The sequence below is a fragment of the Rosa rugosa genome, chromosome 3, assembly GCF_958449725.1.
Source record: "Rosa rugosa chromosome 3, drRosRugo1.1, whole genome shotgun sequence".
Classification (NCBI taxonomy): Eukaryota; Viridiplantae; Streptophyta; class Magnoliopsida; order Rosales; family Rosaceae; genus Rosa; species Rosa rugosa.
The window spans coordinates 51463970-51530106 of NC_084822.1; the positions used below are offsets into that span (position 1 = coordinate 51463970).

General features: G+C 38.5%; 14 protein-coding genes across 26 annotated transcripts in view; 8 read left to right on the plus strand and 6 right to left on the minus strand.

Moving 5' to 3' along the window:
- The window catches only part of LOC133739570 (type IV inositol polyphosphate 5-phosphatase 11), a 2138-nt gene extending 2035 nt beyond the window's left edge, over nt 1–103 (plus strand). Inside the window, exon 6 of the mRNA XM_062167351.1 lies at nt 1–103. This exon is cut by the window's left edge and continues 268 nt beyond it. Coding sequence (XP_062023335.1) covers nt 1–41 — 41 coding nt within the window. The 3' untranslated portion in view covers nt 42–103.
- A 749-nt stretch (nt 104–852) lies between these two features.
- On the plus strand, nt 853–6151 carry LOC133738232 (protein DA1). 2 transcript variants are annotated; one of them, XM_062165698.1, is made up of 13 exons: nt 853–1122; nt 1369–1579; nt 2196–2347; nt 2463–2553; nt 2809–3133; nt 3444–3564; nt 3773–3856; nt 4223–4342; nt 4473–4685; nt 5081–5143; nt 5238–5356; nt 5469–5527; nt 5648–6151. In XM_062165698.1, the coding sequence occupies exons 3-13, from the start codon at nt 2237–2239 to the stop codon at nt 5962–5964; spliced, it is 1623 nt and encodes a 540-aa protein (XP_062021682.1). In that variant the 5' UTR covers nt 853–1122; nt 1369–1579; nt 2196–2236; the 3' UTR covers nt 5965–6151. The 2 variants fall into 2 exon arrangements, with proteins under 2 accessions (XP_062021682.1, XP_062021680.1); XM_062165696.1 differs by having other exon boundaries at nt 853–1579.
- A 61-nt stretch (nt 6152–6212) lies between these two features.
- Nucleotides 6213–6917, minus strand: LOC133738233 (probable calcium-binding protein CML41). The gene has a single exon (XM_062165699.1). The coding sequence runs from the start codon at nt 6894–6896 to the stop codon at nt 6312–6314; it is 585 nt and encodes a 194-aa protein (XP_062021683.1). The 5' UTR covers nt 6897–6917; the 3' UTR covers nt 6213–6311.
- A 1693-nt stretch (nt 6918–8610) lies between these two features.
- Nucleotides 8611–13815, plus strand: LOC133736496 (putative pentatricopeptide repeat-containing protein At1g19290). Of its 11 annotated transcripts, none has more exons than XM_062164009.1 (6): nt 8611–11587; nt 11734–11979; nt 12292–12428; nt 12735–12889; nt 13023–13167; nt 13532–13815. In XM_062164009.1, the coding sequence occupies exon 1, from the start codon at nt 8787–8789 to the stop codon at nt 11439–11441; it is 2655 nt and encodes an 884-aa protein (XP_062019993.1). In that variant the 5' UTR covers nt 8611–8786; the 3' UTR covers nt 11442–11587; nt 11734–11979; nt 12292–12428; nt 12735–12889; nt 13023–13167; nt 13532–13815. The 11 variants fall into 11 exon arrangements, with proteins under 11 accessions (XP_062019993.1, XP_062019995.1, XP_062019990.1 ...); XM_062164011.1 differs by having other exon boundaries at nt 12774–12889; XM_062164006.1 differs by having other exon boundaries at nt 12778–12889.
- Nucleotides 13816–18360: 4545 nt separating this feature from the next.
- Nucleotides 18361–20307, minus strand: LOC133736498 (probable galacturonosyltransferase-like 1). The gene has a single exon (XM_062164015.1). The coding sequence runs from the start codon at nt 19943–19945 to the stop codon at nt 18809–18811; it is 1137 nt and encodes a 378-aa protein (XP_062019999.1). The 5' UTR covers nt 19946–20307; the 3' UTR covers nt 18361–18808.
- A 4819-nt stretch (nt 20308–25126) lies between these two features.
- Nucleotides 25127–26669, minus strand: LOC133736503 (uncharacterized). 2 transcript variants are annotated; one of them, XM_062164018.1, is made up of 2 exons: nt 26440–26669; nt 25127–26087 (listed from the first exon to the last, which is right to left on the minus strand). In XM_062164018.1, exon 2 carries the CDS (start codon nt 26019–26021, stop codon nt 25248–25250), a length of 774 nt encoding a protein of 257 aa, XP_062020002.1. In that variant the 5' UTR covers nt 26022–26087; nt 26440–26669; the 3' UTR covers nt 25127–25247. The 2 variants fall into 2 exon arrangements, with proteins under 2 accessions (XP_062020002.1, XP_062020003.1); XM_062164019.1 differs by having other exon boundaries at nt 25127–25963; nt 26440–26667.
- Nucleotides 26670–32168: 5499 nt separating this feature from the next.
- LOC133736500 (elongation of fatty acids protein 3-like) lies at nt 32169–33606 on the plus strand. The gene has a single exon (XM_062164017.1). The coding sequence runs from the start codon at nt 32559–32561 to the stop codon at nt 33468–33470; it is 912 nt and encodes a 303-aa protein (XP_062020001.1). The 5' UTR covers nt 32169–32558; the 3' UTR covers nt 33471–33606.
- Nucleotides 33607–33747: 141 nt separating this feature from the next.
- Nucleotides 33748–35218, minus strand: LOC133736499 (plasmodesmata-located protein 1-like). Its single transcript, XM_062164016.1, has one exon. The coding sequence runs from the start codon at nt 35216–35218 to the stop codon at nt 34271–34273; it is 948 nt and encodes a 315-aa protein (XP_062020000.1). The 3' UTR covers nt 33748–34270.
- Nucleotides 35219–36134: 916 nt separating this feature from the next.
- LOC133737922 (NEDD8-conjugating enzyme Ubc12-like) lies at nt 36135–36739 on the plus strand. Its single transcript, XM_062165383.1, has one exon. The coding sequence runs from the start codon at nt 36191–36193 to the stop codon at nt 36737–36739; it is 549 nt and encodes a 182-aa protein (XP_062021367.1). The 5' UTR covers nt 36135–36190.
- A 1115-nt stretch (nt 36740–37854) lies between these two features.
- Nucleotides 37855–41090, plus strand: LOC133740246 (probable 1-acyl-sn-glycerol-3-phosphate acyltransferase 4). Its single transcript, XM_062168180.1, has 5 exons — nt 37855–38078; nt 38185–38241; nt 38666–39265; nt 39753–39883; nt 39992–41090. The coding sequence occupies exons 1-5, from the start codon at nt 38047–38049 to the stop codon at nt 40438–40440; spliced, it is 1269 nt and encodes a 422-aa protein (XP_062024164.1). The 5' UTR covers nt 37855–38046; the 3' UTR covers nt 40441–41090.
- A 2234-nt stretch (nt 41091–43324) lies between these two features.
- On the plus strand, nt 43325–44507 carry LOC133736878 (pathogenesis-related thaumatin-like protein 3.5). The gene is made up of 2 exons (XM_062164480.1): nt 43325–43522; nt 43626–44507. Exons 1-2 carry the CDS (start codon nt 43336–43338, stop codon nt 44321–44323), a joined length of 885 nt encoding a protein of 294 aa, XP_062020464.1. The 5' UTR covers nt 43325–43335; the 3' UTR covers nt 44324–44507.
- Nucleotides 44508–45035: 528 nt separating this feature from the next.
- LOC133736877 (uncharacterized) lies at nt 45036–51473 on the minus strand. The gene is made up of 17 exons (XM_062164479.1): nt 50943–51473; nt 49933–50289; nt 49685–49825; nt 49331–49463; nt 49095–49208; nt 48925–48998; nt 48778–48852; nt 48245–48337; nt 48048–48108; nt 47397–47729; nt 47159–47285; nt 46940–47039; nt 46692–46761; nt 46451–46603; nt 46242–46337; nt 45728–46053; nt 45036–45615 (listed from the first exon to the last, which is right to left on the minus strand). Exons 1-17 carry the CDS (start codon nt 51021–51023, stop codon nt 45361–45363), a joined length of 2589 nt encoding a protein of 862 aa, XP_062020463.1. The 5' UTR covers nt 51024–51473; the 3' UTR covers nt 45036–45360.
- A 1799-nt stretch (nt 51474–53272) lies between these two features.
- On the minus strand, nt 53273–54399 carry LOC133735908 (uncharacterized). The gene has a single exon (XM_062163355.1). The coding sequence runs from the start codon at nt 54081–54083 to the stop codon at nt 53556–53558; it is 528 nt and encodes a 175-aa protein (XP_062019339.1). The 5' UTR covers nt 54084–54399; the 3' UTR covers nt 53273–53555.
- A 5516-nt stretch (nt 54400–59915) lies between these two features.
- LOC133737923 (agamous-like MADS-box protein AGL62) lies at nt 59916–60581 on the plus strand. The gene has a single exon (XM_062165384.1). It carries the CDS (start codon nt 59916–59918, stop codon nt 60579–60581), a length of 666 nt encoding a protein of 221 aa, XP_062021368.1.
- Nucleotides 60582–66137: the final 5556 nt, after the last annotated feature.

Here is a 66137-nt window from a genome sequence, read left to right on the forward strand (position 1 = left end):
CTCACATCTGTTTGAAACTAAACAAACCAAATCCATCATGATCATGATTATTAGCTTGTACAAATCAACTACGTGTTTAATGTAACATCGACTTTTTCTGCAATTGCGCGATCATGACATCCACTTCCCAAATAAGAAGAAGCAAAGATATCGAAAATTCAATTACTTCACTCTTAATTAATTGATCCGACCATTTGACCCTCATTTCCATCTGCCCCAAAGAAATGCGACAAATTAATAGTACATTAAGGACTAAATTAAATGCATGGTTGATTGGCTGAACATTAATTCTATGGATTGATATGGTCATACTTGCTAATGATTCATTTTTTGTGGCAGAGGGCCACACTTGTTAATAAAACAAAACAAAATGAAAAAAAGCAAATGACACGTGGGAAATTGACGCGTGTTTTTCCATATTCACACTTGAAATATTAATTATCTTATTAGGGACAAATTAAACTAAACAAGGTCAAACAATGCATTCAATGAACGAGTCACTAATAATTAAACATGCATGGAGAGCGTTAAGATTCACACCCAAAAAAAAAAACCAATAAGATCATGCATTGCATACAATTTATGTCCTTGGATTTACTTTTATCTTTTTTCTCTTTGATGCCAAGATTGTTAATGGGACGAATAGGTGAGTTTTTTTTTGACAACTGAGGAATAGGTGAGTTTGGAATCATCTTCAAATCCAATCTTTCAGCTTCTTTTTTCAGATTCTTTCCACTTTTTCATTAGCTTTGTTATATTACCATAATGCTCAGATCATAAATATCTTCACAAAATCCAACTTTTCAGCTAATTTTTTCTTTTTTGGCTTAAAAGTCTAAACCCACGTCCGTTCACTTCATCGACACGACGCCAATTCGCCAAGCGCCCCAAAACCTTTTAACAATTACAAAAATTCAACCATGAAACAATAGAAAATACAAAAAAAAAAGAAAAGCAATTGTTTATTTTACGATTATTCTTCAAGTTAAGAACCTTGTTGGGTGTTTCTGGTGGAACAGTTAAAAAGAGGGAGGGGGGTGCTTCAGAATTTTTGATTGCCCAACTGGGTTTGATGAAGCTTCGTCAATCCCTTTTGGGTCAAGACAATAAAAGTCAATCAAAGTTCGTATAATCTTGCGCCTCTTTTTTTTTGGTTTTTAATTTCATATATTGACTTTGAAATCTTGCGTACAGTTCATACCCTCCTCCATTCTTTGTTTCTAATACACTGTTCATATTTTGGGGCAGTCCTTTTACACGTTAATGGGATATTGAATTGTCTTCCTCCCCATTTTCTGCTGTTTTCTTCAGATTCTCCCTCTGAATTTTAAAGTTTCTTTCTTTGTTTTGCTTTTGTTTCTTGTATAGATTATTTTGTTTACCCAAAAAAGAAAAAAAGAAAAAGAAGACAGAAAGGAAGAAAGGAACGGGCTTGTATGAGTTTGTGTATGTAAAAAACAAAAAATTGTGATGATGAGCTGTAAAAAAATGGTTGCTTTTGATCAAGTTGGGATCTTATCTGATCTGGGTCTGCTCTGCTAGCTCTCACCATTGTTGCACTCTCATTGATTTCTTAAAGGTAAGTCACTTCTCCACTATTTGATTCTCTGCCTTTCTTTTTTTGGTTCTCTTACCTGAGATTAAACTTATTATGTCTATCTAATTTATGGACAAGTTGAACTGGAAGAATCTCTCTCTGCCTCACCTCTATATATGTCTAGATGTTGAGTAATAATTGACTTGAGAAACCTTTAGTTCTGAATTTGCAAGTTTTAGCTGGAACATTCTGGGGTTGCAGAAATGCGTGGTGGGTGAATTGCTTTGATTCTGTTAGTCTCTGTTTGTATGCTTTTTGAAGATGAATTCAATGGCATTGAGCACCCAGTTGTTGGGTTTGGGAGTGCAACATTTGTAAAACCCAGTTTGTTGAATTTTAGGTGATAAAGTTGGAAATTTGAATAGGTCATGCTTGCCAGCGTATATTTATTTACTTGTACTCTTTTGCATCTAGTTCAACTCTCCTTGATAGTATGAACTGTTTTTCCCAATATCCACGCAATAGTTTTCTTTTTTTCTTTACTTTGAAGTCAATACTACATTAAATGTTATGGATTTTACTGTATGTTGAACTTGTACAGCATCTGTTGGTTTAGTTGTTCATATTGCATCAACTTAGATGGTTGCTTTGTGTGCAGTTAAAAAGTTAATATACTATGAGCACATAACATTACACATAATGGGTTGGCTCAGCAAGATTTTCAAAGGCTCCAGCCACAAAATATCAGAAGAGCATTGTCATGAAAACTATGGAGGGGATCCAAATACCGATGGTCCTTCTTGTTCAGGGGTAATAACATCTATAAGTTTGTTGGTCTTAGTTGGAAAAGTATGTTTCTTTTTAGTCTTCTTTTTATCTGCTTGAAGTTTTTTAACATACTTTGTCTTGGGAATACTGAATGTAGGACATCTGGCCAGAAAATGAGAATGAAGATATAGACCGTGCTATTGCATTATCTCTTTTAGAAGAAAATCAGAAAGGAAAAAATGTGATTGGTGAGTGAATGGTTTACAAATTGCATGATTCTTTGTGTTTGATCCTGAAGGCATTATATGTTTCTTGGTTTTCAATGGTATATATTGGCTTCTGTATCTTAGAGATGAAAAGGATTTTTGCAATTCAGTGTAATACGATAATCTGTCCACTGGCATTTTGAATTATGTATTGCATGAAGATTATTGATAATCAATCATTTTGCTGTCAAATGGTACAAATATACGTATTAATCGGAATTTTATACCTGTGGTTAGATTTTGATTCTCAGTTGGAAGAAGATGAACAACTTGCCAGAGCCTTACAAGAAAGTTTGAATGTGGACTCTCCTCCCCGATATGGAAATGGAAATACACATCCTCCTCAATATGGAGGAAATCCACATCCTCCTCAATATGGAAATGGAAATACATATCCTCCTCAATATGAGAATGGAAATACACATCCTCCCCGATATGGAAATGGAAATGGAAATGGAAATACACTTCCTCCTCGATATGAAAACGGAAATGCATATCCTCCTCGATATGGAAATGGACATACATATCCACCTATCCCCATGTACTATCCAATGGGGTCCAGGTATTGATTTCTCTTGAGCTAATTGTGTCGTGTGTAGGTTAAGGCATTCTGATTAAGAATGAAAAAGAAAGAAACTTGAGTTGATGGGATGTTATTAACAAGCTATTCATCATAAATTATGGAATTTGGGAATGTCATTGCATTCTTTACATCAACCAAAGAACAGCAAGCTGTCTGTTGATGAAGTGATAATTTCTTGTGGAAGTTCACATTAATTTCGACTTGGGATTATGTATTATTTGATTTATTCTGGTGTAGTTTTGTGCTTCACTTTAATATGATCATAGAGTGTTTTCATTCTTTTTGGTAGGATTTGTGCCGGTTGCAATGCTGAGATTGGTTTTGGACGATATTTGAATTGCCTGAATGCATTTTGGCATCCAGAATGCTTCCGGTGCCGTGCATGCAATGTACCGATTTCCGATTACGAGGTATGATATTTAGGGATACTTCAGGAATCTCACAATAAACAATAGCAACACTAAATGAAAAGAAAGATAAATTAAATCCCTAAGTCATAAAGTAGATTTTATTTCTATGCTTATGCTTATCTGGAGGCTTAGGTCTTCTTCTTGCATTCAGCACTGGCTTATTATTTTTGGTTGTTTAAATAAGCTTACTATCTTTCATCTTATGCAGTTTTCTACATCTGGGAATTACCCTTACCACAAATCTTGCTATAAGGAGAGCTACCATCCAAAATGTGATGTTTGCAAGCACTTTGTAAGTATCCCAATATCCATAAAATATTCCTTTGGTTCTATCAGAACTTATAAAACCAAAGAATTAGTTCTAGTTAGTGTGTTTCTTTTCTTACCAATACATAAGAGTGCTGAATTACCTAACTGAGAAAAGAAATATACCAGCTCAATTTTAGTGTCAAGTGTGTACATCTTGCTATTTCTACATCATTGATAAATGACGGAATTGCCAGATTGGATATATTTGACAGACCTCCTTTAGTTTGATTTTGCAGCGAGGCTTATGTTTCAAACAATATAGTCTAAAGATTCCAATCTGACATTTGTTTCCTTCAATTATTTGATTAATTGTGAGTTGTCGTCTTTTGTAATATATATCTTTTGACAGATTCCAACAAACCCTGCTGGTCTTATTGAATATAGGGCACATCCATTTTGGGTTCAAAAATATTGCCCATCTCATGAACATGATAATACTCCTCGGTGTTGCAGCTGTGAGCGAATGGAGGTCAGTTGAAATAAATTACTTCACTGCACCAAAGTTCTTTACTTCTACGAGAAAAAAAAAATTGACCAGATTATTTCAAAACCATTAAAAAGAGAGAGAAATAAGATGTATATATGTACACTACCTGCAGGCACGGGACACAGCATATATAAATCTAAATGATGGTCGGAAGCTCTGTCTAGAGTGTTTGGACTCTGCAATCATGGATACCAGCGAATGCCAACCCCTATATCTTGATATACAGGAATTTTATGAAGGTTTGAATATGAAAGTGGAGCAGCAAGTTCCATTACTCTTGGTTGAAAGGGAAGCACTAAATGAAGCGAGAGAAGGAGAAAGAAATGTAAGGGCAATCAGTTCTAATCAGTTTTTACTTTTTAGTATGATAAGTAAGAAAGCTTGCCATAGTTAGATTTGGAAAGTCGGACATTGTTAATATGGGACCTTTCCAATTGTCTCTGATGACTTTATAAGTCCCTTTACAGAGTCACACCTTGTCATCTGAAGTTTACATTGCTAATTGTTCAACATGCATATAAATATCATGCGATATTTTGACATGGTTAGTTCATAGAAACACGTGTACAAGTCTGTTGAGAATTTTAGGAATTGCTTCTTATGATTGTATGGTTCAAATGTTACACTTACATCTTTGTCCATGTATCATTTATGTGTTAAGTCTGTTCTTCCGAAGTGTTACAATATAACGTCTGACTTATATGAACTGGTCATTTTCAGGGCCATTATCACATGCCTGAGACCAGAGGGCTCTGCCTTTCTGAGGAACAGACTATTAGCACAGTAAGAGATTTTTTAAATCCTGTGTTCTGTTTCTATTTGGGTCGAGTTCCAAACTGATATCTTTTTGTTGGTTATCTTATCTGAGAACCACCAGATTTCAAGGCGGCCAAAGTTTGGGGCAGGAAACCGAGCCACGGACATGATAACAGAGCCCTACAAACTAACTCGTCTCTGTGAGGTGACAGCAATTCTAATATTGTATGGTCTTCCAAGGTAAATCTTCAATCCATAATGACAGACAAGCCTCTGACACCTCATGTATTAGCATTTCCTGAGTTTCTCTGGATATATAATGAGGATGATAACCGGAACCTTCTGCATGTAGGTTGCTGACTGGGTCTATCCTAGCACATGAAATGATGCATGCATGGCTGCGGCTTAAAGGTACTATTCAGATCAGTCCATTTGTTTGTTTGTTTTCTTTCCTCTTAACAAGACTTGCAAACATGAAATATGACCGTCCAAGTGCAAAGCAATGACTTAATAATTAACGCTTTCTTGAAGGTTATCGACTCAGTCAAGATGTTGAAGAAGGTATCTGTCAGGTTATAGCTCACATGTGGCTAGATGCCGAGCTTATGTCTGGCTCAGAAGGGAATTCTGCATCTACATCATCATCGTCCTCCAGTTCCAATTCATCAAAGAAGGGTACACGATCTCAGTTTGAGAAGAAGATTGGTGAGTTCTTTAAGCACCAGATCGAAGTAGATATTTCCCCGGTATATGGAGACGGATATAGGGCTGGTCAACAGGCAGTGAATAAATACGGGCTTAGAAGGACCCTAGACCATATTCGAATGACAGGGACCTTTCCTTATTGAGGACTCAGTCCTTGAATACTGTGGTGCTTCTTTTCTTTCCACAGAATCACAACCGGGCCTTCTCATATTAGAAACCAAGGCCGAAGTTGATAGGAATTGACTCGAAAGAGAATTATGGATTGAATGCTCATTTTTATGATTTTGGCTGTTGCCCATCTACTTGATGACTTGATTTACATTGCGTTCCTGTCACCATGTTTACAGAACTTCTGATGATGCCAGTCGATTACAAGATGATCAAATTCACGTTTTGCATTATAAACTCAACATGGCTCAATTAATAAATTACAAATCAAACCAAGAAACTTGAAAACAGAAAATCTTTTAACACACAAGCACTCGGTATTTCATGTTGAAATCATCATCTTCAGAAATTCATTGAAATCGAGGACTCCATTTCCGTCAAGATCAAAGACACCGATCATGGATACACACTCATCATAGGATTTGGCATCTCCTAGTCGATTGAACATGTTTTGCAATCCTTTTGGTGTTATGCATCCGCAACCTTTATCAACTTCAAACATCTCAAAAGCGTTCTTTAGATCGTCATTTTCATTGGCATCAATATCCTCTCGCCTCATCAATTTGACGAAGTCATCAAACTCCAACAAGTTATCACCATCATTGTCCAATTCTTTTATCACACTTTGAGCCTCATGAGTGGACATGGGTTCCCCAATTGACATGAAGTAAGCTTGAAGTTCGTCGCCTGAGATCTTACCGTCTTTGTTGGTGTCAAAATGATCAAAAACTTTTGCAAGCTCCTCATTTCTTGCGACACTGTTACAATTTTGAGTAGGAAGAGATGAAGATAAAGAAGGGCTATGGCTTTTGGGTTTTGAAGCACGGAAAGAGAGGTTTAGCTTAAACATATTCTTACCAGTGAAAAACCATTTGTAGGGCTTTGAGCCATTTTCCTTGATCTTCATTTCTAGACAGAAGAAACAAAGGTTGATAATCAGTATCTTGCAGCTCACCAGTGCCTACGTTATATATAAATCTGCATGCCACATGAAAGTGCAGCGTAGTTTCTGTCGGAGGTGCGCAATTGACCGAAACTCGAAAACATTGACTTTGTGTAGATGTTGGTACACTTGCATTGGAATTTACAGGAATTTTCATTGTAATGACTCCTTGTGCAACTGAAGAGGTATCAAGCTGCAGCATAGGTCAAAACTGAAAAATACTGAGAAACTTCCCCATATCTTCAAGGGAGCTTCTATTCATACCTCTAAATTGGTATTTGGACCTCTCACTTTTTCCAAGTAATAGTTGACTTTGTCAACTCATGTCAAATTACCAAGAAAGACACAAATAAGGAAAAAATTCTCATTCTTATCTCTACGAACAGTAATAGTCTTCAACTTGGGAAAAAATTTCTCCTCCAATGTAAACCCTAAAATATATATCGCCAAATGTTATTTAACGTTAAAGTCAAAATTTTCTGAATTTGACTTTGTCTTCGTAAAGTGATAGACTTCGTTGCTCACATAGCTGACAATTTACAAGATCTATCACTGCGCTATAAAAAAAATAAAAAATAAAAGGAGAGAAAATGGGAAATACAAAGACACCTCAGTTGATGAAGCCCTACTCATTCTGAATGAAATCAAACATGTGAACGAGCGGCGACAAAAAGCAGTACTCCAGCACGTTTATATGACAAACACAGCAATGGGTAGTTGTCCACAAGATCTTCCCGCACATCATCAGTGCAGAGCAATTTTATGTGGAACTATTCTATAGATATGATGAAAAATTCGACTCTCTGATATAAATCTATGGAGAATGCACTAGACTCATGGTTGATTATTGTAATTTCCTCCACTATCTCATACATATCTAAAACAAAAAGACCATGCGTGTTCATTTCAAGCTGCTATGGAAACAAGTAGGAGAGAATCAGTTTAGGGACAATGACCCCTAAATGCAATGAAAATAATACTTGGAAAACGTATTTGTACGAGATGATGAACAAACATGGTATTATTGCCTACGGTAACCAAGAGTCGACAATTCATTGAAAAAGTGCTAGCACCTTTGTTACTCGTATATGGAGGATGAACTTCCAAAAAAAAAAAATTGCTGCAATTCCAAATCTTCAAATACTGAAGGAGATCCAACTACTGATTTTTTAAAGTATGAATATAATCTAAAAAAAAAAGTCTTTTATTGATTTTATTGAATGATGAGCATTATAGGAAAATTAGAGAGGTGTAGATAGCAAATTTTTTTTTTTGGTCGAATGATAGCAAATTGGTTATTTGTAAAAGTAAGTTGGAGGTCTATTAAGTAGGGATGTCCAAATGCTAAATTTGGAAGGTATGAATAGAAGCTCCCTATCTTCAACCATAGTGCACAACTGCACATGATAAGAAAAAGACCCACGAAAAAGCCCAGCCCATCAGATTATAAGAGTCAGTTATGCACAACTGTTGTTAGATTTAAATCTAGTTGTAAAAAATAATGAGCATTCCAACCGTATTTATTATTTTTTACCGTTAGATCTAAATCCAACTAACGACAGTCGACTATATAATCAACTAGCCACTTGAGTGTCCGGAGCCGAGTTTGTAACCTAGTGGGCCGGGTCAAATCTGTGTTGCATTCCCCATATGGCGATTTAGTGAAATGGGCCTTCTCCCTTCAAAGGCCAATTCTCCTTCGAAAATGAGAAACCCAGTCTTCTCTGAGCTCAGTGTTGCAGTGACTCGGAAACTTTCACAGTTCAGAGTTGAGCTCCATCTCCATGGCCAAGTATGTAATTTCGCGGCTATGATTCAACTCCGGCGGCACAGACTCTCCTTTCTCGGTACCAAATGCTCAGGCGCTACTGCTTCCACCGCCGACCACTCCACGCGTCCCGAACCGGACTCCACTGGAAGCCCCGGGACGAGTACAAGCTGACCCGACCCGAATTGCTCGACCGGATCTCCCGCCTCCTCGTCCTCCAACGGTACGACGCCCTTAACAACCTCTCTTTTGAATTCTCCGACCAACTCCTCAACACCGTTCTCCGGAAACTGAAGCTAAACCCTAACGCCTGCTTAGAGTTTTTCAAATTGGCCTCGAAGCAACAGAAATTCAGGCCCAATCTCAAGTCCTACTGTATAATTGTTCATATTTTGTCTCGGGCTCGAATGTACGATCAAACCAGAGCCTATTTGAATGAATTGGTTGCTCTCTGTAAGAGTAATTATCCGGCTTTCGTGGTCTGGAATGAGCTTGTTAGGGTTTATAGGGAGTTTACATTTTCTCCCACGGTTTTCGATATGATTCTCAAGGTGTTTGCTGAACAAGGCATGACAAAGCATGCATTACATGTGTTTGATAATATGGGGAAGTGCGGTAGGATGCCGAGTTTGAGGTCTTGTAATTCTTTGTTGAGTAATTTAGTCAGGAGTGGTGAATGTCACACTGCATTGCTTGTTTATGAGCAGATAGTTAGGTTGGGGATTGTTCCGGATGTTTATACGTGTTCGATAGTGGTGAGAGCATATTGTAAAGAGGGGAGAGTGAGCAGAGCGGCGGAGTTTGTGAAAGAAATGGAGAGTTCGGGTTTTGAGTTGAATGTAGTGACTTACAATGGTTTGATTGATGGGTATGCTGGTTTGGGAGATGTTGGAGGAGCGAAATCGGTGTTGAGGTTGATGTCTGAAAGGGGAATTAAGAGAAATGTGGTGAGTTGTACACTGTTGATGAAGGCTTACTGCAAGCAAGGTAAGATGGAGGAAGCAGAGGAGGTGCTTCGCAATATAAAGGAGGAGGAGCCAGTGGTTGTGGATGAGCGTGCATATGGTGTGTTGGTAGATGGATATTGTAAAGCTGGCAGAATGGATGATGCTAGTAGGATACATGATGAGTTGTTGAGGATTGGTTTAAAAATGAATACTATCATTTGCAACTCCTTGATCAACGGGTATTGTAAGCTTGGTCAAGTTTGGGAAGCAGAGGGAGTATTGAAGCATATGAGATCATGGAACTTAAAGCCAGATTCTTATAGTTACAATACCCTGATGGATGGTTACTGTAGGAAAGGTCAGACGAGTGAAGCATTGAAGCTTTTCGATGAGATGCCTGAGGGAGGAATCCATCAAACTGTGGTAACTTATAATACCGTTCTCAAGGGTTTATGTCAAGCAAATGATTTTGATGATGCTTTACACCTTTGGCATTTAATGTTGAAAAGAGGGTTGGCTCCTGATGAGGTTAGCTACTGTTCTCTGCTTGATGGGTTTTTCAAGAAGGAAGATCTTGACGGCGCTATAACTCTGTGGAAAGATATTTTGGCAAAGGGTTTTACGAAAAGCCGGTTTGCTTTCAATACAATGATTAATGGGTTATGCAAGATGGGGAAATTGGTTGAAGCGGAGGAGATCTTCAATAAGATGAAGGAGCTAGGATATTTACCTGATGAGATAACTTATAGAACCCTGAGTGATGGGTACTGCAAAGTTGGGAATGTTGAAGAAGCTTTCAAAGTTAAAACTTTGATGGAAGGCCAGGCAATATTTCCTTCAATTGAAATGTACAATTCTCTCATCAGTGGTGTTTTTATGTGTAGAAATATAAGTAAAGTGATGAATCTTCTTGCTGAGATGCAGACAAGGGGACTATCCCCTAATACTGTAACATATGGAGCCCTTATCTCTGGTTGGTGCAATGAAGGGATGCTGGATAAAGCTTTTAGTTCATATTTTGAGATGATTGACAAAGGGTTTGACACCAATTTGTTTATTTGCAGCAAATTTATCAGTACTCTGTATAGGCTTGGAAGGATTGATGAAGCAAGTATTCTGTTGCAGAAGTTAATACATTATGATCCCTTTCCAGTTCAAAAAGGTGATATTACCCAACGCAAAATTCAAAAGTTTGCAGATTCTCTTGATGAAAGTGCTAAAAGTGTCTGTCTTCCCAACAATGTCTTATACAACATTGCTATCTTTGGAATCTGCAAATCAGGGAAGGTTGGTGATGCAAGAAGATTTTTATCAGCTTTGTTACTGAGTGGCTTTTCTCCAGACAATTTCACATATTGTACCCTGATTCATGCCACTGCTGCTGCTGGTAATGTGAACGAGGCTTTCAGCTTACGAGATGAAATGCTGAGAAGGAATCTTGTTCCTAACATTACCACATATAATGCTCTTATAAATGGCTTGTGCAAAGCAGGAGAATTGGATCGAGCGCAGAGGCTTTTCTATAAACTTTGCAAGAAGGGGTTAGCTCCTAATGCTGTTACCTATAATATCTTGATTGATGGATACTGCAGAACTGGCAATACTGTTGAAGCTTTTAAATTTAAAGACGAGATGATTCTAGAAGGGATTGTTCCCTCTATAATCACTTATTCTGCATTGATCAATGGTCTTTATAAGCAAGGAAATATGGAAGAATCTGTGAAGCTTTTGAGCCAAATGATCAAGGCTGGAGTGCAACAAAACCTAGTCAGTTATGTACTCCAGTTTAGTTGATAACACTACATTTGGGGTATTGATCTTCCAACTTCTGAAGCTTGTTGTTGAATGTGCATCTTTATGCTTTCCAATTTGGAGTTCTGACCACTGCAATTTGGAAGCCTGTTTGCGTTTTCAATATAATTCCTGACCAAGTGGTCCAGGTAATGTGCATGATAAGTTTACTCATCTATGATTTTAGTTTCCAACAATGCATTCACTTGGATGATTGCATCAATTGCAATTAAAAATTTAATTGACTATGAGCTTTTTTTTTGTTGAGAAATTAACTATGAGTAGATTTTAACAGACCACGATATGGGTAGGCTCTGCAAGAGTTTTTGACAGTTTTAGCTGCAAAGTAGTGCAAGAGCATTGTCATGTGAGTTATAGATTACCTCCACATTTGCAACTTAGAGATGATTTCTATTAGAACTTTGTCAAGAAGTGAGAACCCACAATTGGAAGAAGATAAACTACTTGGCAGAGGAATACCAGAAGGTCTGAATGTGGAATCTCCTCCTCAGTACAGAAATGCATATCAACCTATCCCAAGGTATATGATTATCCAGTTGACATCTTTGGTGATTCTTTGATACTTAACCATGAATGTAAAGTCTTTCACAACTGTCAATTGTAAACATGTTGCAATCCCATTTCTCACCTTTATTCCTCAAGGGTTTGATTCCTTGGACCCACAGTCTTATGTTTCAACTAATATACGTTGAATGTATTTTGTTGGACCTGATTCATGTGGTCACTCTGTAATCAAAATTGCCTGATGTTGCATGTATCATTCATTTTAGAACTTCATTTGTTTCCCATTTGGGACTATCCTTTATATGTATTATAATGATGTCTTATGCAGGAAAGATCAGCAAAGAGTGTCCTTGATCTTTTGGGTGCATGCTGAGGTAAGTTTTGACCAACATTCGAGCTGCCTGACTTAAGTTTGACATCCAGAATGTCTCCTGCTGTAATGCAACCTGCTAATTTGATTACAAGGTAAAAAGTTTACTCCTTTGAGCTAGTCCGGTTTAAATAATTCAATTATTTAAATATGTAATTGGTTCTAATCTTTCATAAACTGATTGTGCTTAGGTTTATGAATTAATGCCTTGATAAGAACCATCTCATCTCTTTCCTATCTCTTTCACTAAATAAAGAATCTAATCAATGATCTATGAAAGTTTGTATAGATGCTACTGTTTCAAACTATTAGAATTTAGAGATGCCAATTAATCTCCTCTTCCTTCAAGTATATAGTCCATTTTTGGTTGGTCTTCATTTTTTGTAGTTCATCTTTGATAGATTCCAGATTTCCAATAAGCCCTAACAATCTTACTGAAGTTAGGACACCATCCATCTTGAGTCCAGAAATTTTACTGTGTCAAGTGGGAAGTATGTGGACTCTGCAATCATGACTCATGCAGAGCGGTAAAGATGTCAACCCCTGAAGCCTGAAGGTATGTTCATTTATATGTGTGTGTGTGTGTGTGTGTACTTTTATTGCATTATTTACAGTAGCTCAATGTAACTTCTGAGTTCTGATACAAGTGTTCTCTGCTATATGGTCAAATGGGTTACAAACACCCTTAGGTACACCAAAGTGTTGTTGTCGAAGTAAAACAATTTTCAGAAGAAGTGTAATAGGATTTACAGTCGATTGTGAATTGTGATTGGGTTATATGTTTGAGCTCTATCGTTTGAGTTCTATCATCCATGTGGAAGTATTTCTATCAAAGTGAGTTGGTCATTGGTTTTCCTTTTTTCTTCTTTCTTTTTTTTTAAATCTTCTTTTCTTATTCTGATTTAGTATGCGGACGTTAAAAGCTAAATTAATTTTAGTAGACTGGTGTTTCCTCTTGACCTCATGAAAATGTGCTTCCATGAATTCATCGTGACATCAGAAGCCATAACTTTCTTAACTAGGATAAACAAAAATATTGACACCAAATCAAGACAGCTAATAGTTTAAGCTTTCATTCTCAAAGGGAAAAAAAATAATAATAAGAAAATTGTGTGGCATCTTTTAGTTATTTAATTATTGGTGTGAGGTATGCCTCATCTAAAGGCGTAGACTTACAGGCACCTCATGAAATTGACAGGCAGGAATTAAAGTTATGTCACATCCCGCATTAGCATTCAGCTCTGCGTATTGATATGGGGACACTTACATGTGAAAAAACAAAGGGAATTGCTATTTAGTTTCAGGTCTGCCACTCCAGTCCTACTGTAAACAGCATTTTGAGTGAGGTTGTTAGATGGTCTATAAAGCTTTCAGCTTCGTTTTGGTGAAGCAGCAAATTGACATGTAATAAGACTGTCTTTTGGATATTTTGGTGACTTGAAAATGTTTAAGTAATTAGGTATCATGGTATTCTTGAATGCACTTTTATTAGTTGTGAACTTGTGGCTTGGATTCTTGGAATGATGGCATCCCACTTTATCATAGATCATATATGGGTCATGGTAGAAGGTAAAGTTGTATGAATTGTCGCTATAGATATTTCTGAATCGTCGTTATAGACCTAAACCAACCAAAGTATCACCGCAGACTTCAATTCAAGCATCATTTCAATTTTCAAGTACTACAAGTGGTCCTTGTACCATGGTCCGGTCGTGGTTACTCAACCTCATACGGCTCAGTGATCAATTTCTCTTGATGTCTACCGATCCCTAATTCTTTGGATGTATACCGATCTCAATTTTTTCTCGTCAAATTAACTGGAACGTTTTGTTGTTTCTCGGAGACTTCTATAATTTTTTTTTTTGATCTTATACTCTTGAAAGGGCGATTTAGAATTGCGTCGGTAAAATGATAATCATCAATCAATCAATCATGCTTGATTGCTCTAGAAGAGTACTTATCTACAATAATATCATATGAAAGTCATTTACAATTCTTTTCTTAATTAAATAAAGTGAGATACATAGTAGGAAAGCAGTGCTATTGGTAATTATGCTACGTTGTAATCGAGTTACATATCAAGTTATCTTTCCGATATGTCACCGTTGTATCAAAGCAAATTGAGTAGCCAATAGAGCACTTTTTGTTAGTTGGGGCTTGTTAGAATACATGTCTTATGTAGAGATTCCTGATATCATTTCAGGACATACTCTAGATGTTAATTGTAATCATGGGTTTCGGCTAAACGTCCCCCTCCCCTGTATTCGGCAGTTTCATTAATCAAAGCTTAAGGACAGCCGTATCAGCCCTTTATTCAAATTATAATAATAATAATAAAGTGAGAAAAGGAATATTTTTCCAGGTATAAGGTTTAAGGGTAGGTAGTTGTGACTTGTGAATGGCATATTGGCATTAATTTAGTTATCTACATGTCTTTGCTTACTTTAAAATGAAGAAATGAGTCTGAATAATTTTGTCACCAGCAGAATATAGTTTGACCTAAACTATAATTGAATATGATGATGCGTATAAAATTGAAACGAACCAATTTAGCATCATCATAGTTTCAGATTTCAGAATATGACTGTCAATGTCCAAATGGAATTACCGCGGTGCATATTATTTGACTAATTTGGTTCCTTATGGTTCGTTTAAAAGTCCAATAAGGTATAACAACGTCCTGGAATTACAAAGTTACACAAAAAGATTAGTACTCTTGGATTGAGACGGCGCGGTTTAGAGTTGATACGGTACCATTTTCTATTAAGACAGACCCTTTCTTGCTCTACCGACAACCCGGTATGTAGTCTAAACTATGAAATGTTGGTGATTAAAACTTACGAGTTGACAATTTCACTTGATTACTTATTTGAATATCATTCAATTAGAGTGATTTTATAATACAACTCGTCACTGTTTAAAATTTTCTTGGTAAAGCTGGGCACTTGGGCAGTTGGCTATAGTGTTCTGATGACTAATTCCCAGTGCTCGATCAAAACTCATTCATTTACTTCAATAACAATTATTTTTAGTAAAAAGCAACTAGTTAATTAACTATTAATCTTTGAATTAATAATGGCAACCTAATACCTCTATAATTTTATTTCTAGTTATAAAAGCAAACAAATCAGCTGGCAAATATCTTTCCAGCCGCTACGTGCACTTTAAGCAAACAAGCAAAATATGGAGATTACATTATTTGACTATATTTAGAGTTCAAATTAATCAAAACCCTGGTTTATGGTATTACACTCAAATCAATGCAATCAGAGTAATTAGAACGCTTAAAATTGCAAATTAACTTTGAAAGCAAACAGGTCATTTTGAATCCACTTAATTACATACTATCGACGGAGACAAAATATCAAAAGACAAACCAAACACTGTTTGATAAGAAAAATTAATAGCTTAGTCTAGTATTGACTGTGACTGATTGCTCAGTTGAAACTACAACCTCTTTCTAAATCTAATGAAAGAGTTATGACCCGAGGCCTCCTCAAGTTTTGATGTTCATAGCTTTCTAACACAGATTGATAGTTAGCCGGCCTATATTGCATACCTTGAGCTTCTTCTTGCCGGTGGACTCGTCGGCTACGAGCTAGTTTACAGCTGACCTTGATGGCGAGTAAGGGCTCGCTGCCCAATCTTTTGACCTCGATCGTCGTGGTCTTCATCTTCATAGTGACGCCATCCGAGATACCCATGGTCTCTATTTGGCAAGAGCAGCACCGCTGTTGGCGCCTGATGCAGCTGTTAGGATGGATGTCCGCACTTTTTATGTTTTGCGGAAGTCCGCTTCTGAACGCCTCCGTGTGTGTGTGTGTGTGTGTGTATATACCTTTCCGTGAGAAATTCATTATTTTTGGTCATTTTAAGGGATTGCTTATTCGATTAACTTTTCGATCACATATTAGGATCTCGACCGTTCAGTTCTTATGTTTATATGAGTAAATCACTTTTGCATATTTTCAGCTAAATTAATAACAGTAAAGTATTGAACTAGCTAGATTAAATCAATGAATGAACCAAATATTTTTTTGACTTTGTCAAGGGGAACCCAAAGGCTTCCTAGGCCCAAGATAAACCCCTTCGGCGCATGTGAAATGCTCCAACTGTGCATTGCAGCACAGTGCCTAGCCACTTTGACAGCTTCGGGGTTCGAACCTAGGTTGGGGAGCACACCCAACAAGGCAAGAACCACTAGGCCACTTGCAGTGGTTATGAATGAACCAAATATATCCAATCTGAACTATTCAAACTTATAATTTTAAATCACAGTTATAAATGACTTAATGATCATCGATCAATTTGAATATATAGTAATCAAATAATGTTCACACGGTCCGTCACGGGTAAAACTACGTACATTAAGAAAAGAGTTAAATACTGTTTACTCCCTATACTTATAGGGTTTCATCGTTTCATTCCCTGACGTTCGAATTTCACCTAAAAACTCCTCGAACTCTCAATTTCCTCCCAATTAGTCCCTGCCGTCAAGTTCCGTCTAAATTGTTCGCTAAAATGCTGACGTGGCATCCATTTCAGGTCAAAATGTCTATTTTACCCTCATCACTGATTTTATTTTTTATTTTTTAATTTCTTTGTCTCTTTTTTTTCCTTTTTGTCTTTTTACCCCTTCTTCTTCCACCATGTCGAGATGGAAATGCAACAGCTGCTAAGCATGGGCTTCCCCACCGACCTCGCCGCCAAAGCCCTCGCCGCCAGCGGCGGCAACTCTGCTCTCAAAGCCACCGATTGGATTCTCAACCGCAATTCCTCCACAACCACCCCACTCCCACCGCCACCTCTCAACCCAATCTCGATTGCTTCTTCCTCTCCCAATCCACAAATTCACAATCCCAAGACAAACAAGAACCAGAAGAACAACAGTCCACCCCAACCTCCCAACTCCCCAAGCGCCACAAACATCTCGTCCCGGAAACCCCGCCGCCCACTACCTCCGATAAAAACTCAACCGCCGCGGCCAGCCCTTGTCGGAGCGCATGCGGCCCAGGACCCACAACGACGTCGTTGGCCAAGACTTTCTCTTGCTCCTCTCTGATCTATTCTCTCTCTACTTCGACCTCATTACTCTTTGATTCGACCTCTTCAAGCTCAACACCAAAACCAACAACATCCATATAGCAGTACTCGACCCACTTTCTTAACCAAATCCCACAACCCAGATTCTGTACTACATGTTTGGCTGGAGAGCGTAGTGGAAAGACGGCGTTGAGGAGGAGGAGGACGACGACGACAGCCGGATCGGAAATTTCTCCAAGTCGAGATCGGTGAGGAGGAGGCTTTCACTTACTTTGAAACTCTAGGCAAATGGTCGATCAGTGACTCTAGTCTTTCCACCACGACCTCCACGTCCCCCGCCGCTACTTGGATCGCTTCGGCCGCCTCCCCTACAAAGACATATCGGAATCGGGATCGGGCTGGACCGATTTGTGATGGTAAGAATCTGAGGAGTTGTAAAGATTTGGACTTTGTTGGATTTGATCAATTTGGTTTAGGTTGAGGTTGGTATTGATAGGGATTTGATTTGGTTTAGGAGAAGGTAAGAATCTGAGGATGGTTTGCTTTGGATTTTCGCCGATTTCATAATCGTCGGTGATGAAGATGGTGAAGCATCCAACAACTTCGAGCTCCATGAGGTGATGGCGAGCAAGTCCAGATTCTCCTCCAGTTGAAAGAAGAAGATGGAGAGAGAGTTGGGTTTGTTTTTGGAGGAAGAAGAAGACGGAGAGGGGGAGAGAGAGTTGGAAGAAGAAGGGGTCAAAAGAAAAAGAAAAAAAAAACAGAGAAAAAAAAAAACAAAAAAAAAACCATGAGGGTAAAATAGACATTTTAGTGTGAAATTGATGCCACGTCAACAATTTAACGGATAATTTGAACGGAGCTTGACGGCAGGGACTAATTAGGAGGAAATTGAGAGTTCGAGGAGTTTTTAGGTGAAATTCGAACGTCAAGGACTGAAACGATGAAACCCTATAAGTATAGGGAGTAAATAGTATTTAACTCTTAAGAAAACTTGATTGATATTATTTACCAAACATCATGAATTCGTCAAGCCACCCAAAAATAGCTCATTTTCTATACAGGGATCGATTACAGACTGTATATGATACAATTAATTTGAAGTATATTACACAATACAATGGTGGCAGAAGTTCATGAATTAGTCCATTTATTGCTTCTTTTTTTCTGGACTAATTTTCTTGTTTTCTTTAGACACAAATTTTAATATGGTTGAGTTTTGTACCTGTATAATCTACAAACGACATTACAAATGAATAATGATCTTTCTTCTTCCATGATCTACCTTCAATCAAATTCATCCGAGACTGATATATCGATCAGTAGCTTATCAATAATATGACAGATCACACGCCCAAAACGAACTGTTTCGGCTTCAATCTGCAAAAACATACATTTCATGCATCCTCGATCCATCTCCGATTCTCTGAAATCAAGAGTCCAAAACAAATGGAGTTTCCAAGAGATCATAAGGAGCCCAGAGCGCGTCCAAAGGGCATGGCCTGTTAGCTTCCAATCTCGCCCACGGCTTCCCTTTTCCACTCCAATGCAAAAGACTCACCGAACCAGGATGCAAATTCCGGCAAAGCCCCCGGAAGTTATCACCACCGAGACCATGTTGGTTCCATCTGTGCTCCACAGGCGCTATTTTCCCGGCAAAAACTAGAAGAAATGGCGGCAACGAACCGAGCTCGTAGATTCTCATTCTCTTCTGCAGCTGCATCCACTCTTCTATTTTCGCGGTGTAGTCACCCCCTCTCCAGCGGTCCAGATCGATCACCATCACGCCGGTGTTGAAGTAACAGGCCTTCCGGTCGGCGAACGTGAGGGAGAGAGAAGGGTTGGACCAGAATGTAGTGGTGAAATACGAAGTGAAGTTTGCGTTGCAGTACTCCGGGGCGGCGAGGACGGTGCTCTCGTCGCCGAGGGGAATGTCCGCGAGCTTGGCAATGTCGTCGACCAGAATGAGATCGGAGTCGAGGTAGACGACTCGTCGTACGCAGAGGGGGAGGAGGTTGGCGAGGTAGCTACGGGCGTAGTTGAGAGGGCAGTCCAAGGCGGAGCGGATGGAGGTGGAGATGAGTCCCGAGACGTGGGAGTCGTCGAAGGGGTAGATTTGGAAGGTGAGGTAAGGGAAGGAGGAAGCAATGGTGGCGCGTAGGTGGGACGCGTTGGCTGCGGCAGAGGCGACGAAGTGGAAGGCGACGTTTTGGGGACAGGAGGAGTGTTGGAGGACGGAGAGGATGGCAGCCATGGAGCCGCGGATGTAGGCGGTGTCCAAAGTCATTGCCACGTGGACGGCTTGGCGGGAACAGATCATGAAGCGGTGGTGGTTGTTATTGTTGTCGTCGTCTTCTTCATCGGGGTCGAAGTCGTCGTCGTGGACGGTGGTGATGGAAGGGCAGTCGGGGGAGTTGTAGAACTGCGGAGCTTCTCTAAAATGATGCGCCGCGGCGGCGGCAGCGGTGGTGTTGGTATTTACATTGGTTGGAGTAGAGCAAGAGTGAATGGGAAAGAGAATGAGAGAGAGAATGAAAAGGAGAGGTAGCTTGGGATTAGGCGTGGGCATGGTTTTGAAAAGTGAAAAGAGAAGGAGTGAGGGAGAGGGAGAGAGAGAGAGAGTGAGATCTGTAGGAATGATTATCTGTAGGTTAGGTTTTATACATGGGAGAGTTTTAAAGTAAGAAGACGCGTTTGAAAAGGAAGAGGGAATGGGAATGGGAATAGGTGAGCTGGGTTATATGGGTGGCCGCCTGGATCTGCAGGGTTCGATCAGGGCATGGAGGAATTGATTATAGAGAATGGGAATGGCTTAGCTTGGTCAAGAATATTTGTAGTTGGTGGGTTCACATTAGTAATGGTGACGAAGTAGTAAGTACCTGTCTTCTAGATTGGTTCATTTTGTACCTCCCACCTCTCTCAAGTGATCGGGTTCTTCGTTTTTGTAGCCATATAGAAACTGGACCCTAATGGTGGAATAATTTTTATTATTTTCTACTTGTGAAAGACATATATTGCAGATCAACGTAGGCACGTGCTCTAATTCATGAGGCAGATGATTAATTAGGGATCTTGCTCATCACTTTCCTTTGCTTTCACTTATTTTCTGGTTAATGATCTCTCTCAAATGTTAAAGCATCGCAGTCGGGGAAAACTATTTCTGAGCAACCAAGACAAAGCAGTTAAAAACCTAAAGAAACCAAAAGAAGAAAAGAAAAGAAAAGAAGGCTCATGCTTCGAAACCAAGTTATGTGAAATTTAAAGATGAGATATAGTGGAAATATATCACTATCATGTGCTAAATGAGTCATGGAGGCCCTGAAAAATAAGGCTTATTAATTGAACATATTGAACTACTTATATGGCCGAATCATCGGAGATGCTTGTTTAATTTGCTTGTTTTTCAACAATTTATACACTGTGTTAAGAGTAGTAATTGATGTTTCTTCATTGTGAATCGATCGATCATATGAGATTTGTTTCATCCGGGCTACTAAACAACGATAGCTTTACGCATCTAGCTAGTACTGCTTGCTCAATGCTCTATTAGAGCAAGTTCACCCGTTTGGTCACCAGGTCACCTACTATTCACTATTTTTTAGTGTTTATTTCCACTCTCTGGATCACGGGCACAGTTTCTAATAAGACCTGGGTCACCAGGTCTCAGGTCAGCTTGCAGGTCACCTAGAAAGTGACACAAAGCGACCCAGGGCACGAAATACACTGTGCCCGTGACTCAGATAGTGAAAATACGCATAAAAAGCAGTGAATAGTAGGTGTCCTGATGACCCACGGGTAAACTTGCTCTTATCAAGTAGCTAGGACTAGGATTGTGGCTATCAAGTCATGACATGTCACCCCAAAAGTCTATGTTCATTGCGTCATTATCATCATTAATAACATTTGTCATGGTTTTGCACTTACTCAAAATGATCTCGTCGCAAACAAGATTCAGATCTTAACCCGATCGATCATCAGTTTTGAATTAATTACGTTCAGCATTTCATAAGTACGGTGGACACCATGGTTGATCACCGACATCCCCATACGGCCATACGGTGGTGTGGGTCATGAGGGGAAACTTAAATGAAGCTCACCTCGCACATGTTAGCCAGAGACTAGAGACTAAGAATTAAGATGCATGCACATAGCCATGACACGGCCATCACCACATTAGCATCATTACTAGCATATATCCCACCAGTTCGAATTTTTATTTTTATTTTTTATTATTCCGTATTTTCTTAGAATACCTCTTTATTTTATGTGTCTCTATCGATTTATAATGTTAATAAAATTTAAATCTGTAGGTTCTAAGATATTAGTTATTTCAATAGATGCTGTTAGTTCTATCAAATTTGATGTAATAGCCAATAGGTTTAAGTCAACAACACATATTTTTTTCTAATAGAGGCATCTATTTGGTAACTATTGTTCATATAACGTTTATGGGACCTAGCGCTCTGCTAGGGTTGGGAGAGTGCCGTTCTTGGCCTCTCTGCACCTTACTCTATCAACGATGGAGCAAAATTCCGGCATCGTTCTCGGTGCTGAGACCTTGGCGCACGGATCATTCCATGTCGTCTGATAGATCGTGGCTCGCAATCTTGCCGGCGACGACCTCTTTTTCTCAGATGTTCTCTGATCTTGGCTGTTCTTTTCTGAGGAGGGAAGTCGAGGCGGGGTATACCTGGACTGGGATGGCACCGAGAGTTCGTCGTCTTCGTCCAATCCGGGCTCGACTGAAATCGGAGGACAGTGGGTCAGATCTGGCAGCGCTGACGCCGTGGCAGCAGATGGTGGGTCGCTTGTGGCCTGGGGTACTCTCTTCCCTTCGGATCCATTCTGATCGTGCCTCTGTTCAATGGGGAGAAGCAATGGCGACGTTGCTTTTGCGGATCAGGATGGCCATGAGAGTCGGGTGCTTTCGGCTGCCTCGGGCACGGTTCCAGTCGACGGTGAGGGGCCGGATTCCGATCCAGTTTTCCAGCGTGTTGGAGCGGCGATCGGGGTGGAGCAGCGCTTGGACTTTGGGCTGGACCTGCGCTACTTCTGGTGGAGGCTGGTGGAGTCACGTTGGTGGGAGCGGGGTGTGCCTGCTCCGACGACGGACGGTGGAGCAGCGGTCAGAGCCGCGTTCAAGGTGGGTGCCCAGAGAGGCTTTGGGTGCCCAAAGTAGATCCTGGTGGGCCTGGGCTTTTCTGCTGGGTTGCCCAACTAGGGCTTTGGGCTGGGTCTGCCTTATTGGGGCTTGGCAGGTGGTGAATGAGCCCGAAGCTGTTAGGGTTCGCATTTGGGATCCGGGAGATTTCTGGTCGGCCCTAAATTTATCTGCATGCTGGAATTACTTCTTCGGTTACTTAGGTAGAAGATTGCTCTCTATTAAGCGCATTATTTTGCGTGGAGTAGGCAAGGTCGGTCACACTACCGGCGGTTCTCTTGATAGAAGGTTACCCTTTATTCGACGTATATCTTTGCGTGGAAGTATGGTTGACCATACTATTGATCCCATTTTATATAGCCCGGACTCTGTCCGGTGCTTCATCAAATGCTTAATTGCATCCCTTCGTACCCTTGTTAGGTTTTATTTCCGATGCTTTGTTGCATCTAGTATTTCTTTTGTTATTTTATATTTTGATGTAGTTTCTACATCTATCAGTTGTAATTTTTATTCTGTTTATTATTAATAAAATTGAGTTGACAGTTTCTAAAAAAAAAAAAAAAAAAAAAAAAAAAAATCTATTTGGTACAAAAATATTTTTATTTGGATTCCCAAGTTTATATCTCGTCGTTTGAAAATATATACAAGTACAATCTACAAAGACTTCGAAATAGATGATGAGATACGTCGGTGCTTGGTACATACAATAATCGTGTGCACTGCACCATTCAAATACGACTTCAAAGTCAAACTTTTTAATATTCCAGTGGTCTGACTTGACTTTCATGCCTCGTCTTGTTTTGTATATCTTAAAAAGTTAAAAGTTAAAACCTTGTTGTAGAATTTACCTCTAGATAGAGTTCTAAATTCATCGAGTGAGGCCCAATTAAGGAGGCTCCAGTGGCCCAATTATTCGCTTGTGTTTTGCTCTTTTTCTTCTGGACATGTCTTGTTCATTTGATCCGTCCCATTTGATGCTGAAGTAACATAGAGCACGTCACTTAAATTATTTCTTTCTGGTTCTGATGGCGAAAATATCTACTTTTCAACACACCAATTACATGCAACTACAAGAACCACATTTGTAATATTAACTTTGAAAATTCTTCTATACACCGCGGTGCAAGTCCACATACACTAACTATGCAATCTCAGCCGTCCATATGTGTGATCCGTTTTTTTTTACTCAAAACCATCCAATCTCAACGGTGCGTGTATCTTCACACCGTGTACCGAATACTCTCCCAACTTTAAACTTCATGAAAACGAAGGATGTCTCTGTGGCCCTGATATTTTGGGGTCTTTTTCATAAATAGAGTCTCACTCTTAACAAACTAATGGCTTCACTTGGTTTCGATGACAATGCTCAACTACTTTATGCAAAACTAATAACTAAAGAACTAACTTGCTGTGGGAGAGTAGATGAAAGAGGCTGGTCCCTAAACTGTTGTCCACAAAACTTCCCTGTAACTTCCTTTTTCAGGACTCATTGACGTTTTCCATCCCATTCTATCAGCTCAACAAATGAAGACTCTTTATATCAAAGGTCAGTTTAGATGTGAAGAAAAAACAAATTATACTTGGTGACACCAAAAAGAGAACAAGAAGCAAAAAGTTTGATGCCACCTTAATGGAGTGGTGGAGGTGGCCTATGCTAACATACAAGAGTTGCACATGGAAAAAGAGTAGATGCCCAACAGCTGATCAATCCACATGCTCACATAAAGGTTAATGTCGCCAGCCTATAATTAGTTCAACACTTCAACCAATCAAGGGGCCACAAGCAACACCTTTTAAAAAGGATTGATCACATCACTCTTTTTCTTTGGACTGAATTGATCACATCACTCAGAAGATTAACTAAAGCTCGATTGAAAACAATTTCAAAACTTTACTAGCAAATAAACGATGCATCTTAGGAAAACTTTGGAACAAGTATCATACGTCAGGGTAGACATTCCATGACAATCCAATCTAATGCTCCCTCAAAGCCATACTTGAAAACAAAATACACCACCTACTGTTTGAAAACAGGAACTCACCCCAACTACTTCAGCAGTCCTCCTAATGCATCTGGTTTATGGATGCTAGGCAAATACTGATCATTTTCAAAATGAGGAAAGTGCATACAAATTTGTCTTTGTATTGAAGACGAATTCACTTGTATACAAAATTCTCGTCAGTCATACAAAATGATCTAGTTCACTAATAATATGATACTTTAACAGCACAAATGTAGTTCATAGTGCTCTATTCCCCTTATATAGGCATAATAACCACACCCTCAAGAAAATGCCAGGGCAAAGAAAAAATTCAGCAACCAAATGATTAGGAAAAACAAAGACTATGCAGGAGAAAGAAAAATTGTGACTACAAAGCACATTCTTACCCGCTGCAACATATTCCATGCCTCCGTACTACTGCATTGTGTGGAGAGAGCTGATCCCATGAGCGATGTTGCAGAAAAGAGCAGGCTCTGTGTGCGTGTGTGTGAGACAGAGAAATAAATGCAGCAGAGTATCTGGAAATACAATTATCTTACCATGTAAGCCATAATTGACATGCCAATGAGACATACAAATGACAAGCTACAACAAAACTGAAAATAGTAAAATATGAACAGTTTCCCCATTGTCAGAAACAATAAATATAAACTAGCAAATATACAAACACCCTAAACGTCCAGTTTGAAATGGATAGCATATTCAATCTATTGCCACAAAAGAGCCATAAGAGCACAAGCTACAACAAACATAATCAACATCTTCAGGTAATAATCTTGAACCACAGCTGGACGACCCACACGAGGACCCGGTCGCAAATTGTATCTATGTCCATGGGGGCCATGAAATGTATTATGAAACCCATGCGGAAATCCAGCACTTGCACCATACACGGGAGCGTCAGGAAATCCATGCATCTGAAAATTTAACAAAGACGGGAAAAGGCCACCAAAAGCTGCAGAGAAGGTGAAATTGCCAAACCTTGTTGTGGTTGCCATTGGTGGAGCAAACCCTCCCAAACCTCCCATGAATCCAAACCCACGTTGGGCGAAATGGTTTTGTTCTGGTGGAGGAGCTGTTTCAGGCCTTTGCCCCGCTGGACGATTCGGAATGTTAACTCCAGGAATTGACTTTGATCTTGGGTCAGTAGATGTCTTTCCCCTACCATACAAGGGGACCAAACTCTCCTCCTTCACGACGGCTTTGCAAACAGGGCATTCCTGAGAATGGGAGTGAATGTGGAGCCATTTGTAAAGGCACGGCCAGCAGAAAAGATGGCCGCATAGGGTAACAATTGGGTCTTGGGCTAAGTCAAAGCAGATATTGCATTCGAAATTACCAGCATCCCCGTTACTGCTGGAGAAAGAAGGCCCTTGTGATTGGGATGGCCTGCTCGCTGAATCCCCAAAACCACTTGCCATACCTGGAGGACAACCTCTTAAACTCGAATCACATATATCATACACCAGCCATTGCAACATCTCAGTTACATTGAACTACATCAAAAGAACTCAGGCAAGCCCTAGTTACCCGGAAAATATAAAACCCTACACAACAATTGAACAAACTTCACCCACAAAATACTATATAGGATCCAAAATCAATTATTCTTTCGAAATGATGCGAACTCTGGTGGTCCTATTTAGTTACAAGTACTGGGGAATAATGAACGAATGGTTTTACTCATCAAGTATTTTCTCTCTTCCTGAATATGATCACAAATATTATGAATTCAGCCTGCAAAGATCTACAGCATGCGAGCAGAAACACAACGTCTCAGCAATCGATTTGGAATTTACCCTTGGTCAATTCTCAGAATCCAATCATGAGCAATCCAGAAACAAATTGAAAACAAGCAATAGAAATCAAACAATCGGATCAAGGAGATGAACTACTGACCTTTACATAGAAGGAGGAGTAGAGCTAGTCAAAACGAGAGAGAGAGAGAGAGTCCGTAGAGAATATGGTTGACGGAGAGATTAGGGTTTGGGTTTGCGATGCGATGCGAAGCGAAGCAATTTTGACGCGCTTGGAGATCTCCGGGGAGGGAAATTGTTTTTTTCTTTCCCACCTGGCAATTTTTTAATGGTGGGGATAATATTCTGGTCCTCTCCTCACATCATATGTTTAGCCGTCTCATAGATTTTGCCTTCCTTATATAAATCAACGAATTCATCCTCAACAGTGTTACTGTCTACATCCATCATACAAGGAAAATTGTCTCCCGTGAACGAAAATTGTACTTTATTAAAACAAAACAAATATATATATATATATGTTGTACTTTATTGATGTTCGGTCATCTAATGCAATGACCTTTTACTAAAAAAAAAAAAAAAAAAAAAAACAATAACCATCTCATTTATCTAGACTTTTCAAAAAAAAAAAAAATTCTCATTTATCTAGAAAATTTTATGTTTTAGAGGAATCTTGTATTGTTTGAGAGTGAGTTTTCACTAATTTAAAAAAAAAAATAATACTTTAACCGGGCACGCTCTGTGCAATTTATTTTGACTTGAGTATTGTTTATTTTTTGTCCTATTGTTTTCAAATTAATCAGTCTCCCACGATGGATTTGGGAAACCTCCAAAGTCAGGGAAAAAGCCACCTCTCTCAAATCATTTCATGGTGCGAAGGCTCAACTCCTGCAGATCTGTTAACATCGACTCGTTTCAGAGTGCGGTCCAATCAATATGGAGGCTGAATGGCACAGTGGACGTGCAATTCTGAACGGATAGATTTCTGTTCACCTTCTCCAACAAGTGCGACATTACCAAAGACCCTGGTGCTTTCAACGCACCATGATTCTCTTGAATGATTCCGAAGGCTTTCCTGATATCACGGTGGTGCCCCCCCCCCCCCCCCCCCCCAAATTTGGGTGGTTATGCAAGGTTTGTCATTGGCGCTTCTGACCAGTGATACTCTTTGTCTGGTGGGGGAAAAGATTGGCCCGGTTCTACAGGTGAATCAGAGAGGCATAAGAGATGGATATGCTAGGGTTCGAGTCAAGCCATCGATCAGTGATCCAGTCCGGTTGGAATGTCAGGTTAGGGTTTCCTCGACCAATATTTTAGAGTTGTGCTTATGGAGAAGCAGTTCCTTTCCCATGTGGGTTAGGAAACTAGCAATAGATTCAAGGGCGACACTCCTTTTACTTGTCTCTTGTTGATGTACAACACGATGTTCTTAGGTGCCTTCATTAGGGTACAAGTTTAGGATTTGGGTTTGTTGTAGGGCGAGAGTAATTTATTTTTTGCGTTATTTTTCATTTCTGTTTTTGGATTGTTTAGTCTTTAGGGTTTAGGGAGAAGGCACCTAAGAACATCGTGTTGTACATCAACAGTCTGAACTTGAATGAGTATTTTATATTAATATCGTTTTTTTGAGGGATGTGGTAGACTGGTAGAAGTAGTAGGTCAGACTATACTCATTGTAGTAACCCAAACACTTACTAGGAATCATCATAGCGTTGAAGCCACAAGTCGGCCAAAACAAAGTAATCTTCACCTTGAGGTCCACGATGATGATTTGTGGCCGACTTGTGGCTTCAACGCTATGATGATTCCTAGTAAGTGTTTGGGTTACTACAATGAGTATAGTCTGACCTAGTATGGTCGTATAATTTTATATTAATATAATACTTTTCATTCCCCTCAAAAAAAAAAAAATTATTACTCTCCCCGACGGTTAATCCATATAAATTGATTTTTGAGAATAAGGAAAAATAATTTCCACTTTTTTTATTCGACTGTTTTTCCCTCCCTCATCGGTCGGTCCCTTTCTAACTAGTCGATGTCTTGTACTGAGGCCTATTCCTACCTCTTTAGTTAGCAGCGTACTGAAGGGGAAGGAAATGATATTGCTCCTAAATGGGCAAGGGATGTCGTTCCTGTTGGTCGACTTGATCTCTTTCTTTGAAGGCTTTCGGGTTTGCAGAGGACGGTATTAACGATAGTGACGATAGGATGGTCGAGGTGCACGTAAACTCTAAGGTTGAACCTAAGCGTGGCCATGGGCGACCGCAGGGTTTGCGGAGTTAGGCTACAGAGTTGTTATGTTTTATGAGGGATCGTTCTTCTAAGTGTCTATTTACTGGTGATATTTGTTAATAGATTACTCTACGTTTTAGGTCGAATAAGCATGACGTTTCTGCCACATATAATTCAATAGGAAGATATATGTAATACTCTGAAACATGGATGATCGATAACTGATTCTCTTAAAAAAACCAACATACATAAACAAGGCTAGGGACCTTCCTTGGGCAGTGGTTTTTTCTTCATATGATTGACCACGAGGTCCACGACCACTCTAGTATAGTTTGTGTTACCTATTCGGCAAAAGTTTACGACACATGCATGAGATGGTAGAAAAACGTGTAAGAAGTAATGTTGCATAACAAGTAAATTATGTAAAGCCTGCCAATAATTAGACACGAGTTAAATGTTATGCTCTACTACTTCTACCAGTCTACCACATCCCTCCATGGCCCTCTCCACACGAAACGTAGACAAACTACCAACCACTGCTTCAATGCATGGACATATAAACGAAAGTGGTTACGCCCTCCAACCTAACACATTAAAATATGAATTAAATACTGTTTACTCCTTATACTTATAGGGGGTGTTTGTTTCACCGGACTATCACTCCCGACCTTAATTTCTACAAGAGTCCTAGACTCTTTTAACTTGGGTTATGCTATAGTAAGCCATGAATCTTGTTTGGCACTGTCTAGGACTAAGGAGCAGCAAGAAAGAACACAGAAGCAACTAATGAATCATATGCACAATCATCCATGAATCACAACAAAATTGGGTCTGTCTCAACAATAGAAGCAAGCCATGAATCATATGCACAATCCTCACAATTCACAGAACAATTCTGAATCTCATAAATGAAGCAAAAGCAAGCAAATCAAACACAAATTGCAAAACCCTCTCCTATACCTGGAATTGAATTGGTTCTATCTCCAACTCTTCAATTCTTGCAGCCAACAACCAAATATCAATTGGGTCTTTCCCAGACCTCCCAAAACTCAACGATTCATGGCAAATAAATTTCTGCAAAATCCTCCTTCACTCATCACTTTGGGCTTAATGGGAACCCGTCATCTCTAAATCTCTGTGTTTTGGCTGGCAGAAAACTGAGGGGATTGGAGGGGAGAGTGAAAAATTGAACCTGCAGAAGAGATGGAAGGAGACCCAAGCGAACAGTAGAGAAAACCACGAAGCTGAAGTGAAGAGTCGAAGAGCGAGATTTTGGCTTCCACAGTCCGATGGTTTTTGACATCGCTGTGGAAGAAGGTGAGAGCAGGTTTTTGGGGACTCTGGAGTCTCATTAATTGAGTCCCAGTTGTTGCCAAACACGGGATGATGTCTGTTGGACTAGATAAGCCAGTCCAGTCCCGTCCAATCCCACGAAACAAACACGGCCATACGGTTTTATCGTTTCAGTCCCTGACCTTCGAATTTCACCTAAAAAGTTCCTGAACTCTCAATTGGTCCCTACCGTCAAAATTTTCTGTTAAAGTTGCTGAAAATTTCTATTATGCCCTTGCTTACTTTTTTTTTAATTTATTTTTTCTCTCTCTTTTATTTCTTTTTTTCATTTCACCTCTTGAAGGTCTGTGGATTGGAACCATCTTGATGAGGAGATGAAAAGAAGGAGGCGAGAGAGCCGAAAGAAGGAGAGGTAAAAAAATAAAATAAAAAAAAGAGGAAGAGAAATATATATATATATTTTTAAAGTAATTGAGGGTATAATAGACTTTTCAGGGGAGAACGGAGTTTTTGATGGATGCTTGACGACAATGACCAATTGGGAGTTCAAGGACTTTTTAGGTGAAATTCGAAGGTCAGGGACTGAAACGATGAAACCCTATAAGTATAGGGAGTAAGCAGTATTTAACCCAAAAATTAACATAGTTTGTTGCTAGTAATATATATCAAAAAAGAACCAAACCGCACAAAATTGTTCTCAAATTCTTGAGCTTTCTGATTAGGGATGGAATTAGGATTTTAAAATAGAGAGTTCAAAATATAACTGATATCATTTAATTAATTAATCTACAAATGAAAGATATCTCAGCAACAAAAGATAAAGAAAAAAAATTAATTAATTTATGGGTTTTTATCATAGGTGGGGTCTGAACTTTTTGGGACCGGACAGAATGATACCTAGACTTTCAAAGTGATCAAATAGGTATCTGGACTTCCAAAACCACATCACTAAGGTGCTTCCGTCTATATTCCGTTATTCATCCGTTAAGTGAAGGGGCAAATCAGACATTTCACTTAAATTGACCACTAAAATCAGAATTGCAATTCATTTTTATCCTTATACTTCGTTTTCCATTATACTTTGTTGTATAATCACTTTTTTTTTTGTTTCTTAATTTTACTTTGTAAAAATTAATTGTAATTCTGGGCTAATTTTTTAAGAACAGTAAAAATTATTCAAGAAAACGTGATGTTGAAATGTTGGATATTGTTATTATTTATCGGGAGATAATAATTGGAGGTAAAATTTGATGGAAAATTTCACATGAATAGTGTTGGGGAAGTGTTTGGAGGGAAAATAAGATAGAAAGGCACTAAGGAAGGAAATGTGTTTGTTCATGTGATATGAGGTTATGACAGTCATTTTAGTGGTCAATTTAAGTGAAATGTCTTATTTACCCCGACACTTAACAGAGCAATAATGGAATATAGACGGAAGCACCTTAATGATGTGATTTTAGAAGTCCAGGTGTCTATTTGATCACTTTGAAAGTCCAGGTACAATTTTGTCCGGTCCGAGAAAGTTTAAACCCCACCTATGATAAAAATATCTAGATTTTTTTTGTTTCTATATTGCACTTTTTTCTTTCCTAGCTGACTCGCATGATTATGTATAATCATTGTAGTGTTTGAAAACTTGAAGGGGGTCTGGACCCCTAGACCCAGATATAGATCCAACACTGTCTCGGTGCCTCCCATATCTTTTTGCCAATACCTATTGTGTGTTCACCTAATTGATAATGTTTTTATCAACAAAAAAAAGGAAAAATTAATAATATATTTATACTGTTTGACTGAAATAGTGATTATGAATAATCAATAGTGATTTTGTATTTATATTGTTTGACTGAAATAGTTTTTCTCTGTATTGTTATATTGTATGAGTTTCTTTTCTAGTTTGATACGAGATTATATGTGAAAACTTGAAGGGGGTCTGGAACCCCATCGAGACGTACGTGCGCTATTACCCCGTATCTATCTGTCACTACTAATTGTGTGTTCTTTTTTTGAGAAAACTATTGTGTGTTCAAATAATAATAATGTATTTATACTGTTTGACTTTAATACACGAGTTATATATAATATATATACATATATATTTGTTTTTCAAATAAAAAAAAACACTTGTAGTACTTATTATGTCAAAGCATACATGATCCACCAAAAAGAAAAAGGCATTTTCAGGTGAAACACTCTAACAAGCATCCTTTTTAGGCATCAAGCCATGAATGATATAATATATATACATATAAGTGAAGCTGAGTTAATCAATTGGAGGAGAAAAGGGAAAAAGAAAGGGTCAAAATGCTCATGCAAGTCATGTTTCACATGTGAGAGTGACGCGCTCTAATGATGGACCAGCTTCCTTCACTCGTCCAATTACCACCCTCCGATCATCGCTTTCTAGATGCAGTTTCAGGCCCTTAAATATTACCGAATAACCAAAAACTCCTTGAGGTCCAAGATACCGACTCCTTGAAATTTCAATTAATTTTGGCGTCGGTCCATTCCCAGCCTTAGAAAAATCTAAGCAATACCAACACAAACAAAGAATAGGACTCCAAGAAACTTCCGCACTCGGTCCACCCCGTATTCCATTTCTCATCCCTTTACAATCCGCTGACCACCATAAACCATAACCATTACAGTCCATTTTACCTTTCAACACATCATCGGAACGAAACTGTTATAAGTCATCGCTATAATTTCTTTGAGGCAATTCGTCGAACATATGCGATGCAGCTTATGAAGACGTTACACATCATCAAGTACTGGCTAACAGAGCACCCTACCATTGTAAACTTCCGGTGGAGTTCCACCCAATCATGGGGCTCCACGTGGTCTTTCCTCTTCACCGTCATCCCCGCCTACCTCGCCGTCGCCGTTACCCTCCACCTCATCCTCACCATCTTCCGCCGCCGCCGTCCGGTGCCGCTCGGCCCAATCCCGGCCGCGCACAGCCTCCTGATGGCCTTAATCTCCGCCGTGATCTTCGTCGGCATCCTCCTCTCCTCCGCCGCAGAGATTCGCGACACGCGGTGGCTCTGGCGGCGCACCAAGACCACCCCGTTCCAGTGGCTCCTCTGCTTCCCTCTCGGCACGCGCCCCTCCGGGCGCGTCTTCTTCTGGTCCTACGTCTTCTACCTATCCCGGTTCCTCCACCTGTTCCGCACATTCTTCACCGTCCTCCGGCGCCGGCGACTCTCCTCCTTCCACCTCTTCAACCAATCCATCCTCATCTTCATGTCCTTCCTCTGGCTCGAGTTCTCTCAATCGTTTCAGGTCCTGGCCATACTCTCCTCCAGTCTGCTCTACTCCGTGGTCTACGGGTACCGGTTCTGGATCGGAGTCGGGTTGCGCGGCGCGTGCTTCCCACTCGTGGTGAATTGCCAGGTGGCGTTGCTGGTATGCAACTTGGCCTGCCACGTCGGCGTTCTGTTGCTTCAGGTTTTCAAAGGCGGGTGCAACGGAATTGGGGCGTGGGTGTTCAACTCTGTGCTCAATGCCGCCATTCTTTTGCTGTTCATGAAGTTCTATGTGAAAACGCATTTGAAGAATTCAAAGGTGGATGTTGAGGTTGAAGAAGAGAGTAGTTCCACACATTGGGGATCTGGTTTGGAGTCAAAGAATGAGGTTAAAGAGAACTAGACAAAAAAGCAGGTGAGTTGTTACAGGAGTAGTTACTGGGCAGGAGGAGAGTTTTGTTTTTTGTTTGTAATTTTATTTTTTACTGGGAATATACATACAACACTATAATTGTGAATATGATCTCTTTCTTGCCTGATGAGTCTTGATTTTTTTAAGTCATATATCATGAAAAAAGAATGATTATTGTCGTTCTCTTTTATGTTCTTAAGAGATTCTCTTTTACGAGATATTAAACCTTGTTTTCTGAAAAACCATCTAATACGGCCTTCTAATCTATTTGTATTAGTGTGTGTACATGTGTGACTTAAACGGGAACAAAGTTTGTAATCCCACCAAAATCAAAACATGTTATTTAGTATCATTGTATCACCAAAAAGTCTTTTGATTTTTTTATTTTTATTATTTGAGCAGCATCAAGTATAGTAGTCTTTGCTTCAGCAGCCAAATAAACAGTAAAAGGGAAAGAAAAAAAAAAGTAGGACTTGTTTAAGCTTGAACCAATTGTGATATTTGTGTGCACATCAATACCATCAGCTTTAAACCCATTAACATTTCAGCTGAAAAATCCAAAAGATTTCCGGGCAATTGCAAATTTCTCTTGTTTAAATGAATTGGGTATTTGGGCATGCAGCCTTTCACCATTATACATACCCAACACTAAAAGCAATTAAGAACCTAAAATACACTATAGAAGGCTAATACAACGTAGTTTATTTATTTTTCATGCCGAAAACTACTTGTTTACATCGGACTCGCATACTGCTTCCATGTTCCTAGCTAGTGTGATCTGCTTACATTTTTCATGATCTGCACTCTTTTATAATGTAAATGATAACAGCACCTAATAATATCAAACCGAGAATACATCCCGCCAAAATAGCCACTACCATCTCTGCTGGATGATTCCCAGAGCCTGCACCGACCTTACGCGAATATGGCACACCATTGGCATTGGCATTCGAGGAGTTTGTAGACTTGTAGCTAATGGAGCACTTGTAGAGATAAATCTGCCCCGTGACGGAATCGCCACACTCGGTCTTGGCCTTCTGAGAAGCACTTTGCAGGCAAGCCACACAATCCTGGTTCACTAAGGTACCTTCGCATTGTCCTGAAACATTCACTGTGTCATAGCCACCGGTGTAGAAGCCACCAACTCCACCAGTACTATTCTTGACATCGTTTTCCAATATGCCGAAAGCCGTGTCCCTTTTCTCCCCAAGCCCAGCAGCCCTTGCTTGATTAACTTCACAACGTTTGAAAAGAAATTCTGTTGCATCAAATGGCTTTGAGTCAGCAATCTCATAACGTAAGTAGCATCCGCGGAGCTGGACTCGGACTGCTACATTGGTTTCTCCACAGAGTTGGCTGACTAAAGGTGGAATCTGTCTTATGCAGGTGTTGCACTCGGCGGGGGAGAGGTCTCCGCGGCACTGGTACAGACCGTTAATGCCGTTAGTGCCATCGCCAGAGGTGGCTGTGGCTGCCAAGAAAGTCTCTAGTGAAGAGTTTGAGACCAACGAGTCCATGAGGGGTTTGAGGTTTTCCGGGTAGACATTGTTTGGGAACATTTGTTTTGAACACCCTTTGAAAACCAAGGATGTATAATCATCCGAAGCAGTGCCCATAGCGAGGGGGAGGGAAGTGAAAAGGAATGTGCAGATAAGTAGATGACACCAAAGAAATAGCAATGGCTTGATTTTGGTGGGCAAACTCATCTTTGAGAAACGTCGGACAAATTGTACTAACATTGTTGGATACTCAGTCTTACCAAACCGATATTGATTGAAGAAGTTAATTACAGATATCTAACAACATAGCGGCCTATTTATACACTTTCCGATAATGCAATAAACCTTAAAACCATAGGAATACTAACTTTCCTAATACTAAGTGGAAACACGGGGCAAGTTAACTGGACTTGCCAAATTTATGCATTTTTCCAACACGTACTGAAATTTGTACTTTTTGGGCTGGTTCTTCACATCTTAAGGTAAACCTTTAATCTGCAAGCGCAAGGAAAGAAATCTAAACCAAACTAGGAATATGTAAATTCCTCAAAGACATAGGAAAGTAGAAAACAATCTTTGTGTTTGTATTTTAGTGTGTCTCTAATTATATATTGAAGAGATTAAAAAAAAAAGTGGAAGACTGAAATTAGGAACCTTAGACAAATTAACTTCATCTCCAGATTCACAACCATCCCTCTGCGTATCTCTCTTCATCTCCAAATTCACAACTATCGATCCCTCTGCGACAACTCTTCCTCTCTCCCACACACAAACATGCCTGCACCAATATATCTCTAAAATCATGCATTGACGATAGCTATCAAAAGAAACCACTCACTGCTTAAGGATCCAACAAATTATCACAATAGTATTGTTGCTCAATGTAAGTACACTTCTCTCATGAACCTTCTGTTTTTTTTTTCCTTTCTGGGCGTACGGTTCTGACGCCTTGAGCTGCGCCTTTTGCGCTTTCGCCGCCTTGATCAACGTCTTTGGCGCCTGGTCGCCTCGGCAGCAAAACACACTCAGTTTCAGTAGCACCTCACGCCCTAAGGCACGCTTTTTAATTCATTGATCCTAATCCTAGTCAGACATTGTTTCAGTTATGTACTCTATAAATACCTCCAATATGGCTTGAAGAACAAAATCATCGAATACAATTCTGAAGAAGAAAAAGAGGGATCAGTCACCAACTAAGTAAAAACAGGAGATATGATCAGGCTATTTAAAGTTAAGGAGAAGCAGAGAGAACTTGCTGAAGCCAATGGAGGAAAACATGTCAAGAAGCAATCAGCTGGCGAATTGCGCCTTCACAAAGATATAACTGAGCTGAACTTACCAAAATCTTGTGTTATATACTTCCCCAAAGGCAAGGACAACCTCAAAGCTTTTGAGGTTTCGATTAGACCAGATGAAGGATATTACACAGGTGGAAAGTTTGTGTTTTCTTTCCAGATTTCGGATTTCTATCCACACGAGGCACCAAAAGTTAAGTGTATGACAAAGGTCTACCATCCCAATATCGACTTGGAAGGGAATGTCTGCCTCAACATCCTACGAGAAGATTGGAAGCCTGTGCTTAACATAAACACCATTGTTTATGGATTGTATCATCTTTTCACGGACCCGAATCATGAAGATCCCTTAAATCATGATGCAGCTGAAGTTTTGAGAGACAAGCCGAAGGAGTTTGCGTCTAATGTAAGAAGGGCTATATCCGGTGGGTATGTGGGGAAAACTTGTTTCTCAAGGTGCAAATAGATATTGACATATTATCTCATATAAGATTTGTCAACAAATTACAATTTCTTTTTTCATCTTCTTTTGATTTCAAATTTTCAAGGATCGATCCTTTGTATTTTGACATTTTAAAATTTAATCTTGGAAAAAAAAGATAGAGAATTAATTTTTTGTTTATCATTGCCCTACTTATATCTCACATTTTTTTTTTTTGAGAAAATGTCATCTATTATGTAATTCAATAAGCAGTACAATAATAACATGTCCCAGAGAGAATCATTCATTCTAAAAAAAAAAAAAAACATGTCCCAAAGGAGCCGACAAAGAAAAATATTACTTATGCAGTTATGCAGACCGACAGAGCAAGCAGTACAATAATAATCTGTCATTCTAGCATGATCGCATTGGGCTAGGTGTGGACCGATTTATCTCTTTACTTATTTTCGTAACTTTCGTTAATGCTCGAAATAAACAAGCAATGAGATTAACATGGTAAGCTGCTAATCCATCACACTCGGATAGTTTTATCCATTCCGATTCACTTAATAAAGAGATTGAACAATATATATATATATATATATATATATATATATATATATATATATATATATATATATATAATAATTCGGGATATTAATAGACGAGAAATTCGAACTCAAAACCTGAAGTCTTAATGGCGTAAGGTAAATGTAATTGTAATTGTGAGAAAGCTAAAAGCCAACTATGTAGCGTGACTTGCGTCAGACTCCTAGCGTCACCAAATCAAGAGACTGCAATGGCTGGTTTATCCATTCCGATTCACTTAATAAAGAGATTGAACAATATAATAATTAGAAATATTAATAGATGAGAGATTCGAACACAAAACCTAAAATACTAAAGCTGTATGGTAAATGTAATCATAATTGTGAGAAAGCTAAAACCCAACTAAGTAGCGTGACTTGCGTCAGACACCTAGCGTCACCAAATTAAGAGACTGCACTGAATGGTGGACTGTGTAAACCAATCAAATCACATCCGACAAAACTGAGCTTTTTATTAGGTTGGTTTGACCCATTCTCAATTTCTTTTGTTGTCATCATCCCACTAATACTAATGGTGAATCTCCCCTGCTGCACTTGTCGTTGCACTTTTGCTCTGCATTTGTTTATATAGGAATTCGCCTCACGGTGGTCTCATTATTTTTAGAATCTATATCTATATCTATATTCATCACTATCAAACACCAATCTCTTATCTCCCATCATTATCAGCTTGTATCGTATTATATATCATCTTTCCCCTAACAACCACAATCATCTCCTGCATCTCTCTGACTCGAAATTGGCATGAGATCTTCACCGAAAAAGATTGCCATGAGGTAAATACATGCATTTTTACGTTGTTTATGTTATTTGCAGATAAACAATGTCATTTGTATTTGGTTTTGTATGAATTCTGAAAGAACATGTATGTTTCATTTAAAGCCTTCAGGCCAGAGAGAGCGCCAGTCCCAGACGGGTAGCGGCAAACCCAGAAGAATGGTTAGTGTCAATTCATTTTGATCTTGTAGCAATTGGAGTCAAGAATTTTGTGTTTTCGGAATCTGAGATTTGCTCTCTGTATTCTTATATCTTTGGATTTGGTAATGTAGCATCCGACCACAGATTTTTTTTTTTTTTTTTTTTCATTTGTATTCTAGTCGGATACTGTTTGATTGAAACATGGAATTCTAATTGGGATCTGATAGTTAACCACATTGTTTGAATTCTAAAGGAAAGAGAATTCAAAATTTTGTGAGGTTTGGCTTGACAAGACCTCAAAAATTCCTCTATAGGTGGTATTGGTAGTAGGGATGTGTATATGTGTAGTGTATTGGTGTTAATTATTTTTAGGGCATTTAATTATATTTACAAGTAGATGAATTGGGATACATTGATTGACGATCAAGATTATTATGAACTGCAGCTCCATTGAGGACGGTTCGTGGAAGGAGGTGGACGTTTGCAGTCCCTTAAAATCTGATAGTAAACTGAAGCACAGGCCCTTGAACGCTTTTAGAGTTGTAAGGGGTGTTCTATGTTTGGTGGTGTTTCTTTCCACTGCTTTCACCATTCTAGTCTGTTTTGCGCCGGTGGTAGCTGTTTTGTTGCGACTTTTTAGCATACATTACAGCAGAAAAGCAACTTCCTTTCTATTTGCTAGGTGGCTGGCTCTCTGGCCCTTTCTATTTGAAAAGATCAACGGGACGAACGTGGTTTTTTCGGGCGATACTGTCCCACCTAGAGAGCGCATTTTGATTATTGCGAATCATAAAACTGAGGTGGATTGGATGTACTTGTGGGATCTTGCATTGCGAAAAGGGTCCCTCGGATATGTTAAATATGTGCTCAAGAGCAGCTTGATGAAGCTGCCTGTTTTCGGTTGGGGGTTCCACGTTCTGGAGTTCATTCCTTTGAAGAGGAAGTGGGAAGTTGATGAACCAATTCTCCGGAAAATGCTATTAAGTTTTGCTGATCCTCGAGACCCTCTCTGGCTTTCTATTTTTCCTGAAGGAACTGATTACGAGTACTACTACTTTCCCCCACCTCCTCTATATGTCTCCCTTATTAATCCATCTGCACTATGTACTTTCAGATTCATGATAAAGCACAGGAAGAGAAATATATGTTTGTGAGATAAAAGTGAGTAGGATAGATTTAAGTATTAGTAATCAGTTTTATTTACCACATCACAATTACTTTTTAAATTTACTATGGAAATTGTGTAAAGTTAAAAGGATATATCAGATTCAGCTGTGTAGGTTATTATCAAATTGCAGGCATTGAGCCTATCGATTAAATTGATCTGTTGTAATATCTAATATTGCCACATTTTTTTCTGCAAATATCTGCAAGGATTATTCAAGTAACTGATCAAACCCAATTTCGATATTCCAGTCACATTTACTAGTATACTGGTTGCATCACATATTGACATACTTGCAACTTTTGTATAGCGCAGATTAAATCATGTGTTTATTCATTCAAATTCCCTCGTTTTGTTTCTTGTGCAGTGAAGAAAAATGCAAAAAGAGCCAGACATTTGCTGCTGAAAATGGACTTCCTGTGCTGTCACATGTGCTACTTCCAAGGACTAAAGGTTTTTGTGCTTGCTTAGAAGCCCTAAGAGGTTCTTTGGATGCAGGTAATGAATTTATACAAGGCTCCATTTTGTAACTTTTCCAAGATGGTAAGTTCTTATGAGATTTCCTTTGGTTAAACTTATACCTTCATATTCTTCATTTGCCTGCAGTTTATGACTTGACAATTGCATACAAGAATCAATGCCCTTCGTTTATGGACAATGCATTTGGTGTAGATCCTTCAGAAGTACACATTCATGTTCGGCGTATCTCAATGGAAGATATCCCGGAGTCTAGCACAGATGCTGCATCTTGGTTAGTGGACACATTCCATCTCAAGGACAACATGCTGTCAGATTTCCATACTCGAGGCCATTTTCCTAATGAAGGAGGAGAAGAAGACATTTCTGCGTTCAAGGGTTTGGTAAATTTTATGTTGATACTTATTTTGACAGTGGTTATCATTTACCTTACCATTTTTTCATCGGTCTGGTTTAAAATATACATCGGTTTATCATGTGCATACCTTGCTTCCGCAACATATTTTGAAATCCAACCGGTGCCAGTATTAGACTTTGTTAAAGCAACATTGGTTTGCAATAGACTCAGATGTGAATAACATTTACAGGATACGTACATTTTTTACAATTTACAACTTTTAGTATCCTTTTTCTTCTGGTTATGTTCATATATTGTTACTGTGGATATAAGTGCTTCTATAATGGACTTGTCGCACCTGTATATCTAGTGACTGACTACAACCGAAAACAGAGTCATGCATACAACAGGGCTCAGGTCCCTGTTGTTGCGCTGAAGGAAAGATGCCAGCTTATGGGTTCTCTGTGCAGCTTTTTTGCTGCTATTGTGAGATATATGGAATTGGAAAAAGGAAAAAAAAATAAAAAATCATTACGGTGCACAATCATGGTCAGGTTCACTCTTTGTCCTGTAAAATAAATTGAGGGTAAAGTTGTCAAGTCCCTAAAATTACATGCATATTGATGGACAGGGAATTTACAGAGACCACTTGTAAAGAAGAATATACTGGCACTAGTTCAGTGTACAATTGTTGATCATCTGTAATGATATCTCTCAACCTTAGATCTCCTTATGCTGTTGATTAGAGGGAAGTTCAAACTTGTTAGATCAGAATCAGATTACTCCCTGCGCCTAAATTTCATATCTTTTATGTTCACCTACTTCTCATTCATGGCATTCATTCTTGTTGCTGCATTTGGTGACTCCAGAGAATGTTGTCTATCTTGAAATTGAATCAAGTTGAGTCCTGATTCTTGAATCGTATCAAGTAATGTGTAAACAAGCATATATTATATCAACGTACAGCAAACCAAAAGACACCTCATATAGGTAGGCTATCAACTACTGCTTTGTACGTCTAGATTAATCAATAGGGTACGTACGTGAAGCAATCTTGTACGATTGCTGGGACAGTTAAACAGAATCGCATTTTCAATCGATGGGATGATCGAGTTGAGGCAATGGAATTACGAAGAGACGCGGGCTGGCTACCTAACCTGCGCTGCTTCTCTTCATTTCATTGTCAAAACAATGAAGGAACAGACAAACATGTATGGCATCTGCCTAGCCTCATTTATTGTTTACTGCAAATGATGCCCTTTTCCTGTTTATAGCAAAACATACAATGGTGTCCAAGTGTAAGTTGCCTTTTGCTGAATGAGTAAACTAAACGCTCTGGATCTCTAGGAAGCTGCATGCCTTCATTTTAATGAAGACCATCCACCATCCATCCTGCATTGCCTTCATTAATTCTTCTCTCAGGCCACATTTTACACCATCCCCTTAATTAGCATTTTCCTGAAGGAGAAAACAAGAAGAGTTATCTAGCACCCATGAAAAGATTGTGTCATGTACTCATGTATCTATGTAACAATGCTACAAGCAGGGACGGAGCTACTCAAGGGCCTGAGGGGGCCATGGCACCCCTTAACTTTTTGACTGCATATGTAATTGTTGCTTGCAATCTAGTTGACTTGAGTTTCTACACACACAATTATTAATATTGGCACCCCCTAGTTCTCCACGTGATTAGCTTCACATGAAAATATAATATATCTCACCTATCTTTTGATTGGTTAGTTTAGAGTAATAGTAAATAATAAAGACTTTTTGGATTTTAGAAGCAGAACCATGAGTAAAATAATATTTGGAGCATGCTTGTTGCACCTTGGTATTTGGAGAACGCCTCCTTACAGCACGCCTGTTTAATCTGATCAAATCAATTATACAATTATACAATACTAGCCTCTTGGCATGCACTCCGTGCCTGCCAATTTGCTTTTATAAAACAAATTTTAAAATTTAAAATTTAAAGGAAATTAAACAAAAGGAAAAAAAATTTGAAGGCAACAAAACGTGGGTTTTTTTTCCCTTATTTTTTGTTTGTAGTTTCTTGAAAAGAAAATACTGATTTTGTTTATTTACTATTTTAGCCTTGTAATATCATTTTTATTTTTTAAACAATTCAATCAATAAAGGGCATAATAGGAGTTTCAAAAATTTAACCATCATTCCCAACAATTTGCTTTATATAATAGATTTTAATATTTTTTTAATATATTTTTTCTCATCCATCTTGTATTGGCCCCCCTTAGTTGTGATCTGTGGCTCCGTCCCTGGCTACAAGCATTTACTCATTGAAATTGGAGCTTGCTTAATCTATTACAAGATCCTTATTGGCCCAAGGATTCAATTGCTATGATGCTTTCATCATGCTATCTGTGCGATGAGACAGCAAGTTGTTCTTTTTTATTCTTTTTTTGTTTTTTTAATTGGTATCATGATGTTTAATTGAAGTTAATCTCCACATAAAAGAGACAGACTGAAAGAGTGAATCAAAAAAATAACCAAAATTGAATGACAAAGTCAAATGTGATACGTCACTCCAGAAAAAGTAGGAAGAAAAGAGATTGATAAACTAACCACCATTTTGGTATGCTATGGCTTAAGAACGTGTGAGGGAGAGTGCACGTGTGAGAGTGGGAGGGAGGTGCTGATGTTTGCCACGTTCCCAACTGATCACTCTTCTCTTTTCTGAGATTTCCGATCATCTCCTTCCCTCCTCCCGGAGAGGAGCCGAGGCTGCAGGGAGTCAGCGCCTTACTGGATTCTGTCTCCTCCTCAGTCACGTGACTTTAATCACCTGTAACCATTAGCCGTTAGGGACCTGCATCATGCATAACCTAAGCTTTACTGGATCAAGTGGCTTAATTAATTCATTTGCAATCTAATGGCTTAATTAATTAATTCAGGCACATAACTAAGCAGAATCTGTTACTTCTCTTTTTCACTATCACGTAAATAAAAGTAGACATAACTTGAAAGGAACGCTCAGCAAAAAAAAATTGATTCAAGACGAACTTGTGCACCCGCATATTTAATTTACACGTACCCACTAATCTTTTAGTGGTTCACGGAAAGAGTGGAAAACAATGTTTATGAGCAGGGTGGGTGCAAATCTCTAAATACCTTTTGCATGCATCCAACTATAAATACCTACCAAATCTCCCTCTTCATTCACCAAATCCAACATCAACGATTAACTTCTTCCATCCACGACTACTCTACCATTCTTCTAAGATTCAGTTTCTCTCTAATGGCAATCACCATGACCTCAAACAAGCTCAATCTCTATCTTCTTCCTTTGATCATTGCATCATTAGGTAACCACTCTAATGTTTTTGATTTCATATTACACACCACTTCATACTGATTGCATTGCTTCCTCGATGTATTGATAACTAATTAACTACCTGATTAATGCAGCTACAGCAAACCTAGTTTCCGCAACAGTTTTTACGCTGCAAAACCGATGCCCCTACACAGTCTGGCCCGGCACACTCTCCGGAAACGGCGCCGCAGTTCTCGGCGAAGGCGGTTTCGCCATGTTCCCCGGTGCATTAGTCCAGCTCACAGCCCCGGCCGGCTGGTCCGGCCGCTTCTGGGCCAGAACCGGCTGCAACTTCGACGAAGCCGGTAACGGAAACTGCCTCACCGGAGACTGCGGCTCCCTAAAATGCACCGGCGGCGGCGCACCTCCCGTCACCTTGGCTGAGTTCACCATCGGGTCGAGCGTAACCGACAAGGACTTCTATGACGTCAGCCTCGTCGACGGTTACAACGTCGGCATGGGGCTGAGGGCCACCGGAGGAGACGGCGACTGCCAGTACGCTGGGTGCGTGACGGACTTGAACGCCAACTGCCCGCCCGAGTTGCGGGTCACGGATTCGGGTTCGGGTGTTGTGGTGGCTTGTAAGAGCGCGTGCGAGGCGTTCAACGCGCCTGAGTTTTGCTGCACCGGCGACCACGCCACCCCGCAGACTTGCTCTCCGACTCAGTACTCCGCCATGTTCAAGAGTGCGTGTCCCACGGCGTATAGCTACGCTTATGATGATGCTTCAAGCACCTGTACCTGTACCGGGTCGGATTACTTGATCACATTTTGCCCCACCGGGTCATCGTGAGCTAGGAGGAGGAGGAGGACGAATAATTACTTGGGATTTATTAACTTTACGTAATGATTTGATTAATTAGTTAGTTGACGTAATTTGTTGTGATGCTGTAATCAATATATGATTCGTTTCGTTATGATTCATTTGATCCGTCTCTTGTAGATAGGAAATGGCAACAAACAATTAAGAAGATAGAAAGAATTTTGGCACCTCTAACCATCCACAGATTTAACTAAATTTCATGCTGTTTCGATCTGCATATGCTTGGCTTACTTGCAAAGAGCATGCAAACTTGAGCTTGTTTGAGATCTTTGCACTCAATTTCAAACTAGAGGTATTGAAGCTCCCTCCGATGCATAATATTTCGGCTAAAACTACCTAGATCTGTTGGTAGAGGCTTTTTAACATTGAAATTTTTTTAAGGCTAATAGCTGGAGTTTTAGAGGAAAGGGAGGGATTAGTTTAATTAATCGGCCGTCCATGTCATTTTCTTAATAATCTGTGAATCTTTCCCGACCATTTTGAGTCGTTCTAAAACCAGAAAATGAATTTACTAGTCTGCAACTCACTTTCCAATTGAAAGGTACAATTTTCTCAACTTCAGATGTAGTACTCGTTTAGTTGTTAACTGTTGGCAGATAGAGCAGTGGAAACCCTTCTTTAATCTGGTTCCATGAATACCACAATGAGCAAGAAAAAGAAAAATGCGAGAGATAATACAAAGGGACGCAAAGAAATGCAAGGGCATTTTCTTTCTATTTAATTTCAAGGCCTTCGGCCAAACAAACTGTGCAAACAAGATTTCTTTCCCTTTTTTTTTTTTTTTTTTTTTGGTCCCTGCATTCCTAACATTTCCAATTCTCTCTACAAGTGCCTTTCATCTTTGAAAGCCACAACTCACCTTCCTACCCAACTTTTTTTTAATGATTGTTGGGTAACAGAGGGAACCTACATCTAGGGCTGGCTTTTTTAGGCCAACATTTCCTAAAATGGAAGCCTAAACAATTACAAACAAAAAAATTGAAAAAAAAAAAAAAATTAAACAAAAACTAGAGCTGCCTATTTTTTACAGACATTCCTCTGGAGGAATCATTACTTGAAAACCAACTAAGTAGGCTGCTAGCCCACGATGTTTTCATCTCACTAGACCCAGTGCATTGACCCTCTACTTCATCCTTGCTGCTGAACAGGGTTTGGTCCGAGCAATCAAGTGAAGCTCCACATGCTGAATTATATGATTGACAAGCCGAATAGCATACCCGCAGCCTGTTGTCCCCATCCTTGTCACACTTTTGAATTGAGATCTGGCAATTCATAGTCACTTGGTCAGAATCTTGGTTCTACTCAAATTAGCTAGGAACATGCAATACAGTACTCAAAATACAAAAGGCAGGGAAAGAAGGCAAAGCTACTTACCCAGCAAGCCAGCTGCTTCGCAGTCATATCACAATAGCTGGTGCCAAAGATGCTAAAGAGTTTCCTGGCACCACCAGGGAACAAACGGTGGTAGTTGGGCATCACAACTACATCCTCTAGCTGCTGCAGTATACTTGGTTCACTGGGGGCACAGTGCTGACCAGCACCAGACTTGACATTCTCTAGCACATCTTTGCAAACGTTAAGACTAGAATGAAGCATTGTGCTGTTCTGGCATGAGTAGCCTGCGTAGTCAGAGCAGCGGAATTCACACACTCCATCATCACAGACACCTCCATGAAGGCTGCATTGCTCATCACAGACAGCTGCATACCATATCCAAGCACAATGTTATTAGAGATCAACTAATAACAGCTGTCAAGTACAACACTAGCATTACCATTTTTGTGAGGAAAATAACAATTACTTGATGTGAAAATCAATCTTCACGATGACAAAAAAAAAATTGTTACAAAGGAAAAAAAAAACAACAGACAAGAAAGAAAAGCATTACCAGTGGAGCAATCAATGCCAGTGTACCCATTTCTACATTCACATATCCCGTTAGATAGGCAGTTTCCACGTCCGCTACAGTTGCTGGGACAGGAGCCTGCATAGAACATAAATTCAAAACTATTCTAAGAAGTTGGCAGCTCAGACATTTGTTGAGTGTTGATTGTTGTGTGATGATAATAAAGGGATGGATAGGAACTAGAAGTTTACGTTTGCTACAATCAGAACCATGGAACCCTAGAAAACAGTGGCATCTTCCTTCAACACAGTCGCCATTCAAATTACAAGAATTTGGACATTGCCCTGTCGCGGGAACTATCCCAGTACCACAGAGTTCATGGTATGCCGGGCATATCAATTCACCTAAATAAAGAACATTTGTTAATTAGTGATCAAGGTTGACAAAATAGATATGACAATAAGTAAAAATCAGATAGAACAGCACAATTACCATTAAATCCTGGGAACTGAATTTGTCCACCAGCTTCAGGACATACTTTCCACATCCCATCCACAGCAACCTGAAAACGAATGGAATAATACAACACTGATGAGGAAGAGTACAGGAGAAGAAAAATGAAGCAGGTTTCAAATACAACCCTCGGTTACTTTTGGTTGATAAGTCGATTAGGACACCTGGAGTGCCTTTGATAAATAAACTCATGAAAAAAAAAAACAAATCAAGACTCCGTGACATACCTCTAACGAGTTGTTGACACATCTGTGCTGATAACATCCATTTCCTTGGGTCATAGAACCCCTCACAAACCCAGAACGCACTAATGATGAGGCCATACACCTACAATTGACAAGAATAATCATTAGCAAGATCTAACTGTGTCACTAAATCTAAACATGTCCATCGGAAAGCAATTCTGTCAAAGTGTTAGTAAGGAGTAATCGACTTTGAAATCTTACCTAGAGTTGCTCCCTCGTACTTCACCCAACATTCTGTCAGGTGGTCGTGCACTGTTAGTGTCTGTACATGATCCATCAGAGTAAGCTACGAAATAGGTGCAATAATCAGCCAGCGAAGACTGTCCACCTGCAATGATCATATGTTAACAGAGTTCCATCAAGCGTCAAACCAAGTAATATGTTTGGTAGATATTTTAACGAAGACAATAGAGTAAATTACAAATGCACAATAGCACACCTTTGTTAGCCTGTGGAAAATAGCGTGCCCACTGGGGCAGGTCCCCACTGTAACTTACAATTGGACAGTACCCCTCTGCTTCTCTGTTGTACGTACATCCTGACAATTGTGTTGTGTTGCAATGATATGCCCCTTTCCAGACGTTGCAAGGGGAAGTAACAAACTCAGTTCCTTGGTTGCGACCCCAATCAAGATTGTCTGCCATACTATAATTAGCATGGTACCATCCACTATCTTCTAATAAGGCCAGTGTCATTTTTGAAACCACGGATCTTGTATCCACTGAACCCGTCATAATTTCATTCATTAGAAGTCTTTTTTCCCAGTGTGACCCTACAAACAAGTTATGCAAAGCAAAATCATTATCAAACATCTAAGTGTCACAACTTAATGGTATGAATCAGAAGAAACATCTGCTACAAATCAATGATTAAGAATCTTTCTCTATATCCATCTTTAGCTTCCCTAAACTGTGTTTCAAATATCATTGCTCGTATTATATTTTTATAATACTGTACCGAGTACAGGATGTTGGGTTTTAACCTCTAATACATATGATTGTGTACATTTATGTATTAATACCCTTGTGCGAACACACACGCACAGAAACTTAAGAGTAAATATATGATATATTGTATTCATGTGTGTTACCTGATGTGCCACGCCCTCCCCCATCTTCTAGCTCTAAACCAGTAAAATTCTCAGAGAATGCCTGCGAGAAAATCATTCATCATCCTTTTTTTTTTCCTAGATTTTGGATATCAGCAATTTAAAGCAACATTGTGTATACGTATAGTTTCATAAGCCACGCAAGAAATCCATTCACAAAAAAGAAAGTTGGCCTTTACCGCATAATGATATCGTGAATGCATGACAACCCGTGGAAGCACCACACGGGTTACCATCCGCCCAAGCTTTTCATCCATGACTTGTTCTGTAACCTGCAAATGGATCACAAGTAAGATTTTGATGCCAGAATGTCAATAAACTTTCCACAATCTGGTAACAATGAAGAACAAATATATATCAGTCATTATTAGTCTGAGAGGACAAACAAGGAGGAAAACTTTAAAGCTAGAAGGGAATTATATAAAGCTCCCGTACTCGACACAATTCTTGAGATTGAAATCTCTGAGAAATGTCAGAAGATGAAAGGCTTACACTTGGGATGAAGAAGAACCCTTTTTGCCACATTAAATAGAGGTAAGGGAAAGAAATAACAGCATTTTTTTTTTTGCCAAAACCACCCACAAGAAACACACTAAATGTCTTTCAAATACCAAAACTGGAACTTGCAGTAATGTATAATGTGAAGTTATGAGTTAAAACGAAAATATATATTCCTCTAGGTCATGAAGGAACTCTTTGATGCATTAGTTACCTGACTACGCCGTCTTTTCCTCTCATCCCTAAAATGAGCAAAGGCATGGGGATCAAAACCAAGAACATGCATGACCTGGAAGATTACACAACTAATCAGTAAGAAAGTACATCCCATGTTTTCAAACTTTCAGGAAGGTCAACTGACCTCATGTATTAGAGTAGCAGAAAGCAAAGTTTCTGCTTCAGCTGTCAAATGACGAGGAGCAACATTTACATGTCCTACCCAAGAAAAAAAACAAAAGGAACTGTCAGTCTGATTGTTATAGCAGGCAAGGTACGGCTATCCCATATAAGACAGTGTCAATGAATGAATACCTGCAATCGCACGACCCCATTGATCACGTTCACAAGCCACTGCCCATGCAAGGGTATTACCGGTGGTAGGTCTTGTTGTAACCAGTAGAACGAGGTCTGCTTCAGCAACACCCTCTGGAAAAAGAACAACATCATTGTTACTTAACTACTGTTGTATGTGACAGGAGAAAATTACGACAACCAAGGATCAAGTAGCAATGAGATTGGAGAATAACAGCGAATTTGCACATAGTTACCTTCAACATATTCACGTGGCAGCTGTACGCCCCCATCTTGACCGCATGCTGAATATCCACTCAACCGCAAGTTCCCTCTCACAGGTTCAACAGCTAAGGCTCTCCTGAACCAGTCTGCTGTCTGTCCTAGAGCCTGCATTCAAATACCTCTACAAATCAGTTTCATGCAAATTTAAATTTACCTGGCATGAGTTTATCAACACTCTTAAAGTCATAAATATTGTTCACATTATATTTACTATGAACTAACATTCAAATGTTTGCCAAGCAAAACTCACACTTAACACAGTTACATGAAGTAAGAGTTTGCCGAAATAAGACTAGAGAACTAACAAAGTACAGTAACATTCTAACCTTTCTAAGGCGTTGCCTTTTGTCCTTCCCAGCTATATCGTCCAAAGTGCAGTTATACCAGCAGTCACCAGAAACTGGAGGATCCCCATGAGGATTACAGGAAGGAGAGCCAGAAAGATAACCAATAGGAGGCTCACCAAGCTGATAAGAGAGGGAGGAGTTGAAAGAAGAAAGCAATTTCTATATCAGTTACACGTAGCTGTGGACCACGAATACAATTAGAGTTACCAATTTAATCCAAAACTCACCTTCACAATATCCCCGACATTCCGACAGTCCCTATCAGGCGAGTGACCAACAGCATCATAATTTAGAAAAATTCTAATGGGCAGTTTTGCATCCTTCTGCTGTACAGACTGCTTTGAAATTCCAAGCAATGCCCTACCCTTTTGGTGAAGGGGTTTTGAGATACCAGAAGCCTCATACACCTGTGGAGTAACAGTGTACACCTTGCGACCAGGTCGCCTTCGTTGTTTGAGTATCTGGTCATGGATGCAGGAGTGAGAAACAATGTTCTCTGACGACCTCTCCGGGCCTTGCCCTCCCAGTATGATCTCTTGAGATTGTGCATTAGTAGCTTCCAACCATGTAAATAGCAATACAATCTGAAGCAAAGAGACTCATATGAAAAACTAGGCAACTCTAACACCAGAAGTTTCAAAACAAAATAAATGCCCCAATTATTGGAGACAACCATTCTATACATCATTTCGCAGAAGCTAATACGACACATCAAATGCAAATCCCATCAACTGAATCTATAACACAAAAGGGAATGCCACAGTATGGCCTAGCTTCAACCCAAATCTGCTTCAAAATCAACAACCCTGAACACAATCTCTTCACCAAACGCCCAAACCCAACCCACGGATCATCTAATGCTCTCAATATTCAAAACAAGAAAAACTAAAGGCAGAAGCTTTCGCCCTCAAGCACTAATTAACAGTCTACCCAAAAAGGAAAGTAGAAAGTTTTGGAAGAAATAGCTTTGGAAAGTAAACAGCTGCTTACTAAAAACAGCTGCTTCCCTGAACCATTTCAAAGTAGGAAAACCCTAACCTACTGTTTGCTACCCCAGAAAAAGATATGAAATTAGATACCTGACAACTCACTGTAGTCCCCAAATCCCAAATTTCTCAGCAACCAAAACACAAACCCAGAGCCCTAACACTAAAATTTCCAAGCCAAAGACCAAAACTTGAACCCCCAAATCTTCTTCTAAACAGAACAAAAAGCTGTGGTGAGGGTGAGAGCTCACCTCGAGGACAACGACGGCGAGTCGCAGCTTAGAGCCGAATCTGAGAGCGAGACATGGAGTACACCGTAACATTGCCTCCATGAAATGTGGACAACAGCTCTAACAACACAAAGCGCATCGATTCCATCAAATCGCCGGTGATTTTCCGATCGGCTTTAAAACCCAGAAAAATCGCTGGCTCTTCTGCATTTCCAAAATCTCTCTATAATTTAATCCCCAGAATATAAATATTTTCTCCTATTGAAAGAAGAAAATATGAAAGAGAGACCCTTTCCTCTTCTTCGATTTGAGAGAGAGAGAGTTTAATAACAATGATAATAAAACAAAGAAAAAAATGCTAGTTTGTTGCGTAGACTGATTCAAACAGAGAGCTCCTAATGCCTCGTATGGTCGCTGTAGCTTTGTTCTGCGAATCAGTGACAGTGAAGCTGAAGAAGAAGAAGAAGAAGAAGAAGGACCCCAAAATCATATGGATTGGGTGGGGTGGGTACAGCTGATCGATTTTATTAATCTTCTGCTTTCAGATTTTTTATTAATCCTCGCTTACCAAAAAAATAAATTTTTTTTTTTTTTCTGAAGCAGGAAAAGCTGGATATAGAGGGGAATGACCTCCGTTTTGGGTCAAATTACATTAAGCCCATTGAACGTTGGTAATCGAATCCCTCCCCATAATTCGCAGTTAAGGCTGTTTTAACTTTTAATAATTCAAAGATTGAAAATAATTGGAAAATTTGAGAAAATTCATAGTGATATGAATTGGTTTTATTGCTTTGATAATGTTTCCAGGGGATGAGGTCCATGACTCATCAGTCATGGCGTGGCGGTTCACCACCGCAGTATGAAGATTAAACAAATGAAATTAATTCATCTTTTCTTGAATCATGCATGAATTAATTATGATGTTCATTTTTTGACCCTACTCATTGGATATGACAAATTGATACAGGGTCAGCAGTGTATTAAGGAAAAGAGATTTTTTTTTTTTTTTTTTTCCTGGTCATTGGCCAGTTGGCATCCAAATCCTCATGGCCCTTATGATTTAACCACAATCCAAAAAAATTTGCAACCTTGACAAATTCACATCAAGAATGTACACATAAAATACATTCGATCTGTTCATGAGATGTAATATAATCTTTATCAATAAAAAATTCTTTCATTCTCCTAAGAAAAAAAAAACCTCGTACGTACAAAATATATATAAATATATACATGGATGAATCATGTTGATAGGCAATTAGGCATTGGCGGTCAAGAGTCATTTACCGTTTAATACGTAAGAAATAAATTCTGGCTTTAATTCTTTTTTTATTTATTTATTTTGGACGACAGTGTATCTCTCCACCCCACCATACCGCTGATGTCAGTGAGATTTGAACTCATAACCTCCAAAGTATTAGTTAGGCTAGCTAACCAACAAGGCAACAAGTCACGGCTCACCTACAAATTATTGATATTAATTCAAATACATTCTATCACTGTATAATCAATTAAAATCAGGTTTACTCACCTAAGTGACAGTTTTAGGGGACTGTGAGGGACAAATGCATCTCAACCACATGTATTAAATATAAAAGCATAAATTATAACAACTTCAAATTGTGTATTTATTTTCAACTGTTAGATTCACTTGTCTCTCACAATCCTTTAAAAACTATCTCTTAGGTGAGCAGACCTTCAATTAAAATACCAATAGACATTTGAACTAGTGGATATATTCCCATCATGATTCATGATTATTATTAGCGTATATTTGCTTAAAAGTATTTCAGTATGCAATTTCTTTTGGTTGCATAATGAAGGGGTGTATAAAATGAGGTTTTGTTTGGCTCCTCCAGTTTTAATGTTTTATCACTTTATGTTGTCAATTTCTTTGTTTTTTAAGTCTTTAACTATAGTGTGAGCATGGTAAATGATAATTAATGAATATACAGTTTGGAGCAAGAGGCAAAACATTCTGTCAATTCTCTGCAGGCATATGCAGTAGTATGTTTTTTACAGTCGCAATATATATATGCACCAGATAAACCCTAATTCAAATTTTTTATTTATATATAGGCATATTAAGCACCTCCAATTCCTGAAAAGATCCACATGTAAACCCCGAGCCCATTTCTGCGCCAACCCGCCACAGACGGATCAATTATTGATTTATTTCTTTAAGTTGTTATATATCCGGCTGATAATTAATTTCATAAATAACAGAGTTTACGTTAATTGACCTCAGAATTATTATACATGTGCATGGGCATGCCTATAGTGATACACAAATTAAGACCGGTCGACAAATGATGATGATGATGATGATCAATCTCATGGATCCAAAAAAATTTATGAATGTGATGGATGTCCTCGCTAGGGCTAGGCAGCAGGTTTCTTGGGAACAAAATAAGGAGGTCGATCGGACCCACTCAACTTAACTCCTATCCAGTTTTCTATAGGGGGGTGAAATTTGCACACCCCTAATTACAAATGGCACATCCTTTCATTTTTTTAATACTATTTCCTCTAACAACTTTTTACTCTTCTTAAAATACCCTAAACTCATTTTTTTTTTCCTGTTTGGGCCCTCTCTCTCTCTCTCTCTCTTCTCCAAAACCACGACCATCTCCTCTATTTCCTCTCTTGTTTCGGTACCTTGACACCGCCACCGTCAAGGCCTTCAGCCCGGCCACCGTCGCCAACCTCGGCCCCGGCTTTGACTTCATCAGATGCGCCGTCGACGGCCTCGGCGACTTCGTCTCCCTCACCGTCGATCCCCAAGTCCTCCCCGGAGAGATCTCCATTTCCGAGATCTCCGGCGACCACAACTCCAAGAAGCTGAGCAAGAACCCCATCTGGAACTGCCCCGGGATCGCCGCCATTGAGGTCATGAAGATGCTCGGCGTCCGCTCCGTCGACCTCTCCCTCTCTCTCCAGAAGGGCCTGCCTTTGGGAAGCGGGCTCGGATCCAGCGCCGCGGCCGCCGTCGTCCCTGTCAACGAGATTTTCGGTGGGAAGCTGGGGGTTGAAGCGCCGGTGCACGCGGGGCTCAGATCGGAGGAGAAGGTCTCCGGTTATCACGCTGATCTCGATCATCTTTCCAGCCTTGACCCAACGACTGAGAATTCTTCTCAGTCCGACTTCGAGTCTTGCAAACATTCCTGCCTCCGGACTCCAAAAAAAAAATTGCTGAGGGCAGAAAGAGAGCTGGAAAACTGATTGGGAAGTGTATGTTGATACTCATCCAAGTTCTAACTAGCTTGGGCTCCTACATGGAGAAGATACAGATAATATGGTCGTGGTTTTGGAGGAGAGAGAGAGAGAGGGCCCAAAAAGAAAAAAAGAAAAAATCTGAGTTTAGGGTATTTTAGGAAGAGTAAAAAGTTGTTAGATGAAATATTATTAAAATAATATAAGGGTGTGCCATTTGTAATTAGGGGTGTGCAAATTTCACCCCCTTTTCTATATTATAAACACTAGGAAATGCAGAAATTAATTAATAGATTCTTATCCTCAATTAAGCTGGGAAGTAAGATTTTGTTTTTGTTTCCGGAGCATTAGAGTTGGATAAGAATTAGATAGAAGAGAGTTAGTACGTAATAGAGTAGTGTATGTGCTCTTTAGAATACGCTCGAGTCGATCATAAAATTAAAAAGAATGTATTGTAAATTGTTGTAGGATACAATAATTTTATTATTCGAGTTGTAAGCAATTAAGCACGTCCAGAATAACGTATTATTCTGGACATGCTTAGTTGCTTACAACTCGAATAATAAAATTATTGTTCTTTTAACGAAGTTTTATTGAAGAAAAAAAAATGTCTTTTTACTTGATAAAAAGTTAATTGCCATTTGATAGTTTGTCGAAGAGTGACTAAGAGATCATAATGCAAATAGACAGATGCATTTTTAGTGCTTGCTCTGAATATTTATTCCCGAGCTACATATCAGCAGTGGGGTTTAACTCTTGACCCATATTTTGACCAAAAAAAAAAAAAACTCTTGACCCATACTCTCATTAACTTGATCAGTACCTTTGCCTCTAGTTACTTTATTGGGCTACATACTGATTACTACCCTGTAGTTTGAGTCCAAAATCAATTCAGTCCCTCAACTTTTAATTTCATCAAAAACACCTATGCACCTTCAATTTTGATCTAATAGGTCTAATTTGTTAGTTTTCTGACAATTGAGTTATTTAACTTGTTAACGTGACTCATATATGGCCTATGTTTTATGATGTGGTGTCGAGATGACCTGCATAGTCAATTTAGGAGTGAGTTCTACTATTAAAAATAAATAGTTTTTCAACAAATAATCCAACTATAACTTGAACTCATAACAGAATATTAACGAATTGGACCTATTAGATCAAAATTGAAAGTGCAGGGGCGTTTTTGATGAAATTAGAAGTCCAGAGACTAAATTTATTTTAAACCTAAACCACATGGTAGTAACCAATATTTAGCCCTACTTTATTTCACAATGTTTTATTGATCTGGATAGTGCTAGTAACCTAACAATTGTATATTTGAATTGCTATCTCATTTCTTTAATGCAAAATTTTATAATCGCAAACGTACCAATTATTTGCGATTTTACATATAATGCTTATATAAATTTGGCCACCGTATGGGCAACCGATTTTCAATCGGTTAAGAATTTCAAATTTTTGGATTTCAAGCCATTACTGGCTATATAGTGAACTACCAACTTTAAGTTTTGGTAAATATTATGTTACCTTTTTATGTACTTTGAGATATATCTACTATCCAACGTTATTGTCATCTTCAGTACTTTGTCAATGATATATAAGCCAAAGCAAAAGGAATGGGCAAATTGAAAAGTACAATTGACTGATCGTATCGATCTTGCCATAGAGGCACGTATATGTGTTTCAGTGTTTGCCAGGCACGGAACGAGGAATGTCATAGTACGTAGGTGTTGGTTTGGAATAATTCTCAGATTATCTGAATTAATGGGATGGAATCATGGAAGAAGTAAAACAAAGAGAACCTCTGACTTGAAGTACAAGAAACAAGGTAGGAATGAATTAGTTTCTTTGGGCAATCGCATTCAAATATTAGAGAAATATTTATGGAATGAGACAGGTAGTTAGGTTTGGTATATATGATGGCTGACCTACATCATCTCACCTTAAGCATATATACTTATTTAAATTCTTGATTCTTTGACCCTGTTTGCCTTTTGTATATTATAATTAGCGCTTAATTAGGAGGTCTCCTTGAGTATTTTATGATGTGAGGATTGAGGAGCAAAAACTAATCCATCATTGTCTCCAAAGGCGCTTGCTTACCGATATTATAATTAGTTAATTAGAAACCAGCTCATCCAACCCAATTACATATTGGAAACTAAATATAATGTTCTGTTTGTATCGGGTGTTGATCCAGGACTGTAAAACCCGAACGGCAAGGATATGTTCCAAGTTGTTTAACAAAAAAATTAAAGAAATATAATGGTGCAAAATTTCCCTTTTCAAAAATTAGGTAGGTCGATCTACTGCCCTGGCCTAATCTATAGCGAGCTAATTAAGCTAACTCAAATTAGACTATTATATATCACATGCATATCTATCAAAGTGATGGTGCTTCAATTCTAAACAATCTATACGCACATTTAGTTAAGTTTTACGATATTTATTATAGATGGTCTAATTTTATCCGATTACTATGATAGAATTGGGTGGATTTGAATCAGAAGTCGTCGGAACAAAAGCCAACTAGCTCGATTACTATTATGATCAGGAGGAGGTAATGGGTGGACTTTGGAAGTATGAAAGTGTGGCTTTAAGAAGCTTACTAATTAGGTTAAGAATACAACTACATTTAGAACCAAAAAAAGAAAGAAACAAAGAAGAAGAAATAAAAAGATTCTTTTTACATGTCGTCCATCTTATTTCAACCAAAATGCATGATTGGCATATTTAGTAGGGATCATATGGCTTCTGTGTGTATAATGAAAAAGGTTAGGTCATGGAATCTATGTTTTGATCTAAGAATTCTCTCTCTCTCGAGGCGTAATGATATAGAAGTCCACCCATGCGGAAAAAGTTGAACAATTAGCAACTATGTATGATTTTAAAATTGCATGTTGGTGAGGTTAAACAAAACAAAGCAATGCAATTGGGTCGTTCAATAATCAATATCATTTTCTGCTGCTCTGGGAAACACCGCATCACTTTTGATCTTGGAGATCTACTTACTGATTATTAGGTTATCAAACCATACAACCCCAATAATTTTCTTTGTTCCCCCCCCCCCCCCTGTCCAGTGTCCAGATCGAAGTATGTTTCTCTCTTACCTCATCTGTAGGCGTTAATTAGGTAACTCGCCTATTTGTTGCATATATGTGCCAGATGTCCTCGTTGTTCATCTCCATGTATGCTGATATATATAGCATGTGGCAATACATATAGGTGTACGCACGACACTAAACTACTAAGAAATTAGCGACACAAATTAAACCAATCTATAAAATAAGGTTTGATCGATCGGCTACATATGTGTTTGGTGTCAGATATGTAAGATTAGGTTAAATCATATTGTAGCTAAACAACAGAACAGAAGCCAAGCTATTAAGCTATATATATATACTACAAGTGGTGAGGTGATGGAATCGTTGAGATGATGTGTATATAATTGATAAAGATTACAAACAGAAAAATACATGCATACATGGAGCTCAGTTAGCTAATCCGACTGTTGTGTTGCTGCCAAACTCTGACTTGAAAAATTCCTAATCGACCGAGCTAGCTAGATCTTCAAGTCAGAGTTTGGCAGCAACACAACAGTCGGATTAGCTAACTGAGCTCCATGTATGCATGTATTTTTCTCAGAGACTGATATATGATGGCATGATGCATATACGCCGACCACTGCCTTTCTTTGATACCAGATTAAAGCCATCACGTAGGCTTGTTTTAACTTAATGGGGAATCAGATCATCATCGAGTACAAATTATGTAATCAATTTTGTGTACCTGCGATAGTGCATTATATATCATTCATCATGGACCAATACATAGCTAGCTAGGAAAAGAAAGACAAAAACTAAAAGGCGTTAGACAACTACTGTCCTTGAAGACTGGTATATATGGAGGTAGCTAGGTCTGATGTGATCGATCAGCAATTCTGCATGCAAAAGTAGAACGGTAGAACCAGAACAAGGCTGTGTCCGTATCTGTCCAAGCGCGTGACAACTAAGAATGGGAAATCATCCTCTAATTCGTTTTTTGTCAATTTATTACGTATACATATGACCGGTATATATATTAGTCAATAACAGACTTCATAGTTTACATCTATATACATCTCCTGGTCAATACCATACTTAATCATGGAGCAGGTGAGTTTAATTTGCAACACTAAATACCTTTTGCAATAATTCATAGAAGCTTCAACCCGATCATCAAGTCTTGCATCACGTCCATTCACAATGATGGAAGGATCCCCACTTTAGAAGTTAATTAGAGTGCGCACCTAATAATGCGAATTAAAATCTTCTAGACCTTAGTAAAATTAGTTGTATTAGTGTATTACAAATTATTAGTGTATTACAAATTCAAACCTAGTTCAAACTGAGCGGACCAAATCCCTTCAAAAAAAAAAAAAAACTGAACGGAAGCATTCACCAAATATGAAACAAAGACACCAGTGTTCCATGAATTAATTAGGTGTCTCTAATCCTACTCAAGGTCACGGCTCACACACGGACAGGGTAAAGTGGGTACCAAACCACACCAAATCCCAACCATAGTGGGCAAGGAGGAGGCCCATAAAAAGATCGTTGGAACATCGTTGTCTTTGAAGAGACAGTAATGAGTGATTGGCCATGTGGAATTGATTCTAACACTCCAATAGTGAGTAGTGTAGTCCAGTCCCTAGCCCTACTCACGGGGACTCGGGGTCACCTTCTCTTCTCTGCTTTGCTCCACTCCACTCCACCTTCACCTCTCCCTCCCTCTGTTCTAGATTCTATAATCTCCAACGAAGGAGAAAATGAAGACGAGTGGACGACCAACACAAATTCAACCTTTTTTTTGTTTGGTGAATAACACAAATTCAACATAACTTAAAAAGATTTTAAATCTTTCCTGGGCTTTGTTTACTCACAGCCCACTAGTTATGACGGGCTTTTACGAACTTTAAAAGCCCCGGAAGGTGATGCTGTCACTAGAAAGTAGAGACTACCAAGTGGGCCTATATTCAACCTGCTAGTTTTGTTCGTCGATCAATGTTGCATTGTGGGATCCTGGGCCCATGAGAGAGGTGGGTTAGAAGTTAGAACACTAGAAGTTTATTTTATTTTATTTTTATTTTTTATTTTATTTTTTTTTTTTTCCTAAAGTTAGAACACTAGAAGTTTATCAATACTCGGCATCCATCGAATATCAATTTATTACCAAAGCTGTCACAAGCTCAGATTAATTTTGTTAATTAACTTAAGTTCAGGAAGTTGATATGATATATAATCAAATGAAATCTTTCTAATTAATTAGCTTGAGATAATGTGATCCTATGCATCAATACGTACTTTAATATATATCTCATTATTACACCGATACAGTAAATCTTTATTATTTATATTCCTAAAACGTGTAGGAATGATTGTCTCAATATTCCTAATTTTTTGCTACAAACAGTTGATTACTATTATTTGGCTTAGAAAATTGTAGATTTTTATATAGTACTGATCGATTGTGAAGAGTTTCAAATAGAAATTACGCCAAAAACCATAGTAATGGGCAAAATTTTGCATGTATAATTATTTATTGATATCAATTGGTTAATACAGCCTTCTCATTTGGTATTAGAATCTCTTACCAAGATTTTTGGGTAATTGAGAAAATCAAGTATCGTCATTTTTATGTAATAGCCAAGATTTTAGGCCAATCAAAAAACTAAAATTGTATATATATACTCGATTCATCCGTGTAGAATTAGCTTTGTAATCATTTGTGATAGACGCCATGCCCAAGAAAACCCAAGGCCGGAAGAAAATCGAGATCAAGCGGATAGAGAATTCGAGCAATAAACAAGTCACCTTCTCAAAGCGCCGCGCCGGCATATTCAAGAAGGCTGGCGAGTTAAGCGTGCTATGTGGCGCGCACATGGCAGTCATCGTGTTCTCTAGTGCCAACAAGGTGTTCTGTTATGGGCACCCAGACATCCATGCAGTGATTGAGAGCTATCAAAATGGGCTCAACTCTGTAGTCGGAGTTGATGATAAGGCCCAGGAGGTTCTCATGGCGGAGTACAACAAAGAGTGCGAGGAGAAGCATAAGGAGGAAGACGAGTTGAAGAAGAAGATGGCGGAGACAAAAGCCAAGGCAAATGAGAAGAAGATGATGATGGAAAGAAGCACAAGCAGGAATCAGGTGCGTGGGGGATTTTGGTGGGATGAGCCGGTGGATTTCGTCATGCTGGAAGAGCGAGAGAGGGAGCAGTACATGATGGCATTGGAAACCTTGAGGAACAAGGTAGCTGATAAGGCTCATCACAAGAAGATTTTGAGTGGAACTATTGCCGGGACATCAGTTCCGGCTGTTCATCGACTTAATCATATGATGACACCCAATAATTGTTTTGGTACTGGTTTCGGTGATCAATATGGGAACCATGGTTTTGGAATTTAGGTAGGTTTATGTTGTTCATTTTGAAAGAATCTCTGAGATTTAGTATAATAATTCAATTGAAAATACCTCTTTGCTTGTGGTTTTCATTATCTCAGACTCTTAGAGCGTAATATGTTAATTTTATGTTTTTATGTATAAATTATTGAGAATTTTTTATATGGCGGAGCGATGGTTAGGCCACCATGACTCTTATACGCTAGAATTTCAACAATGGACCAAGAAGGAAGAAGGAAGAAACATAGAGGAAAAGAAAGGCAGACCCGTCCTCAGTTCAAAAAAAAAAAAAAATTATATTCTCTTTTGATTTTACGATAATAGAGGTCAATAGTAGTAATTAAGGTTGTAATTTTGATAATGCTTCGATGTTCCAAGCCTAAGTCATAAAATTGATGACATAACAAATTATTGTAAAAGTGGTAGTCAAGTTGTAATTAGTGTTAATATTTCAATATAACAAGTTTGAGAACCGTTTTACCAATAAAATTATGAATTGTGGTAAAAAGTGGTAATTTTAATACTTCACTATTACAAGTTTTCAAAACTACTTTACTAATAAAACAGCGAATGTGTTGCTATAATGGTAAAACTTCATATATTTAAGTAAATTTGCGGTGAGTCCTTATGGTGTAATAAAGTTGTCTATTTTGAAACTACTGTCCTAGAAGAGTTATTTACTTAGGGGGGTGTATTGTATTTGGATTTGTGCAGACTTTCTGAAAAATCCACAGACTCTTTAAAAAGTTGATAGACTGTTATGGATTTCTTAAATAGAAAATTACATAGTAGCACATGACCAAAGATGTAAACACAAAAAACCTACCTTCAAATAGATTTATACAAATAAGGACATGAGCCCAAGCCCAAAAGTCAAATGATGCAAGCCTGACTCCCAAACTTAATGCAAAATGACCAAAATGCTCGAGTTTCATCACAATTTACGGACATTGCCACTGACTCCTATTTACTGGCATTTTCTTCTTCCTCTCCTATTTACGGGCTTTTTCTTCTTCCTCTGCAACTCAGGATCAGCCAGATCCCAAGAAGAAGATTGACCTAGACCCAGAAGCACCCTTCTCCTTCTTCAAATCCCTGTTGTTGTAAAATCATAATTTCCCTCCTCGGCGTTTTTGGACCCTCACATTAGGTTCCTCTGGGAGCTTCGTGCTCACCGAATTCAGAGGCCAACATCCACGGTGCGTTGCGGTCTTTGAAGAAGAGCTTCTTCAGTGGCGGCCTTAGAGACGAAGAAGAAAAAGCCTATTTTTGGTGGGAAGAATCACCGTCATAGGCGTCTGCGAAGAGGAGATCTTGGTTGAAAATCGGATACACTGGCCAGATCTGGCCGTCTTGGAACAAGTCGTCAACGGAAATCGGCGATCCGTCGGGGAGGGAGGGAGTGGTCTGGCTCTGCTCCTCCACCGCTTTATCTTGATTTCATTTTATTTTATTTTGGATTTATTTGCTTTTTAGGTTTTGATTGATTTGAAGTTTTTTTAGCATTGCTAAATTTGTAGAGGTCTTGATGGTTGCTGGGTTCTTTGATGTTGATGATTAGGTAGGTGATTTTAGCAATTAGTGATTTGGCTTTGTGCTTGTTTGAGATTTTCAATTCGTGATTTCGTAGTTGTAATTGTAACCAATATGAGGGTTAAGTTTCAAACATCCAAATTTACGGCTCTTTCATACTCGTATTTTTATAAGATATTGTATCATATAGGTTCGTAGTATTCCTAGGCCAAGAGCCAGACTGATTCGACCTTGTATTAGAAATCTGAGCCATATTTGTCCTAGTATTAGTAACTATGGTGGATTTATATCCGTTGCGAAAATCGTAGCTGGATATTACATAACATCAATGACTAGGTATTATTTGGTGAACTGAGTTTTATCTGTTTTTATGTATCATTGTGCGTGTCTGCACCCAATATCCCATTGCTACTTCATTTGGCAAACTAAAAACTATTATTAAGTTATTGGATACCACATGCAACACTGTTATTAAGAAAAAGAAAATGTAGCAGAACATGAGTACAAGTGCAGTAGCAGAATTAGACGAGTATGAGTGCAGTAGCAGGATTAGGCGATGACAAGTGCAGTAGCAGAACACGAGTACAACTGCAGTAGCAGAACTGGACGAGTATAAGTGCAGCAAGTGCAGTAGCAGGATTAGGCGATTACGAGTGCAGTAGCAGGATTAGGCGATTACGAGTGCAGTAGCAGGACACGAGTAGCAGAACTGGACGAGTATGAGTGCAGCGAGTGCAGTAGCAGGATTGGACAAGTGCAGTAGCAGGATTAGGCGATCACAAGTGCAGTAGCAGGACTCGAGTAGCAGAACTGGACGAGTATGAGTGCAGTAGAAGGATTAGGCGATCACGAGTGCAGTAGCAGGATTAGGCGATCACGAGTGCAGTAGCAGAACACGAGTAGCAGAACTGGACGAGTATGAGTGCAGTAGCATGATTAGGCGATCACGAGTGCAGTAGTAGCAGAACTGGACGAGAATGAATGCATCGAGTGCAGTAGCAGGATTGGACAGTGCAGTAGCAGGATTAAGCGATCACGAGTGCAGTAGCAGGATTAGGCGATCACGAGTGCAGTAGCAGAACTGGACAAGTATGAGTGCAGTAACAGGATTAGGCCATGAGATAAGAGTAGTAGGAGAGTGAGGTTTTGTGAAGTAACATAAAGGGATTATTCTCAAGAAAAAAGAGAGTAAAATAAACGGATTGTTCTCAGAAGAAAAAAAATTAACATGGATTATTCTCAGAAAAAAAAAAAAAAAAAAAAAGAGTAACATAAACGGATTGTTCTTAAAAAAAGAAAAAGTAACATAAACAAATTGTTCTCAAAAAAAAAAAGAAAAAAGTAACATAAATGAATTATTCTCAGAAAAAAAAATAACATAAATTGATTATTCTAAAAAAAAAGTAACATAAAAGGATTAAAAGTAAAAAAAAATAGTTAAAGATAAAAAAATAAATTAAATCATGACATGTGGCAAGTAGAGAGCAGATTGTCCTTATTTGTAAAATTTAATCCTTGTAAAGAGATTAGAAGTCAAAAGAAGTAGTTAAGGATAAAAAAGTAAATAAACTCATGACATGTGGCAAGTGGAGAGCACATTGTCCTTATTTGTAAGATTTAGTCCTTATATGTTTAATTTAATCTTTAGTGGATGTATTTGTTAAGTCATCTTTTGTCAATAACTTATATGTAATTTGTTATTTCTTAAAACCATTGATTTTAGCAACAGACTTTTATTGATTCATGAAAATCTATATACTTTATTATGAATGACTTCTACAGATTTCCTAGGATGTACAAAATATAAAAAAAAAATATAAAAAAATAAAACAAATGCAGCCCAAACACAAAACAAAATAATAACTTGTTGTCTCTTCAATGCTTCAGTATCTTCTAATAGAAATTGACTCAAATAAATGATTGTTAATCTGTCTAGCGAGTTTGTTCTCATTCCTAATCTCCCAACAACATAAATATACAATATAGATCACTTGATGTTTATAGTTAATTATTCTCATCAATTTTGTTTTCGCCGATTAACATATATTGTAGCAATATTGGTCAATGTCTTGATCTATAATCAATCAATTGAAATTCAATTGTTCAACCCTTTTTTGAACCATAATATAAATTCAAATTAATGAGAATAATTAATTAATAAGATAAAATTTAGTATGGTTCAAGGTCTTAGGGTTAGACCACAATATTTGAGTTTTAGGGTTTCATAAATCATTTTTATTGCTATTAGGGTTCGAAGTATCACAATTGAAAAAAAATAAAATAAAAAAATAATAAAAAATCACATTCAACAACTACAATGAACATGTTCGGTATCAAAAAAGGTTGATATCATAAAAGATTAAAAATTAAGAAAGAGAGATGATGAAGGACAAACTTGTTCGTGCGTAGAGAGAAGAACTTTGATAGACCATTTTTTTTTTTTGAAGAGGAAACTTTGATAGACTTTTTGAAATCTTTGGTCTGGAGGCTGGAAAATTATTGGAGTTTGGTATGTATAGTTAACACTACAAAGTCCATGATTATCCATGATTTTCTAATTCCATAAGTATGAATGATATTTTGAATACCTCTATACTTTTATTCATTTTTAAAAGTCTTAATTGAATACCCCTAGATTTTGGTGGAATTCATGAAATCTTTAAAAATCCTAATTGAATACCTCAAGACTTTCATGGACTGTTAAAAGTCTATATTGAATACACCCAGACTTTTAAATTCCATAGATTTCTTTAAAAGTTCCACTAATTCCATATACAATACACTTATTTGACAATGTTTTTTTTCTAGATTTTACAGCAATTGAGGTCCAAAGTAATAACCAAGGTTGTATTTGTGGTAATTCTTCAATATTACAAGTCTGAGAACCATTTGACCGATGAGACAACGAATTGTTGTAGAAATAGTAGTCAAGCTCTTATTTGTGGTAATTTTTTATATTACAAGTCTGAGAACCATTTTACTAATGTGACAACGAATTGCTATCAAAGTGATAAAACTTTATGTAATATTGTAAATGAGGCGCGAGTCCTTAATTGTGTATTAAAGTTCTCTATTTTGTAATTAATACTTTTCTTGTGTAAATCTCATCATCCATGAGATAATTACTCGTTTGACAATGCATTTTACTATAAATTACAACAATTGAGGTATAAAGTGGTAATTATGGTTGTTTTGATGATAATTACTTCAAATATGATTTCATTTACAAAAAAAAGGATCAATTTACCAATGCTACAACAAATGTTTTGTTTATATGGTAAATAATCATATTAGACCTAAAACTTTTCAAGTCCTTATTCTTGTAATCCAGTTGTTATTTTTGTAACTAGAGTCTTTTCTTTTGCAAATTATATCATCTATGAGACATTTTACAACAAACGACCACATTGGACCTATTTAGTGATAATTATAGTTGTAATCAAAGTAATTACTATATTTATGATCTTCATTACAAGTTTTTGAACGATTTACATATAAAACAATAAATGAGTACTTAATATGGTAATTTTTTTTTAAGTACACATGTCAAATTATAAGTGGATAACTTGTTGACCTGTACAACAAGTTCACCAACTAATTTAATTTAATATATATTTATTAAAAAGTTGATGTATGACAAACATCAACATACCTTAGACTTCCCCTATTGTTTTCATGAGGCCAGGGAGCGAAAGAGATTGTTTTCTTACTGCTTTATATATATATATATATACAGGGCTTCTTAGGTGCGGATTTTCGGTTTGTACCCACTTTTCGATCACATTTTCATATCTTAACCGTTCAGTTTTTAGGTCCTAATGTATAGATCACCTCTGCAAAATTTCAGCCAATTTGGTGATCGTTAAGGCATTCAAAACTGTAAATTACAACAATATATACGAACGGTTCCGGTTCGACAGATTCGGTTCATTCGTGTAAATTGCAATTTTGGATGCCTTAACGATCACCAAATTGGCTGAAATTTTGTAGAGATGATCTATACATTAGGACCTAAAAACTGAACGGTTA

Coding starts and splice junctions, on each gene's coding strand:
- LOC133738232 (XM_062165696.1), top strand. CDS start 2,237: ATGGGTTGGCTCAGCAAGATTTTCAAAGGCTCCAGCCACAAAATATCA. Junction 4,686..5,080: donor CGAGAGAAGGAGAAAGAAAT/GTAAGGGCAATC, acceptor GGTCATTTTCAG/GGCCATTATCACATGCCTGA. Junction 5,144..5,237: donor AGGAACAGACTATTAGCACA/GTAAGAGATTTT, acceptor GAGAACCACCAG/ATTTCAAGGCGGCCAAAGTT.
- LOC133738233 (XM_062165699.1), bottom strand. CDS start 6,896: ATGAAGATCAAGGAAAATGGCTCAAAGCCCTACAAATGGTTTTTCACT.
- LOC133736496 (XM_062164010.1), top strand. CDS start 8,787: ATGCTCAGGCGCTACTGCTTCCACCGCCGACCACTCCACGCGTCCCGA.
- LOC133736498 (XM_062164015.1), bottom strand. CDS start 19,945: ATGCCCACGCCTAATCCCAAGCTACCTCTCCTTTTCATTCTCTCTCTC.
- LOC133736503 (XM_062164018.1), bottom strand. CDS start 26,021: ATGTTGCAATGGCTGGTGTATGATATATGTGATTCGAGTTTAAGAGGT.
- LOC133736500 (XM_062164017.1), top strand. CDS start 32,559: ATGCAGCTTATGAAGACGTTACACATCATCAAGTACTGGCTAACAGAG.
- LOC133736499 (XM_062164016.1), bottom strand. CDS start 35,218: ATGTTAGTACAATTTGTCCGACGTTTCTCAAAGATGAGTTTGCCCACC.
- LOC133737922 (XM_062165383.1), top strand. CDS start 36,191: ATGATCAGGCTATTTAAAGTTAAGGAGAAGCAGAGAGAACTTGCTGAA.
- LOC133740246 (XM_062168180.1), top strand. CDS start 38,047: ATGAGATCTTCACCGAAAAAGATTGCCATGAG. Junction 38,079..38,184: donor CCGAAAAAGATTGCCATGAG/GTAAATACATGC, acceptor TTTCATTTAAAG/CCTTCAGGCCAGAGAGAGCG. Junction 39,266..39,752: donor CCTGAAGGAACTGATTACGA/GTACTACTACTT, acceptor TTTCTTGTGCAG/TGAAGAAAAATGCAAAAAGA.
- LOC133736878 (XM_062164480.1), top strand. CDS start 43,336: ATGCATCCAACTATAAATACCTACCAAATCTCCCTCTTCATTCACCAA. Junction 43,523..43,625: donor TTTGATCATTGCATCATTAG/GTAACCACTCTA, acceptor TGATTAATGCAG/CTACAGCAAACCTAGTTTCC.
- LOC133736877 (XM_062164479.1), bottom strand. CDS start 51,023: ATGGAGGCAATGTTACGGTGTACTCCATGTCTCGCTCTCAGATTCGGC. Junction 49,464..49,684: donor AAAGGCAACGCCTTAGAAAG/GTTAGAATGTTA, acceptor ATTTGAATGCAG/GCTCTAGGACAGACAGCAGA. Junction 47,730..48,047: donor GGGAGGGCGTGGCACATCAG/GTAACACACATG, acceptor ACTTGTTTGTAG/GGTCACACTGGGAAAAAAGA.
- LOC133735908 (XM_062163355.1), bottom strand. CDS start 54,083: ATGTTTGCAAGACTCGAAGTCGGACTGAGAAGAATTCTCAGTCGTTGG.
- LOC133737923 (XM_062165384.1), top strand. CDS start 59,916: ATGCCCAAGAAAACCCAAGGCCGGAAGAAAATCGAGATCAAGCGGATA.